Here is a 69,195-nt window from a genome sequence, read left to right as displayed (position 1 = left end):
TATTGTTTTGAGCATCATCTAAGTAAAGTTAAGTGTAAATAAAGACAGTTTCATGGTTTAGCTGATTTTCTTATTTTCTGAAAATAACAGTGTAACAGTGCAAACGTTGTGTAAATGCTAAATGTGCACACTGTTGAGTACATTCAGACCCTTAGTCCATGCTGTGAGACAGGCTTCCATATCCAGGAAAATAGCAGCATCTCAACACATCCTTTCCCAGTCGTCATTACATCATCTTCCCGTCTCTTCCTCTCACTCTGTCTGTACATCTCTTTCTATTTATCGCTCTCCTTCAATCATTTTAAAAATGTCTTACCTTTTTGCCACTTGTCAATATTGCAGTGACAGACTAAAGGGAGAGAGAGAGGTGCCACCAGAGACAAATAAAGCCATCTCCCTCCTCTCCATAATTAACTTGGCTTCAGTAACTCGCCTTTGGGCCTTGCCATTGCCATGGCTACCCCCCATCCCCAATATTTTTCAACAGTGTCTGTGCTTGGATAGTCCCTCCTCCTCTCTATTGCACTCCCCCCTGTCTTTTTTTGCACACACACACACGTAGCCTGCCTATCATTTTAATAAGGATTCACAACTCAAACCGAAGCCTACATTTTAGTCATTTAGCAGACACTCTTATCCAGAGCGACTTAGAGTAGCAATCAGTGTTAAGCGCATTGCTCAAGGGCACGTCAAAATGTTTTCACCTAGTCGGCTCTGGGATTCAAACCAGAAACCTTTCAGTTACTGGGCCAATGCTCTTAACCATAAGGCTACCTGCTGCTCCAGCCTAGTCTTTGGACTCATGTAGTTTTAAATCTCAACAAACCTCATATTGCACAGATGTAGGATCTTAATTTGATCACTCTTTTGTTGCTGAAAATGTTCTTGCACAGCAGGAAATGCAGATGAGCTTCTTGATTTACATAAAGTCACTGAAATCCCACACTAACACATGGCTATATTAAGAGTATTGCACTTTTCATTTAGCCTACTTTTGGCCAGCCGATAGCCTAACCACCGATCAAGCAACATTATGGACTAAACGTTCGAATCCTGTCGCTGCAGGATTATTTTGCTGTGACAGTATAGGTCAAATTAAGATCTTACATCTGTAGGTCTCCGCATGGGCTTTTTGAACTATACATGAGCATAACTTCAAAGCCAAATACAAATTATGATCATTATTATTCCACAGACACTGTAATAATGATAGTGATATTGCCAGTTGATGTTATATGAGAGTAACCATCTGTGTGTAATCTCTCTATATTCTCTCTGCTGCCTTGGTTACCGTTGTTAATTTCCATACAAAGGGTCCATAGTGGACACGGTGGCCATGCAAAGACCACATCAAAAGGATGACAGTAGATAAAGGATGACGTCAGTCCGTTTATTTCCATCTCTTTCGTGTATCCCACTCTACATCTCCTCATCTGGGGTTTTGATTTGGGAAGTGTTCACCATGGGGGGGGTGGGCTACAGAGGCTGGGCATCCAATCAGAGCACCAGATACACTAGTCGCTGATTGGCTGGCAAAGGTACGGCAATTATGTGTCTGGCCAGGGTTTCTTGATTACTGTAACACCGTTCCTCCCTGTCCAGGGACCTTTAATGACCGTGGTTAGGACACTGAGGTGACGTTTCTAAAGGACACGCTGTAAAGACAGCAGGAAAGGAAAGGGAAGGGAAAGGGGGATACCTAGTCAGTTGTACAACTAGGGTTGATGATAGTGAATATCAACCTCTGCATGAATACTGTAAATTAGTGCAAGTGTGATCAATGATGCATGATCTGTCTTCATATATGCCACAGTTACTGTGTGGTTTGCTCTGCTCTCTCCCCCTACACTCTTTCATGTTATCCTGTTCCTTTAGCATGCATACAGGCTGTATCTACAAATGGCTCTGCCGGAGGTGCAAGGGTGATGGTGTGTCTGATAGGGCAAACCCAGATGCCTGGCTATATAAATGTGCATTAGCAATGAATGAACACATACACTGCGAGTGGGCCACCTTTCAACAACAGCTCTATCTGTAGATGTGTATTGTGGTTTCACAATATTTGTATGTATGAGAGAGATAAGAGAGAGAGAGAGAGAGAGAGAGAGAGAGAGAGAGATAAAAGAGAAAGAGAGAGAAATAGTGAGAGAGAGCATGTGTGATGCATCTGTGCATCAGCAACTTCCTTTGCGTGTCATGCAATTGTAATTTATGGTGTGAAGTGTACCGCTATGTAAATATTAATTTATATCTGAGTGTTGACTCAGTTCACTTTGGGGTGTTGCGCTGGTGTGTGTGTGTGTGTGTGGGGGGGGGCTGTTAAGTGCCTGGCTGTGCACTGATCAATACCAGTGATATATCTGCACTGCTAATACCTAATCATCAAAAGTCTCACACTCCTCCTCCTCCACCACCTCCCTTGATTCTGTTTTGCTTTGACCTTCTCGTTTATATTTCTCTTAGCCTGTCAAGTTAATTTTGCCAATAGATCAACAAACCATTTCAAACAAACTGCCTCTAGACAAAACATTTTTCCACTTCTGTAAGATTTATTGTGCTTGCCTTACATCATGCCACATTCTGCTACTGCAGAGACACTTGCATTGGCAGATGCATTTGTTTGATTTTGCTGCTGGGAGTTTATCTTTGGAGCCCAGTGGTGGGAATCGTGTACACTGGCATGATGGCCTCTCTGGAGAGCTGTGTGGTGCTCTGCAGTGTGCCAGTAAGATAGCAGGTCAACTCATTGAAGAGGCATCTAAGAGCATGCAGCTCTTTTTTAGGACTGATATCTGGGAGGCAGTATCTGTGTGATTTTGCTCAGTTTATCACCTGTGTTTATCACCTGTGACAGGGACATTATTTCAATGTTTGCGATGGTCTTTGTCAGTAGCTGTGACCATATTTTTCATAGCGAGTTCTGTTTCAGTTCCTGGCGTTACTGCAGCCAATTGAATATAGAATACAAGTAAGTATAGATTTCTTTTTCCATTTGTTACTCAGACTCTTGTAGAGTCTCAGAAATGTTGTAATTATGTCACATTCACAGGCAGTACAGGCTTTCTAGTAACATGCAGTTCTACCAGCCCATACACACTCAATTCTGGCCATATATCTATCACTGATGGAGACAGAAGGAGTATTCTCTGTTCAGAGGAAAAGTGATCAGAATTTAAACTGATGTTTCTATTGGTGGAGCATGTACTTAATCAACAGTACTAGTTTCAGTAATGCCTTGATGGCTGCTGCACATGTACCTGGAGTAGGAGTGAAATGTGCATCATCCCCACATCCCTCTTTCCTTGTCTCCCTCTCTCTCTCTCTCTCTCTCTCTCTCTCTCTCTCTCTCTCTCTCTCTCTCTCTCTCTCTCTCTCTCTCTCTCTCGTTCCCTCTCTCTTGTTCTCTCTCTCTCTCTCTCTCTCTCTCTCTCGTTCCATCTCTCCCTCTCTCTCTCGTTCCCTCTCTCTCTCATGTCCCCCTGGGTTTTGCTGAGAGCAGACAAGCATAGAACCTTGGTGTTAATTATTGAGGGACTGAGAGAGAAGAGAGGAGATCATTTCCAAGGGATACAGTATGCCTGATGAAGCAAGAGACAGGGGATGGGGAATGAAAGGTAGAGTGGGAGGAAGAAGAGAGAGTGTATCAGAGAGCCAAAGTGAAGTTGTGATAAAACATCAGGAAAAGTCAGTAAGACATGTCAGCACCTAGAACTATTCAGCCAATTGAAATGTAGAAAGGTGCTTAATATATCTGTAAGAGTTTATTTTCAAAATGCTATATCCACACATTTGTCTAATTAATTTTTTCACTAGAAATGATTGATTATGGGTACCTTCATGAGTGTGTTCTCAGATTTAGTTATTCATAGATTTTAGAGGTGTATTAAGAAATATATATTTTTAAATGTTATTCTGTATATCCATTGTTTAGCTGGAATGGAAAGTTGGTATACTGTATATTTGACTGTGATATGGTCGTCTCACCTAGCTATCTTAAGATCAATGCACAAACAGTGGCTCTGCATAAGAGCATCTGCTAAATTACTAAAATGTCAAATGTAAATGTTTTACATACATATCTCATATTACTGTATTGGTTCATTTTTTTAAAGTGTTTTCAAATATTGATGTCACAAAGCATTTGTAAAGTTCTTTATTAAAAAGTGAGTTATTTGTTAGATTTGACTGTGTAAAATCTAGCAGTAGGGGAGAGTGGGGTAAGAAAGAAACCACATGGGAAAACTGGTAAATAAGTTAGCTCTAAAAAACGGATTTTGCCAAGTAGTTCATTTTAAGATTGATTAATACATCAGTTGGGATCTCTATAAGCTTCAATATGAGGTCCTAAACCTAGCATGAAAGTGCATCCTTGTGCCTGTGTGGGCTAATGTAGTCAAAATGTTTGCCTTGGGGTAAGTTGAGTCAATGGCCTTGGGGTAAGTTGAGCCCATGGTTGAACCAATGGCAAGTTGAGCAAATTGAAGTGTTTTCTTCCCAGGCGTAATGCAAGGCATTATCCCTGGGATATGAGGTAACAACAGGGCCTGGCCTATGTTAAAAGTGTTTGAAACAGCACAAAGTGTTTGTTAGTTGTTAAAGCTGCAATGTGTAACTTTTTATGCGACCCGACCAAATGAAAATATAAATGTGAGTTATAGATCTGTCCTTCTCATTGAATGTCTAAAAAAAAAACTATATTTTTGGTTATTGAAAGGATATTTCACAACGGTTTAGATGGTACAATGATTCTCTACAATGTACATTGCTTGTTATGTCACTTAAACTGAAATTAGGCTAACCATTAGAATTTTAGCAACCAGAAAATGGTGGAGCAATTTCTGCATATTGCTTAAAATCATTAAAAGACAGAAGAGCGATTGTGATTGTGTTGAATTGTGTTTGGGAAATAAAGATAGACGGTTTTAAAAATGTAGTGATCATATTTCATTCAGTACAGAAATGTGTGTGCGGCTTAACTTACCCGGTTCAGCGGCTCAATTTACCCAATACCCATGTCAAGAGACCACCTTTTTGGACAAGCTTTTAAAAATGTGGATTATTTCCAGGGATACACACCATCCTGAAATATACAGTATGCAGACCTTTGTAAGAAAGAATATTATATTTCCCTTGACATAGTGATGCTGAATGTAAAAATGGCTCAATTTATCCCACTCTCCCTTAACGTTGCACTATGCAGAAATCGCTCCGCCGTTTCCTGGATGCTAAAACTGTAATAGTTCACCTAATTTCAGTTTATGTGACAAAATAAGATAATGTAGTATAAAGAATCATTGTACAATCTAAACCGCTGTGAAATATATTTTCATAACCAAAAATATTGTATTTTCAGCTGTTTGAAGCTGGTGTACAAAACCAAAAGTAAAAGACAAAAAAACTAAACTTAAGAACGGGAAGCATAGAAATAGCGCACATAGAACATATCTACCGCTATTAGACTTGCTTTCAGGTAGAATGATAGATCTATAACTCACATTTCTATGTGAATTTGGTCATGTCGCCCAAAATGTTACATATTACCACTTTAATACTTATTTCTCTGAGAGTGACACTGATATATAGCGTTTTGCAAATAAACATGATATTTATCTCTCTGAAATGAAACCATCAAATGATAGATTAAAAAAAAAAGTTTTATATAACCAGGCAAATTCTTATTTACAATGACGGCCTACACTGGCCAAACCCAGACAACGCTGGGCCAATTGTGTACTGCCATATGGGACTCCCAATCACAACCAGATGTGATACCGCCTGGATTTGAACGAGGGACAGTAGTGACACCTCTTGCACTGAGACGCAGTACTTTATGCCCATGCCATGATTAGATAGTGGAAAAACACACCAATCTCTTTTGTAAGTTCTTTAAAAAGAAAAGCCAATTTACCAACATTTCTGAAAATGGATATATAGTGTTTTGGAATGAAAATGGATATATAGTGTTTTGGAATGAAAATGGATATATAGTGTTTTGGAATGAAAATGGATATATAGCGTTTTGGAATGAAAATTATATATAGTGTTTTGGAATGAAAATGGATATATAGCATTTTGGAATGAAAATTATATATAGTGTTTTGGAATGAAAATGGATTTATAGTGTTTTGGAATGAAAATTATATATAGTGTTTTGGAATGAAAATGGATATATAGCGTTTTGGAATGAAAATTATATATAGTGTTTTGGAATGAAAATGGATATACAGTGTTTTGGAATGAACAGACTCCAGACCTTGTTACCTGGTTAGTGCTGGGCCTGTTTGCACCAGCTAAGGAGCCTGTGTCTGTGAGTTTGTGAGTATGCGTGTGTGTGCGTGTGCCGTGTGTGCGCGCGTGTGTGTGAAGAGGAGGTGTGGGGTGTATGTGACACAGAGAAGCCAATGATCCCCAAGGCAACCGCTGCTCTCTCACTATCTGACGCACTCTGCACAGCCTCTCAATCAACTCGGCACTGATAAGAGCTCCAACATGTTTGCTCTCTCTCTCCCTCCTTCCCCCTCCGTCCTCTACACCCCCCAGCTCACACTCTCGCTGTTTCCCCTAATCTCTTCCATGTGATATACTGTGTTAACATCACCAGTTGTGTTTATGTTGTTCTCATCCAGTTCTATGATTTTTCTTCTTGCTCTTACTGCAGTGTACATTTTTCCTCATCCTCACCATGTTTTACCACTGTGTTTTTGTTCACATACTACATCAACTCATCTCTCCCTGGAGCCGTCATGGTATCTCCCTCCAGTCAGCCTGATGTTCCTATATCTTTTTTAAGTGGCTGTCATCATTTTCCTTGGAGTGTGAGTGACATGTGATGAATCCGTCTCCCTTTGATGACTGATTGAGCATTCTCAAGCTCTTTGGTTCCTGCTTGATTAACTCCAACTCTTATTCTACCTGCAGGGCAGCAAAGATCAACTGAACCAAAATCAAAAGTTTTTTTTCACATGGACAATCACAGTGAAAATAAATACTTTAAAATGTTATTGGCTCAGTTACCTCTGTTGGGATCCATGAATGCCTGGCTAAGCCTACACACAAGGTAGCAGCCCTCTTTTTCAAAAGCATGATGATGCAGCTATTGTTAATGTGTGTAATATTGATTAACAATCTGTGCTTTTATTATATAAATTAAGACGGAATTAATTCCCTTTTAGCAGAGTACACATGTGCACAGAAGCCTTGGAAACATGCTCAAATAAATCAACAAAATGATTCAGATTGCTCTCGTTTACACTTAACAACAAGATAAACAAAATGAGTAAATAAATCTACTATCCAACCTCGACTCACGAGGCCCAAGTCAGATCCCCCTCCACGTACTCCCTCCGCCGCCCTCTCTCTCTCCTTTCCCATTTCTTCCCTCATCCCTCTCGCTCTCCTCCGATGCTCTCAGTGGGAGTGTGCAGTAATTACGCAGTCAGACTGTGTTTACAGATGCAAAAGCGCTTAAATTTATTCCAACAGTTAGCAGTAATTCCCCACTTTAATTTATAGCTCCCCCACCCCATAGGGAGAGAGAGGAGAGAGAGAGAGAGGGAAAAAAATAAATAGAGAGAGAGAGAGAGAGGGAGAGAGAGAGAGAGTGAGAGGGAGAGAGAGAGAGCGCATATACAGTATTATAGTATTGACCCCACACACTGTACACTACCCTGCTTACCATACCATGCTTTAAAGTGCCAATCAGTAGTTGAAACACTAACAAAGCCGCTTCCCCGCCCCTGTTTTGGTAAACAGCTAAGGGATGGGGTTGGAGAAATCAAATCAAATAAAATGTTATTGGTCACATACACATGGTTAGCAGATGTTAACGTGAGTGTAGCGAAATGCTTGTGCTTCTAGTTCCGACAGTGCAGTAATATCTAACAAGTAATCTAACAATTCCCCAACAACTACCTAATACACACATATCTAACAAGTAATCTAACAATTCCGCAACAAGTACCTAATACACACAAATCTAAAGGGATGAATAAATATATGTACATATAAGTATATGGATGAACGATGGCCGAGCGGCATAGACATGGTGTTGTAGATGGTATAAAATACAGTACATACATGTGATATGAGTAATCTAAGATATGTAAACATTATTGAATTGGCACTATTTAAAGTAGCATTGTTTAAAGTGACTAGTGATCCATTTATTAAAGAGTCCAGTGATTGGGTCTCAATGTAGGCAGCAGCCTCTCTGAGTTAGTGATTGCTGTTTAGCAGTCTGATGGCCTTGAGATAGAAGCTGTTTTTCAGTCTCTCGGTCCCAGCTTTGATGCACCTGTACTGACCTCGCCTTCTGGATGATAGCGGGGTGAACAGGCAGTGGCTCGGGTGGTTGTTGTCCTTGAGGATCTTTTTGGCCTTCCTGTGACAGCGGGTGCTGTAGGTGTCATGGAGGGCAGGTAGTTTGCCCCCGTTGATGCGTTGTGCAGACCACCCTCTGGAGAGCCTCGCGGTTGAGGGCGGAGCAGTTGCTGTACCAGGCTGTGATACAGCCCAACAGGATGCTCTCGATTGTGCATCTGTAAAAGTTGGTCAGGGTTTTGGGTGACAAGCCAAATTTCTTTAGCCTCCTGAGGTTGAAGAAGCGCTGTTGCATAGACAGAGCTATGGATGCAAGGACTGACCATACATTATATAAAAATTATAGTTTTAACCATGTTTTAATGCTATATTGTGTTTGTTAACATTTACATTGTTTACACACATCGGAGTAAAATAAGGTTATATCATGGGTTGTGATGGGTTCTGATGGGGTATGGTAGTTGAACTAAGCTCATCAAGCATTTATAAGTTATATTCTTCAAGAATCAATAAGTGCATATCATTAATTTATAAGTCCAAAAATTTATGTAGCAACTGCAGATTGCCTCTTTAAGAGATTTAATCATATTTTTCCAATTTACTAGGCCTTTTCATTGAATGTTTCAGTTCTATTGAAAGACTTTGACAGACAAGAAATTGGAAGGGATTTGACCCTTTTCTGTTGAAACCAATTGGAAATATAATCTGTTCAAGAGTGGATTCCTCCGGAGACAGACAATGGGGTAGAATCTTTTCAATTCCATGAAGAACAAACCATAGGAAAGGAAAATATTTCCAATGATCTACATTAAAATGACTCTTAAATCTGGCCATTCATTCATGTCCCTGGAAGGTATGTTGTGTTTGCGTGCTGGCTGTTGAAGCTTTATTAATATCATCCATTAATATTAATATCCAGTGTGACAAGCTGGATGGCCTGCAGTGACATTTCAGATACTGTGTTTGATGACGTCAAACGCCACGTTTATCAATGTGGTTCCAAAATGGTCAATGACTTTGTGGCCATTAGTCAGTGTGGCTAATGTCAGTCTTGCTGTGGCCATTAGCACTTCACACATTGAATATTTACAGTCAGAGGACCCCCCCATTCACCATGGAGGCCAGATCAAACAGCATGAGGTACTCTGTCTGGGCATTAAGTGGTGTCGTCCGTCAAGCTTTTTAATGCTTGGTCTTCCTATTTACAGAGAGTCTCTGTCTCTAGGGGGGAAAGCCAGAGTGTGATATGTGCTCATGTGTGTGTTTTCCATGGGCTTCCAAAGTGTTTGTGTCTATTAGAATTGGAGTACACGTTTGAGTGGTAGATGCATGATGTATCGCCAGATAGGGGATAACATTCTAACTGTCCTGTAACTTTAAGGAAGAAGGGAGAAGGTCATCATACTGTTTATCCTGAGAGTTTATTAATCTGGGTCCAGGGAACCTCTCCCAAGATATCATGTGTCAGACATGGATGTGGCAGTAGAGTAGTAGTTCGCTATTCTGGTGTAAGCATGGGTAGACCCTGGGCTGAGCATGGGGAGAGAGAGGCAGCTAGCTGAGCATGGGTAGAGGAAGTGGGAGTCGCTGGTTGGTTAGCGGGCCCGGAGGCCCATTGAGGATGTTGTACCACTGCATGGGGCTGCTTTTAGAGAGAGAGGGGCGGTGGGGCGGCAGGTGGGAGACTGTATGTGCAGCAGGGAGACTTTGTAGTTTAGTTTAGAGTAGAAAGGTAGTAAAATACAGGAGGGTTCTGGTCTTGTGTTTGAGACTGTTTGGGTGTTTTGGGGGATTTGTTGTTGGTGATAGGGGTCCCTGAGCCAACCTGTGTACCACCGGAAGGCTCACCCCAGTGGAGCAGAGAGAGAGAGAAACAAACAGAAGACATCATCATGGGGACCCAGCGTCTGGTCTCTCTGCCCTCTGTGACTAATTAACATCAGTGAACGCCCACGTGGCCTTACACATGCTCATCCCCAACGTTCCTCTATGTTTCTCACAAAGAAAGTTGCTGATGTACAGATGCATCACACATGCTCTCTCTCCCGCTCGCTCTCTCTCTTTCTCTCTGAATTATGTTCACTGTTAATGGCATGCAAGTTATTCAGCATGTATCAAAGCATGAAGACAATTGATGAATGCAACACTTAACACAAATTAAACCCTTTCTTAGGCAGGCAACATCAATGATGTTACACATTTAAATGTTGAAAAGAGAACGAGGTTCAAAGCATGGCATTTATGAAGTGCAGATCCCATATTTGGTGTTGTTATTTTTTTGTCTGTCATTGTCACACAATTTTAGGTTACAATGAATCATGTCAACTGTGCTCCTCTTGTCAGTCTAATCTAGAGTGTTTTTTTAACAGTCCTTTCTCCTTCCCTTTATTTATTGTAATCTGCATAAAAATTGATTTTTATAATGCCAACATAAATACCGTGTTTGTATAAAATGTACACTCACTCAGCCTCCTGAGTGGCGCAATGGTCTACTGCATCGCAGTGCTTGAGGTGTCACTACAGACCAGGGTGCACAATTGGCCGAGCGTTGTCCAGGTTAGGGGAGGGTTTAGCCGGGGGGGCTTTACTTGGCTCATCGTGCTCTAGCAACTCCTTGGGGCGGGCCGGGTGCCTGCAGGCTGACCACGATTGTTAGTTGAATGGTGTTTCCTCTGACACAATGGTGCAGCTGGCTTCCAGGTTACACGGGTGGGTGTTAAGAAGCGTGGTTTGGAGGGTCATGTTTTGGAGGACGCATGGCTCGAACGTCGCCTCACCCGAGCCCGTGGGGGAGGTTGCAGCAATGAGACAAGATTGGGGAGAAAAAGGGGGTAAAATACAGAGGCCCATTATCAGCAACCAAGTTTATAATTTTAAAAGGCTAATTGATCATTAGAAAACCCTTCTGCAATTATGTTAGCACAGCTGAAAACTGTTGTTCTGAGTAAAGAAGCAATAACACCGGCCTTCTTTAGACTAGTTAAGTATCTGGAGCATAAGCGTTTGTGGGTTCAATTACAGGCTCAAAATGGCCAACAACAAGTAACTTTCTTCTGAAACTCGTCAGTCTTTTCTTGTTCTGAGAAATTAAGGCTATTCCATGTGAGAAATTGCCAAGAAACTGAAGATCTCGTACAATGCTGTGTACTACTCCCTTCACAGAACAGCGCAAACTAGCTCTAGCCAGAATAGAAAGATGAGTGGGAGGCTCCAGTGCACAACTGAGCAAGAGGACAAGTACATTAGAGTGTCTAGTTTGAGAAACAGACGCCTCACAAGTCCTCAACTGGCAGCTTCATTACATAGTACTCGCAAAACACCAGTCTCAAGTGAAGAGGCAACTCCGGGATGCTGGCCTTCTGTATTTCTGATCAATTTGATGTTATTTTCATGGGGGAAAAAAATTGCTTTTCTTTCAAAACAAGGACATTTCTAAGTGACCCCAAACTTTTGAACGGTAGTGTATATACATACATTCACTGGCAAGATTATTAGGTACACCCATCTAGTACCAAGTCGGATCCCCCTTTGCCTTCAGAACAGCCTGAATTATTTGGGGAATTCTACAAGGTGTCGCAAATGTTCCACAGGGATGTTGGTCCATTCTGGCGAGATGGCATCATGCAGTTGCTGCAGATTGGACGATGGTACGTTCATGTTGCGAACAGCCTGTTCAATCTCATCCCAAAGATGCTCTATTAGGTTATGGTCTGGGGACTGTGCAGGCCACTAAAGTAAACTGAACTCCCTGTCATCTTCCAGGCAATGTTTTTCCACTCCTCAATTGTCCAGTGTTGGTGATCGCGTGCTTCTTTTTAGCTCATAGGAGTGGAACCTGGTGTGGTTGTCTGCTGCAATAGCCCATCTGTGACAAGGACCAATGAGTTGTGCTTTCCAAGATGCCACTCTGCACACCACTATTGTACTGCTCCGTTATTTGTCTGTTTGTGGCCCACCTGTTATATTGCACAATTCTTGCCATTCTCTTTTGACCTCTCTCATCAATGAGCTGTTTTTTCCCACAAGACTACTGCTGACTGGATATTTTTTGTTTGTCGTGCTGTGCGTGAAAAACCCAGGAGGGCGGACGTTTCTGAGATACTGGGTCCGGCGCATATGGCCCCAACGATCATACAACGTTCAAAGTCGCTTAGGTCACTTGTTTTGCCCATTCTAAATCAAATCAAATCAAAATGTGAGTAAACAGAAGAAAAGTGAGTGAACAGAAGAAAATCTACATCAAATCAATATTTGGTGTGACCAGCCTTTGCCTTCAAAACAGCATCAATTCTTCTCGGTACACTTGCACACAGTTTTTGAATTAACTCGGCAGGTAGGTTGGCCCAAACATCTTGGAGAACTAACCACAGTTCTTCTGTGGATTTAGGCAGCCTCAGGTGCTTCTCTCTCTTCATGTAAACCCAGACAGACTCAATGTTGAGATCAGGGCTCTGTGGGGGCCATACCATCACTTCCAGGACTCCTTGTTCTTCTTAATGCTGAAGATAGTTCTTAATGACTTTCGCTGTATGTTTGGGATCGTTGTCATGATGCATAATACATTTGGATGCCTCCCTGATGGTATTGCAAAATGGATAAGTATTTGCAGCCCCAAACTTGCAAGGAACCTCCACCATACTTCACTGTTGCCTGCAAACACACATTTGTGTATCGCTCTCCAGCCCTTCGGCGAACAAACTGCCTTTTACTACAGCCAAATATTTCAAATTTTGACTCATCAGTCCAGAGTACCTGCTGCCATTTTTCAGCACCCCAGTTCCTGTGTTTTCGTGCATAGTTGAGTCGCTTTGGCCTTGTTTCCACGTTGGAGGTATGGCTTTTGGCCGCAAGTCTTCCATGAAAGCCACTTCTGACCAGACTTCTCCAGACAGTAGATGGATGTACCAGGGTCCCACTGTTTTCTGACAATTCTGAGCTGATGGCACTGCTGGACATCTTCCAATTGCAAAGAGAAGTAAGCATGATGTGTCTTTCATCTGCTGCAGTAAGTTTCCTTGGCCGACCACTGCATCTACGGTCCTCAACGTTGCCCGTTTCCTTCTGCTTCAAAAGTGCTTGGACAGCACATATGGAAAGCCCTGTTTGCCTTGAAATGTCTGCCTGGGAGAGACCTTGCTGATGCAGTATAACTACCTTGTGTCTTGTTACTGTGCTCAGTCTTGCCATGGTGTATGACTTTTGACAGTAAACTGTCTTCAGCAACCTCACCTTGTTAGCTGAGTTTGGCTGTTCCTCATCCAGTTTTCTTCCTCCTACACAGCTGTTTCTGTTTCAGTTAATGATTGTGTTTTAACCTACATATTGAATTGATGATCATTAGCACCTGTTCGGTATAATTGTTTAATCATACACCTAACTATATGACTACAAAATCCCTTACTTTTTGTACCTATAAAAATGTATGCTGTTTTGAAGGCAAAGGGTGGTCATCCCAAATATGGATTTGATTTAGATTTTTCTTCTGTTCACTCACTTTGCATTTAGTTAATTGATAAAAATAATCTATTAACATGTCTATTTTTGAAAGAATTCTTACCATATAGCATTTTTTTCACACCTGCCTAAAACTTTTGCACATTACTGTATATATAACAGCCTCCACTCTTCTGGAAAGGCTTTCCACTAGATGTTGGAACATTGCTGAGGGGACTTGCTTCCATTCAGCCACAAGAGCATTAGTGAGGTTGGGCACTGATGTTGGGCGATTAGGCCTGGCTCGCAGTCCGTGTTTCAATTCATCACAAAAGTGTTAGATGGGGTTGAGGTCAGGGCTCTGTGCAGGCGAGTCAAGTTCTTCCACACCGATCTCGACAACCATTTCTGTATGGACCTCACTTTGTGCACGGGGGCATTGTCATGCTGAAACAGGAAAGGGCCTTCCTCAAACTGTTGCCACAAAATTGGAAGCACAGAATCGTCTAGTATGTCATTGTATGCTCTGGAGTTAAGATTTCCCTTCACTGGAACTAAGGGGCCTAGCCCGAACCATGAAAAATAGCCCCAGACCATTATTCTTCCTCCACCAAACTCTACAGTTGGCACTATGCATTCGGCAGGTAGCGTTTGTCCGGGCGTCCGCCAAACCCAGATTCAACCGTCGGACTGCCAGATGGTGAGCGTGATTCTTCACTCCAGAGAACGCATTTCCACTGCTTGAGAGTCCAATGGCGGCAAGGTTTACACCACTCCAGCCGACACTTGGCATTTCGCATGGTGATCTTAGGCTTGGAAACCCATTTCATGAAGCTTTGACGAACAGTTCTTGTGCTGACATTGCTTCCAGAGGCAGTTTCAAACTCGGTAGTGAGTGTTGCAACTGAGGACAGTCAATTTTACACGCCACGTGCTTCAGGACATCTGTGAGCTTGTGTGGCCTACCACTTCGTGGCTGAGCCGTTGTTGCTCCTAGACGTTTCCACTTCACAATAATAGCACTTACAGTTGACCGGGGCAGCTCTAGCAGGGCAGATATTTGACAAACTGACTTGTTGGAAAGGTTGTATCTTATGACAGTGCCACATTGAAGTCACTGCGCTCTTCATTAAGGCAATTCTACTGCCAATGTTTGTCTATGAATCAAATCAAATCAAAGTTTATTTGTCACGTGCACCGAATACAACAGGTGTAGACCTTACAGTGAAATGCTTACTTACAGGCTCTAACCAATAGCGCAGGAAAGGTATTAGGTGAACAATAGGTAAGTAAAGAAATAAAACAACAGTAAAAAGACAGGCTATATACAGTAGCAAGGCTATAAAAGTAGCCAGGCTACATACAGATACCGGTTAGTCAGGCTGATTGAGGTAGTATGTACATGTAGATATGGTTGAAGTGACTATGCATATATGATGAACAGAGAGTAGCAGTAGCGTAAAAGAGGAGTTGGCGGGTGGTGGGTGGCGAGACACAATGCAGATAGCCCGGTTAGCCAATGTGCGGGAGCACTGGTTGGTCGGCCCAATTGAGGTAGTATGTACATGAGTGTATAGTTAAAGTGACTATGCATATATGATAAACAGAGAGTAGCAGCAGCTATGAAGACTGTATGGCTGTGTGCTCGATTTTATACACCTGTCAGCAGCCAAATCCACTAATTTGAAGTGGTGTCCACATACTTTTGTATATATAGTGTATATGTATGTACAGTAGCTAAAAGCTATGTATAGCTAGCTTACCTTGCGGCAACATTTCATATACAGTGTATTTGAGGTTTAAAAAGGCTTCCCGTGTAGCTCATTTGGTAGAGCATGGCGCATGCAACACCATTGTTGTGGGTTTGATTCCCACAGGGGACCAGTATGAACTTACTCTGGATAAGAGTGTCTGCTAAATTATGTGATTGTAGAGTTAGACATTTCAGACTTCATTTTCCATGTATTAACTTCTAAAAAAATTGCCATTAATTATAATCCACAAAATGATTCACATTTTCCTGTTGCTGCAGGATTATTTTCCTGCTGTATCAAACTGCCTCAAATTAAGATCCTACACCTGTAGGCAGCGTGTTTTACATTTAAATACGCCCTCTCTATTGTTGACTGCACTTGATATTACATTTCTTAAATGTTGTGTAAGGCTTTGAGGTCCTCCCGAGTGGTGCAGTGGTCAAAATCACTGCATCGCAGTGCTAGCTGTGCCGCTAGAGATTCTGGGTTTGAGTCCAGGCTCTGTCGCAACCGGCTGTGACCAGTAGACCCATGGGTCGGTGCACAATTGGCCCAGCATCGTCCGGGTTAGGGAGGGTTTGGCCGGCAGGGATATTCTTGTCCCATCGCGCACCAGCAACTCCTGTGGCGGGTCAGGTGCAGTGCACACAGTCGCCAGGTTTATGGCGTTTCTTCTGACACATTGGTGTGGCTGGCTTCTGGGTTAAGTGGGCATTGTGTCAAGAAGCAGTGCGGCTTGGTTGGGTTGTGTTTCCGAGTACGTACGGCTCTTGACCTTCACCTCTCCCAAGTCCGTACGGGAGTTGCAGCAATGAGACAAGACTGTAACTACCAATTGGGTACCATGAAAAAGGGGTAAAAAAAATATTGTTTTTAAATGAATGGCTTTGAGGGAAAACACCCTCAGAAAAGCATTCTGGGGGTATATAATTTCGCAGACAGAAAGACCATCAAATCCCTCATTTTATTAATGTCATTATTAATCTATTTTATTATCTGATCTCAACTCAAGTGCCTTTTCTCCTCTTTATAGATTCCTATTTTCATTGGCTGGTCACCTGAGAGAGCAGGTTGGGACAGGGCCATGGCTGAGAGGAGTCAGGGCTGAGGGGGAGGCAGGACAGTGAGAGAGAACGACGGGTAAAATGAGCAGATAGCCCCAGGGAATGAGGCCAGGGATGCTTTTGTGGCACTGTATGGTCAGAGTGTCTGCTCCGCTGAGCATCAATGGGGATGACCGATACTGGTGAACCATCTCGCTGTCCCATACCACCACTGACAACAAAAGTAAAACCACTTATAAATAAGCCGACTTTCTGCAAGCAAATCCGCGGCCCACACACATGCTCTTGAGATGTTTAAGTTTGAACTTGTGCTGAGACATAACTGACTTAACAGCACTACTGATGGGTTCTGTTGACTGAATGTGCTGTACACATTGCAATCTTTTGATCAAATTGATGAGCAAACAAGATTATATTGCTTCTTTGGGTAATGCTCTCTTTCACTCCCTCTCCTTTTCACACCCTCTCTCATGCACACACACACACTTTCTCTCTCTCTCTCCCTCTCCTCTTTCCCCTCTTTCTCTCTCCGTTACTTCCTCTTTCTGTTGATGTATGGCCTAGGTGACAGGTAAAACAAACACAGGGCCAGTCGATGCTGTAAACAGGAATGGAACGAGGTTGTAAATAAGCCATCATAGCAGAGGAACAGGACAACTAGAGAGGGGCGGAGGAGGAGAGGAGGAGCACATTTTATTTTTCCTGCTTTAATATCTAATTTGCCTGTCAATGCAATCAATAAAATCACACGGTATATGATAAACGCCTCCCCCTTTCACAAGAATTTTGTTACGCTGCAATCATTTCAGAGGACCGGGGGGGACTGCGCAATCTCACTCAACCACTCTCATCAAATCCAATGAACATTTGACTTGACAGGAAATACTCCAATGAGCTACACAGAACTGAGATGAACAGATAACTAGTAACCCGTTCAAAGTATTTATACTGTTTATTATAAAGTGGGTGGTTCGAGCCCTGAATGCTGATTGGCTGTTTATTATGCGGCCTTGATGATGTCATCTGTGTTATCACTGTTATGAAATATTATATGAGGTAACCAACCAACCTATGATTAATATGTTGATATCATTCATCCCAGCAGGTCTATTGTGACTGTTTTCTCTCTCTCATCTCTGTAGCACCACCTGGGTTCCTTGTTCCTACTGTTGTTGTTGCTGGGGGGAGAGTAAAAGGCGTCACACTGGGACTACTATAGTAAGGTTGAGGACAGGGAGGTGTGGGGAACGGGAGTTGTGTTGACTCAGCGCACATGTCTTGCCTGGCCTTTTATATGAAGAGGCCAATCATCACACAGAGGCTAACATAAATCACAGATATATCAAAAGTATGTATGCAGCATCCAGATAGCCATTCAGTGCAGACACAAAGAGAGAGAGAGAACGGCCTGGGGTTGGTACAAGCACACAGCAGGGTGTGGAGAGAGAGAGAGAAAGAGGGAACAGTGGGGGTGCAGAAAGAGGAGCATCTCAGCAACACCACACCCTCTCTGTTTGTGGTACCCCTCGTCTGTCTGGGGGGTGAGCTATTCTCCAAACAGGGCTCACCCCCCACAGACTCCAAAGACGTGTGAAATTACTAGTTAAGGATTCCTTCTTGAAGATTCCCAATTAGAGATCTAATTTTCCACACCACTGGGTCAGTAGGGGACGGAAATATTGGAGGTGGAGAAGGTTGGAGGAGTTGCCATAGATGCATATGGTTAGAAGTGGTGTTTGTCTGTTGAGACTCTGGTAGAATGCTTTCTGATATGTAGTCCAGAATGTGTCTTAACCGGATCTGCTTTACTCCTTCAGATATCTCTGGATTAATCCCTGTCACTCAACTCTAATTTTACTGTAGCATGACAGGGTTACATATCAAAGACCAGCATCTAAGGCCACATTTTGGCTATCAACATGTGTATACAAAAAGGTTCAATCTGCTTATGCTACACTCATAGAAAAAAATATGCTATCTAGAATCTAAAATGGTTCTTCGGCTGTCCCCAAAGGAGAACCCTTTTTGGTTCCAGGTAGAACACTTTTGGGTTCCATGTAAAACCCTTCCCACAGAGGGTTCTACATAGAACCCAAAATAGTTCTAGCTGGAACCAAAAAGGGTTCTACCTAGAACCAAAAAGGGTTCTCCTGTGGGGACAGCCGGAGAACACTTTTGGAACATCAGAATATAATCCTTAATGGACAATCCTGTACTGTAATCCATTAACAGTATTTATTTTACAGCATATTACCAGTATATTACTACCATATAATACAATTAACACACCATACAATCATACAAAAATAACGAATTGTAGAGTTTCTACTTCAGTATCCTCTCCCTTGTTCAGATCACATGTTGGACAAACACCCACTAAACTGGTGGGCTTGTCAGGCTGGCTGACTGACAGAGACAGCACTTGACAGGCTTCCATTGAGAAGATGACACAACAGCTCTAAAGGTTTCAGTCCAGCTGGCAGAGTGGGGAGTGCATACTTTAAAATCCCTCTGAGCTCTTCCTGCTGGGCACAACTGTAATGATGACAGCCCCAAACTGTTTTATCCTGACACATACACTAGATTGTATTAGATCAATCTTAATGATGATAATGAGGGGAGGGATGAGGGGGGACTGACTGGTTGTGAACAATGTGGTTGCACTCCACTCCTCCTGTTTGCTTTGCGTGGTTCCTCTCTACTCTACTTGTCACCTTCCCCCCCCATCTTCCACTACTCCCTGCCTTGCAATCCTGGTATGAATCACCTCAAATGTAATCATTATGCTACACTGACACTCATATGTGCACAAGGGCGAGAATGTAGTCAACAGTGCATCCCTCAGGAACCTATAAAAGGTATCAGGCCTGTGAGGACTCCGTGACTGTATGCACTGTCAAGTCCACACTGCGATTCAGCTTCAGTTCAATAGAGAGAGATGGAGAGAGGCTAATAAGAGCAGTGGCGTCTCCACAATGCAGTTGATTGTGCTGCCTTTGAAATGATGGCGCTGCATGCGTTGTCTCTGTGCGTGCCTGACCGGACCCGTAATTGCACACACACAAGAGAGAGAAGGCCTTGACCTAGATCACAGATGGACACGACAATTCATGACAGTTCAACATCCCAATAGACAAGGCTGTCCATTTCACAGCCTCAGTGTCTGATGCCCTCGGGCCTGCATTATAAATTCCTCTGAATGGTCCCCCCACTTACAAGGCACAGTAGGCTACTAAGAAAGTACTAATGGATGGGGCAGCTTGTTTATTTGAGGACAGAAATATGCTTGTGTTGGTTAGTTAATCCCACTGCCTGCAGTCCTACATCCCCCATCTCCCCCACTGTCCATCCCATTGTGTTTAACCTTGTCAGAGATACGCTGCAGCATCCCATTAGGGTCTGTCTGCTGTTTCCAGATAGGCTTGAGCATTAGAAGCTCATTTAGAATGACTTTCACTTTTTAATAAACTGCTCACGGCCCTGTAGATCAGATACTGAGGGAGGTGCACTTAACAATGACAGAGAGAAAGATGAGTCGTTATTTCATAGGAAATTATACCAACCAAAGGGCATCCGCCTGAAACCCTCTCATCTGTGTGCTCCCTCTTCACCTCTCCTCCTCTAATTTGACATGTTTGACACCTTCAGCAGCCGTATCATCCTCTGCTCAGCGCTGAGAGAGAGACAGAGAGAGCGAGAGAGAGGGAGAAGGAGAGAGAGAGAGAGAGAGAGAGAGAGGGAGAGGGGTGGGGCCGGTGGGTGGTCGGTCAGGGCCGAGCAGGGCAGGATGATGATAATTGGTGTTAGGGGTGGGGGTCAATGTAACATCACAGACAAGGGACAGAGAGTAAAGAAGACAGGGGTCATCCCTCACTCTTACCCTTTCTCTCTCAAATGAACCAGAAATGAAGGGATGAGAATAAAGGGGGTGGGGTGAAAAGAGAGGGAGCTGGAAGAGGGGGGTTGGCCAGTATGGAGGGCGAGGTTAATGGAATTGCAGGAGTAAATTGAGTTGGGGGGGATGAAATGGCATTTGAATTGAAAATGCCATTTTAGCCGTTGAATCAATGTACTGCTTCACTGTCTGAGAGCCTGTCACAGTTGGGGATGGGGTTAGTGATGACTCGTGGTATAGGGGTGAATGGGTGCAGACTGAGTGAGGAGAAACTGGGGTAAACTGCTGTTGACGTTCAAGGAATTAGAAACGAAACATCAACAATCTCATTTCTTTCAGCCCCGAGACCAATGGTGTAGTTGCTTAGGTTACCGTTGCACATCTCAGACAAATTAATACTGAGCTAGAAATTAATTGGTTTTACGAAATGAGTTTTTTTTTTTTTTTTTACCAATAAACGAACAACCGATTAATCATTTCCTATATATCTGTGAAAGGTTATGCAAAGACTAGACATACCTCAAATCACTTTCATCAGCATGCAATGAAAGCATTATGCAGAGGATGTGGGGCAGCCAAATTGAAGATGAATATGTCCTCATATTTATTATTATGGAAATGGTTTTAATTTGTTTAAAAGGAAACACAACAGCTTTTCATTAGCACAAAAGACCACCATCTGAGTGTTTTAAGCAATAACCTCCATCAATCACGAGTCACAAACCAAATCGACATTCTAATTACCATAGAAAGAACAGAGTGGATCCCTAGCATAGCCTAAGGCAGGTATAATTATGATATAAGGGACTGGGGTCCAACTCAAGGTGTCATTAAAAAAATGAATTAACTCAAAATAATGTTTACAACCACAAATAACAATAACTGTAGCAACCCTGTGTTTATAAACGTGGATATTGACTTTGCTACTTCAGCATGCTTTTGTGGCACAATCGATGCCTTGCAGGGCTACGGGTCAGAAGGTGGAGGGTTCGCCGATCACCATGGACGAGCTCACTCTCCTTGCCTTTTTCATTACACTACGATCAGAATCATGCGGAAGACAATGATCAACAAGGGGATATCATATTTTATACATTTTGATGCTATATTTATAATTATATAAAATATATGCTACAAATTTCCCACCAACAGGTTTCTGTGCCAATCAGTGGTGACCTGGCATTCAGGGCAGGTGGGACAGAGCCCCACATTTTTAGCTGAAAATAAAATGTAAAAAAAATGTTACAAAAAAAAATGTGGCTTGCCTATTTTGCATGTTATTTTGGCATTAATACGTGTCATAAATCAGTTCATTGAGTTAATAAAGCGGCATACAAACATGGTCCCTTTTTTGTTTTCTTGGGTAAGGCAGCTCCAAAATACAGGTGTTTCAGCCTAGCACAGTGCTTTCTGTGATGGTGGGGTAGCCAGCGGAAGATACAGAGCATAGGTGTTAGTAATGTTCTCTAGTTGTGCCGTGATTGGCTCAGTGTTCTGTCACTCATGGGACACTGCGTCACCACCAAGTCTAAGGGTAGAGCTTGAAAATTCAAGCCCCTTGGGTGCTGCCATAGAGTTACATTAGAAGTGCCCATCCAAGAAGGCTCAAGACCATTGGCCACAGATAAAATGACATCAAATCACGTTATATCTACAGTAGCTTTGATTGGATCACTGACATCATCATGATTCAACCTTGTTTTTTTCAGAGTTCCCAGTTGTCTTGAAAGCACCATAAATCCAGAGAATGCCAGACTTCGATGACAAAGTTTGATGATTTGCCCACAAAAGACCACCATGCCACCTTCCTGTTCAAGTGAGCACAGCACAACAAGGTGAGTCCAAAAATGTCTTGTATGCTGCTGCATAAATGATGTAATATGCCAGGGAGATATGTATACTATAGCTAAGAAAGTAATTCTAAGTGTATGTTGTGAAGTAAGCTGTTAGTAGCCCATGTGCCTCACCCTAATAATTTGGTCTATTTTCCCCTCTTAATTTCGCTTACTGTTTTGACTTGGTGGTACACATGTAGCCTATAACCTGTTTTAGGGAAATGTAATCAAATCAAATCATATACATTTTTATTGGTCACATACACATGGTTAGCAGATGTTAATGCGAGTGTAGCGAAATGCTTGTAGTTCCGACCATGCAATAATATCTAACAAGTAATCTAACAATTTCACAACAACCTCCCTCTGCTGTTCCCTGACACCACACTCCGAAGGTCCTCACTTCCTCCCTGTAGGCCGTCTCGTCGTTTTTAGTAATCAAGCCTACCACTGTAGAGTCGTCTGCAAACTTGATGATTGAGTTGGAGGCGTGCATGGCCACGCAGTCATGGGTGAACAGGGAGTACAGGAGAGGGCTGAGAACGCACTCTTGTGGGGCCCCAGTGTTGAGGATCAGCGAGGTGGAGATGTTGTTTCCTATCCTCACCACCTGGGGGCGTCCCATCAGAAAGTCCAGGACCCAGTTGCACAGGGCGGGGTCGAGACCCAGGGTCTCGAGCTTAATGACGAGTTTGGAGGGTACTATGGTGTTAAATGCTGAGCTGTAGTCGATGAACAGCATTCTTACATAGGTATTCCTCTTGTCTAGATGGGATAGGGCAGTGTGATGGCGATTGCATCGTCTGTGGACCTATTGGGGCTGTAAGCAAATTGGAGTGGGTCTAGGTTGTCAGGTAGGGTGGAGGTGATATGATCCTTGACTAGTCTCTCAAAGCACTTCATGATGACGGAAGTGAGTGCTATGGGGCGATAGTCGTTTGGCTCAGTTACCTTAGCTTTCTTGGGAACAGGAACAATGGTGGCCCTCTTGAAACATGTGGGAACAGCAGTCTGGGATAGGGATTGATTGAATATGTCCGTAAATATGTCCGTAAACACTCTGAGGATGCGGCTAGGGATGCCGTCTGGGCCGGCAGCCTTGCGAGGGATAACACATTTAAATGTTTTACTCACTTTGGCTGCGGTGAAGGAGAGCCCACAGGTTTTGGTAGCGGGCCGTGTCGGTGGCACTGTATTGTCCTCAAAGCGAGAAAAGAAGTTGTTTAGTTTGTCTGGGAGCAAGACATCGGGGTCCGTAACGGGGCTAGTTTTCTTTTTGTAGTCCGTGATTGACTGTAGACCCTGTCACAAACCTCTTGTGTCTGAGCCGTTGAATTGCGACTCCACTTTGTCTCTATACTGACGCTTAGCTTGTTTGATTGCCTTGCGGAGGGAATAGCTACACTGTTTGTATTCTGTCATGTTTCCGGTCGCCTTGCCCTGATTAAAAGCAGTGGTTCACGCTTTCAGTTTTGCGCGAATGCTGCCATCAATCCACAGTTTCTGGTTGGGGAAGGTTTTAATAGGTGGGTACATCACCGATGCACTTGCTAATAAACTCGCTCAACGAATCAGCATATACATCAATGTTGTTGTTTGACGCGATCTGGAACATATCCCAGTCCACGTGATCAAAGCAATCTTGAAGCGTGGAATCAGATTGGTTGGACCAGCATTGAACAGACCTGAGCACGGGCGTTTCCTGTTTTAGTTTCTGTCTATAGGCTGGGAGCAACAAAATGGAGTCGTGGTCAGATTTGCCGAAAGGAGGGCGAGGGAGGGCTTTGTATGCATCACGGAAGTTAGAGTAACAATGATCCAGAATTTTGCCAGCCCGGTTCGCGCATTCAATATGCTGATAAAATTTAGGGAGCCTTATTTTCAGATTAGCCTTGTTAAAATCCCCAGCTACAATAAATGCAGCCTCAGGATATGTGGTTTCCAGTTTACATAGAGTCCAATGAAGTTCTTTCAGGGCCGTCGAGGTGTCTGCTTGGGGGGGATATACATGACTGTGATTATAATCAAAGAGAATTCTCTTGGTAGATAATGCGGTCGGCATTTGATTGTAAGGAATTCTAGGTCAGGTGAACAAAAGGACTTGAGTTCCTGTATGTTGTTATGATCACACCATGACTCGTTAATCATAAGGCATACACCCCCGCCCTTCTTCTTACCAGAGAGGTGTTTGTTTCTGTCGGCGCGATGCGTGAAGAAACCAGGTGGCTGTACCGACTCTGATAACGTATCCCGAGTGAGCCATGTTTCCGTGAAACAGAGAATGTTACAATCTCTAATGTCTCTCTGGAAGGCAACCCTTAATCATCAAATGTTGTAAGAGCTTTCATTGTCTGCTTATATGCCCCCTTTATTTATCCTATGGTTCTGATTTGGTGTACTAGAAGAACACTTTAAGAACAGCCCAAGTTCGGAATTCTGTCACTGTACATTTCAAAAGTTCTGAACAAATAGTTATATAGACTACGTCCGTCCTAGCTTGCTCATTAACATCTTAATTGAAATTACGGATTGCCTCTTATCCGCTTATCATCCCCTTATGCCATAGTTATTTCTTCTCAATTGTCAGTAGAAACCACATTTGGCAAGTCAGCCATATCAGCTATGTTTTTTAAAAAGGCTGTAAATTAGGCTGAATGAACTGTTTCGCGGCCAGACAAGGCTCCACTGAAAGCCAGGTGTAGTAGTAGTAAGGGTTTGGGACAGCTTTATGTAGGCCCTAACAGTTTGCGGGCACCGTTTGTCACCGTTATAGTGCAATTAATGTATTGTTTAGTGTTGTGTTGTGTATTGACTTTCTGGCATGCATCCCACATAAATAGTTTTTGCCCCACCAAGATTGAAATGCAAAAATTTCCACTGGTCCCAATGAACCACACAACCAATAAAAAAATCATACCGACTTCGGGCACTTCAGTATCATGGTTTGCGTTTTCAACACCACAATAAAAATACTATGTCAATCTCGACAAACAGAAAATACATCCCTCCCTACTGTCACGGATGTCATAAGGATTGGACCAAAATGCAGCGGGAATATGTATACTCATCTTCTTTTTTATTTGAAGAAGGAGAAACAACTAAATACGTATACAAAAAAATAACAAAACGGTCCTGTCAGGTGCAACAAACACTAAACAAGGAACAACTACCCACAAAATCCCACAGAAAAACACCCCTCTTAAATAGGACCTTCAATTAGAAGCAACTAGGAGCAGCTGCTTCCAAATGAAGGTCAACCCAACAAACACCACATAGAAATAGACATACTAGAACTAACATAGAAATAGACTAACAAGAACATAACCCAACAAACCCCGAAACACTCTAAACAAACACACCTCTTAAAACAGAACATAGCCCAACAAACCCCGAAACACTCTAAACAAACACACCCCTGCCACGTCCTGACCAAACTACAATAACAAATAACCCCTTATACTGGTCAGGACGTGACACCTACCTTGTAGGCCTACCCAGTATTGAATGCTTGGCTTGACAATCTCAGAATGTCATTAAACTTTTTGATGTTTTGTAACAGATGTCTCTTTCCATTCATCAAATGGCCACTGCACAGTTTGGATTGATTGATTTTATTTGTCAGTTTAAAAAATACATATAGACACACAGTACAAATATTTTTTCAAGGATTGCACAATAAAGTCGGGAACTTATTACCATTCTGGTCCCTATTTTTTTACATAAATACATATACAATTACATACACTATACAATTAAATACATATACAATTACATATAAAATCTTTTGTCTTGCCTGTTCACCCTCTGAATGGCACACATACACAATCCATGTCTCAATTGTCTCAAGGCTTAAAAAGTTGAAGTGGATTTAGCAGATGACATCAATAACGGATCATACCCTAGCTTTCACCTGGATTCACCTGGTCAGTCTATGTCAGGGGTCTCCAAACATTTCTAGCATGAGAGCTAATGAAACAAGTCACAAGCTTCAAAAAGTTTTTCTAGCTTTCAAATAGGCCCATTCTCTTCTTCTCTCCCCTGCAACTCTTCCCGGGGTCCTTAGTGTACAAAAGAAAGTAGTGCACTGTTTTCTGTCAATATACCTGGTAAAATAATGGTTAATAAACAACTCTAAGGGGGGCCCTATAAAATCAGTGACTTTTTTCTCCCAAATTCTGTTTTATGTTTTCCCAAAATATATATATATATTTTTTAAATGTTACAATTGTCCTCAAGAAACAACAAAATTGGATGCTCTTGTCATGCCTACTCCCGTTCCCTCTCTCCGGGACTCGACATCGCAGGTCTACTAACCACCAGTCCTGGCAACCCACATTATGCACATCTGGCAACCATCATTAAACACAACTGCTCCCCATAGTTATGCACACCTGGACTTCATCATTACCCAAGTGGCGCAGCGGTCTAAGGCACTGAATCTCAGTGCTTGAGGTGTCACTACAGACACCCTGGTTTGATTCCAGGCTGTATCACAACCGGCTGGGATTGGGAGTCCCACAGGGCGGCGTACAACTGGCCCGGTGTAGGCCGTCACTTTTTCAGGGGCCTTGGTCACATCTGTCCAAAGACTTTGTAACTGATCTCGCCCTTTCTGATCGTTTAACCACTATTATGGTCGTTGTTGACAGATTCTCTAAATCCTGCCGTTTTATCCCTCTCTCCAGTCTACCTATCGCTTTCTAGGTCTCTGAGGCACTATTCCAGCAGGTCTTCAGGCACTATGGCCTTCCAGAGGACATCGTTTCTGACCGTGGTCCTCAATTCACGTTGCGTGTCTGGAAAGCCTTTATGGAGAAGCTGGGGGCCACGGTCAGCCTCACATCCAGATACCGGCCTCAGTCCAACAGGCAGGTGGAGCGGACCAACCAGGAGCTGGGAAGGTTCCTAAGGAGTCACTGCCAGGACCGGCAGGGGGAGTGGGCCAGGTTCCTTACCTGGGCAGAATACGCCCAGAACTCACTTCGTCACTCCTCCACCGTGCTGACTCCCTTCCAGTGCGTCCTCAGATATCAGCCGACCTTGGCTCTGTGGACTCCGAGCCAGACCGAGGCCCCTGCAGTGGACAGAGTGGTTCCAACGTGCAGAGAAAGTATGGAGCGATGCCCACGTGAGGCTCGAGCGCGCTCTCCGCCGTCAGAAGGATCAGGTAGACCACCACCGCAGTGAAGCTCCCGTGTTCCATCCTTGTGATCGCATCTGGCTCTCCACCAGGAACCTCCCGCTCTGCCTGCCCTGCCGGAAGCTGAGCCGCCGGTTTCTGGGGCCCTTCAATGTCCTCCGGAGGGTTAATGAGGTAACTTACCATTTACAACTCCCCACCAACTACCGGATCTCAACCTCTTTTCATGTTTCCCTCCCCAGGCCGGTGGTTCGTGGTCCCCGCTGCCTATGCCATCAGGTCCCTACTGGACTCCCAACGTTGTGGGGGTAGGCTTCAGTACCTGGTGGACTGGGAACGGTATGTCCCAGAGGAGCGCTGTTGGGTTCCGGAGGCCGATATCCTGAACCCCAACATTGTCTGCGATTTCCATCTCCGCCGTCCGGACCGGCCCGCTCCTCGCCCTTGGGGCTGTCCTGTGTCTGGAGCCGAGCATCGGAGATGGGAAGGGAGGGTACTGTCACGCCTACTCCGGTTACCTCTCGCTCGATGTCTCAGGTCTACTAACCCTCAGTCCTGGCAACCCATATTATGCACATCTGGCAACCATCATTACGCACACCTGCTCCCCATCGTTATGCACACCTGGACTTCATCCTTACCTTGATTAGTTCCCCTTTATTTAGCCCTCAGTAGCCTCAGTCTTCAGGCAGTATTGTTTTTTTTACGTTCAGTACGCTACTCCTGTTTTGTTTATCTTCATGTTTCTTATTAATAAACTCACCTTCTGCACCTGCTTCCTGACTCCCTGCATATATAGGTACCAGCTCTGAGTCCATGTCAATGCTTAAATCACATAAGACACATTTATTTTAGGTCTGGAAGAAAACAAACACATTTGGATTTGTGAGTGTAATTCCCCTTTAATTGCACATCTAGCAAGTGAGGAATGTGCATCTAATATAAGGGCTAGTGATGGTTCTGTACTGCTGCTGCTCATTTCATGGGAAAGTTTGAAAATAACAAATAGTAGATACAATTTATATACTTACTCATGATATACTTCTGCCAGGTAAGCCTACTTTGCAGTTAACATTTAATTGAGAAGGTTTTGGGGAAAGTATTTATATCAACCCATAAGATGGTTATCACATAATAGCCGCTCGGATTGGAGGATGCAGAGAATTTATTAAGGTTTCCTGAAAAACTGGGCCTGCCAGGAGCTATGTGGCCATATTATTATAGGATGACTTGGGAGAATCATGATCTGCAACAGACAGCGCATTCAGTATCAGAAGTAAAAATACAGCCAGAATGCTACTGTGCTTTTCTAGACCTTATAAATTGTCGAGATTAGGCCCACAACTGATCCAAATGGAATGAAACATTCAAATCCCAGGTCTTTTGCACCGCTATTCAAATGACATCTTCACTGCAGAATTTTGCACTCTTGAAAAGAATAATGCAATTATATCTTGCATTGTGGTGTTGTTGTAAGTTAGACTTGGGTAGGATACTTGTATTGTCCTGATCAATAGGGGGGCTTTTTGAGCTGCATGCTTCATGTCTTCATTGTTCTTTCATGCGCAATAATGCACCTGGCCTCTCCGGTCTGCTGCCTATCAGCTATTCCTATTTGTTCTTGTGGATTCATATTGAAAATGTATGCAGCTTTAAATACTTTTATGTGTGGTATGATTGCTAGTTGGCCAATTGCAGATCCAGACAAACGATCCACCTACCACTATTGACACTATGAATGGTGGAAACAGGGCAGGATATACAGTTACACTGGTAGACTATATTGACCTGTGGTATAGTAAAAGTTAGCGCGCGGAAAAGCGTAGCGCATAAGGGAAATACCAAAACACCTTGGTATAAGGAAGGCGCCCGCAAGGAGATGAGGAAATTTGGCTACGGTGGAAGAAATATTCGCAAAGAGCGAATGTAAACCAGGGAAAAACTGCACTTCCCTCCCCTGTGCCCAATAAAAAACAACACAACCCTCCCCAAAGCAAAACAAACAGTTTGACAACCCTCCCTAAATTTAAATCGGTCCTTAAGGTCCTTAAATATAATCCAATTCAATTTTGACAATCCTCCACTAAATTTAAATCTGTTCCGAAATATAATCCAATTCAATATTGATCAATGATCATGATAACCCAAGGCTCTCAACAGCCGAGCTATTCAAATGAAATGTGTATAAATGTTTAAAAAGTCTTGGCATAAAACAATGAAAGATAGTTTTGTTATTTTTCAAGCTATTTAACTGCCAGTGGTAAAGTGGACGCTCACCACAATGACAGGAAAATGAGAGAGAGAGTGTACTGTGATTGGGTGTGTGTGTACTGTTCACACACTCTCTAAGTCAGATGTCTCAGACCTACTTACAGATGTTGACTGTTGCAATATTAAAGTGTCTTGTGTAAATGTCATTGAGTGAGAGGCACGGAGAGGTAAAAGGGGACAGGACAGACACTGAGGATCACTCTTACCTCCTCTTCTCCTTATGACAGATGGCTAATGCAGTATTCAGCAAGACATCTCCCAAAGCATAAGGACACTAACACTGCCACCCACACATGCTGTATGGGGAAACACACACACACACACACACACACACACACACACACACACACACACACACACACACACACACACACACACACACACACACACACACACACACACACACACACACACACACACACACACACACACAATGGATAAATAGCCTAAATGTAGATTTAGCTTATACAGTGCCTATAGAAATTCTACACCCCCTTGAATTTTTTTCACATTTTGTTGCGTTACAAAGTGGGATTGAAATAGATTTCATTGTAATGTTTTGTCATTGATCTACACAAAATACTCCATAATATCAAAGTGAAAATAGCATTTTTAGAATAACTAAAATATCGTTGTTGCAAAAGTATTCTCCCCCTTTGTTTAGACAAGCCTAAATTAGTTCAGATGTAAAATGTATCTTAACAAATCACATAAGAAGTTATACGAACTCACGCTGTGTGAAATAATAGGGGTTGACATTATTTTTTAATGACTACTTCTTCCTCTGTCCCCATACAACATCTGTAAGGTCCCTCAGTCAATTACTGAATTTCAAACACATATTCAACTACAAGATCAGGGAGCCTCACAAAGACGGGCAGTGATTGGTAGATGGGTAACAAATCAGACACTGAATATATCTTTAAGCATGGCGAAGTTAATAATTATGCTATAAATTCTGTATTAAACCACCCAGACACAACATAGATGCAGTTGTCCTTCTGAACTGAGCTGCAGGACAGGAAGGAACATGCTTAGAGATGTCACCATGAGGCCATTAGTGATTTTAAAACAGCTACAGAGTTCAATGGCTGTGATGGAAAAAACTGAGGATGGATCAACAACATTGTAGTGACTCTACAATAAAAGTTGGTTGTTGATCATTGCTGAACAGCCAATTTCAAGTCTTGCCACAGATTTTCAAGAAGATTTAAGTCAAAACTGTAACTTGCCCACTCAGGAACATTTACTGTCGTCTTGGTAAGCAACTCCAGTGTAGATTTGACTTTGTGGTGTAGGTTATTGTCCTGCTGAAAGGTAAATTCCTCTCCCGGTTACCGGTGTAAACTGAAGTAGGTTTTCCTCTAGGATTTTTCCTGAAGACTCACAGCTGTAATCACTGCAAAAGGTGTTTCTAACATGTATTGACTCAGGGGGGTGAATACTTATCTAATCAAGGTATATTATTGTTTTATATTTCATGAATCTTTAAACAAAATTAGAATTTGTGGAGATCGTTGATAAAAAAATGACAATTCAATCCCAATTTGTAACAATAAAATGTGAAGAAATCCTCGAGGGGTGTAGACTTTCTATAGGCACTGTATGTTAGCCTTGTTTACGTATATTCCTTCCATGTTTTCCCTGCGCCAGCAACACATCCGTCAAAGTGACTCTAGTGCTTGGGCTTACAAATGAGCACTCCCCACCAGTGACCTTGCATGCAGACACCCTCTTGGCCTCCAGTCACATGATTGCTGGTTTTGCCTTTTCTACCTGATAGCACTGGAACTGTTTGGGTTGAGTATAGAACATGCTGGAATGTTTCCTCCTCGGGTTATATGATGCACAGGAGTCATGTTTAGGTACCGGTACTTAATAATGAAAGGAGTTTTTAGAAATAAATAATACAATTTTGATGGCAGATAATAGAGTGGTAGGTCTGCCATGAAATCAACCTTGATGCATTGACACGAGTAGAGCTTCTCTACTGTTTTAATTATTTAAAAGCTTGATGGAGGAATGTAAGACAAAGTCTATGTGTGATGTTTGCAGGGCTCTGGGGTCTGCCAAAGCAGTTTGGGTGGATCTGTGTTAAAGGGTTGGCTGTATCTGCTCACGTATACATTTAATCCATCCCAGTGTGTGTGTGTGTGTGTGTGTTCGCGTGCTCTCTTACCAAAGGCAGGCTCATGCCTTGGGTCATTTCCAAGACTGCAGATTGTACTGTAATTATTGGAATGGTTTTGATTTACAGTTTCTTCCATATCCATCTGTGTCACGTTCAATATATCACAATTTCCCACTGAAATGATCCACTCAAGTATAGTTTTGATTAATGGCAAAATGATAATCACGTTATAGCCATGTTGTCTATTGGTTTTCAATGGCTCATTGTGCCTGTTGGCCTGCTACTGGTAAGCACCCTACTGTCCCCTGCTGGTTACATTAACACTAAAGTCCATTTCTGTCAACTGTCACAACCGATACTGTACCTCATGTAACAAATATTTCCTGGATACATAAAATTAAAAATATACATCAGTCATTATCTCCTAAGCAAAAAGACTCACGTCAAATGTATGTAAGAGACTAAGAACATGAATAAATATTGAGTAAAATCATTTATTTTTCTCCACATTTAAGTGTTTGACACAAAACAAAGCATTACAAGTTATTGTGACATAGTGCATCTCAATATCATGATATGCTTTGGAGAACATTTGATATTTTTTGACAAAAAGTACAACAATACATGGCATGGGCAGTAGCTCATTAAAAATAGTATCTCAAATTCATAACATTAAAAAGACAACATACGACATCAACAGCCAAATGAAAATACAAACAACAGCATAGAACAAAAGCACAGTTCCCGACACAAAATAATGTTTATAAGAAATAACAAAAAAAAAGTATATTTACTACATTAACTTGCAATAATGGTTTATGTGGAGACTAAGGAAAAGAGCATATATAATACCCAGAACCAGTCAAGCTGCGCACACACAAACCAATCAACATGCATACAGTACATACACTCAAACCCACCAAAGGTAAATCAGTCTGAAAACCATTACCACAGCATCAGAAAAACACATCACAACCCATAAAATGTAATAAATACTCAAATAAGCACTGTTTTTAAAGCTGAAATGTGTATCACTGATTAAATGACTACATTTGTGCGATATCCAGGTACAAATCTAACCAACAGTTAATATATTTGGGTAAAAAAGTGATTGGTAAATGATCAGTGTAACTGACATTCAATGATAAAATACCGAAATGTCTTAAAAAAACCACTAAATTCTTTAAATCAGAGTGACAATTCTTACTCACAGTAAAAAATAATTCATATTTTGATTTGTCCCTTTGAGAAATATAGCGAAAAGTTGCTCTGCTCATAAGAACTCAACACCATGAACTGTAGGGCACTGTCATCTGTGTATGAGAATATAATATCAAATCAAAATGTTAATCATAACCCAGTGTTTTATTTCCCCGTCTTATCTTATTTAGTCAGAATCATGATGGTTGTTAATTAATGAAGCACACATATACACACACACAGGACAATGGATGCCGTTATTTGATTCGCAGGTGAACTTCAGTGAACCAGTTAAGTATACACAGCAAGACCAATGTCAATAGAACGCTGAAATCTCAAGCCAAAGGGAATGATACTAAGGTTCCTGTAAATTGGCAGTATGGGACATTTGGGTCACAAAGACTGTGTCCCATGGACTGGGATCATCACGCAGGGTCAAAGTTCACTTGAACAGCTGTCCGCAGTAATAATAATAGATTTTCTTTTATATAGTACAGTAGCACCATTATTTCTCAATCTCAACCACACCATTAGATACAGTGAGAGACTTCCAACAGACTCCTAACCACTGCCTCGGTTTGTCATGCGATGAGTGCTGTGTATGTATCTACAAGTGCTCCGGTGTAGAGGTCATGACCTCCCTATGTATATATGGCTTGTGCTCATTATGGCTCCTCATTTCCCTTTACCCCTCCCTCCCTCCCTCCCTCCCTCCGGTACTGAGAACACGTTAACATCATGATAACTGCATGCTCATCATCGTCACCCTCGCAAGGTGACTGAAACCTTCATTAGTATGACCTTAAAGCCAACAGTCTTCCATAACCTACCATATATATCCTTTAGACCGGAGTTATGAAAACACTGGTCTAAAGCTTATTTCCATTCAAGAAATTACATGTTAGTTCATTTCTTGAGAAAATTAAATGAGATGGTACAAGCTACTGCAGTTTACTGCAAATGGTATAAACACATATAGATAAAGTCATTGCATCATTACGATAATGCAAAAAGCATCGTCTTTCTAGAAAACAGGGAGGTGAATCCTTAAATATTTAACTAGTCTCTTAGTTGGTTCATAAATAAGCTCTTAGACTTAGAATTTGGAGATTCTAGATGACTTTGGAATTCAAATCAAGTCATCTCTGGTCTTTCAGAGACAGTATCCCAATCTGTCATATCTGAATTAATGTGCTTCCTTCTCCTAACTTTATTCCTCCCACTCTTCCCCTTCTAGTGCTTTTCTAGCTTCGGGGGCAGAGTTTGGTGTGGTGGCTGTGTTTTTGAGTTTGTTGCAGCGGCAGAGGCAGCTGAGGAAGAGGAGGAAGAGGATGAGCAAGAGGAGCTCCGTCGAGTCTCCACACCTGTACTTGTCATCTTGAGCTTGCGTCGCTTCGCAAGGGGGGCGTTGTCAACACTCTTCAGAAAGAAGCCCTCCCTCTTCCCCTTGTTGAACGCCTAATGGAGAGAGGATGTACATACAATAGTTCATACAATATTATAAACTGGGTGAATTGAGCTCTGAATGCTGATTGGCTGACAGCTGTGGTATATCAGACCGTTTACCATGGGTACAACAAAACATTTATTTTTACTGCTCTAATTACGTTGGTAACCAGTTTATAATAGCAATAAGGCACCTCTGGGATTTGTGGTATATGGCCAATATACCACGGCTCAGCGCTGTGTCCAGGCACTCCGCCGTGCTGAAGAACAGCCCTTAGCTGTGGTATATTGGCCATATACCACACCTCTGGCCTTACTGCTTAAATATAACCCACCTATTTTATTACAATGCACATACACCTCCATTACATTTCTCTATTGTGGTTATTTCTCTATTGTCATTATATTGCGCATACCCTTTATTATATTCCTATAGTGTTTTTTTATATTGCGTTCTCTATTTGTTTTACTACTACATTTAATTTAATTTTGGATTGAATACTTTTTTATAGATGTTGCACTGTTGGAGAGGAGAGCTTGCGAGTGAGTAAGAATTTAATTGTAATGCGTACAATACGCTATACTCTGCATATGGCAAATAAACTTTGATTTGATTGGGAGAGTAGAAAAATACAAAAAATATATGTAAATAAAAGAACACAAGGAATGTAATCTACTAGTTATAGAAATGTATACTTTCTTCCCACTGGAATTCCAATACCTTGTAGGTGGCGTTGACATAGGAGCGGACGATGGGGCCGCTGGACTCTAGCACATCTGGGGTGCAGAGGGGGGTGGAGGATAGGATGGCCCCGCCCTGGAGCCAGCTGTTCTCTCTCAGAGCAGACAGCTTGAGACGCCTCTCTGGATCCACCGTCAGAAGCCCTGAACACAAACAGGAAGGAAGGAGGTTTAGAAGAGTTAGGGAGGGAAGGAGGGAGGTTTAGAAGAGTTAGGGAGGGAGGGAAGTAGGGAGGGAAAGCAAAAATGAAAAATATGAAAGGTTGGGCAGGGAGGGGGGTTAGTTTAGAAGAGGGAGAGAAACAAGAAAGGAAGGAGCAGGGAGGGGCAGAGAAAGCATGACAGAAAAGAGGAAAGTGAGCGAGGGCAGGGACAGATAATGGCGGGGTATATGTTTAAAAGATTGAGTGAATGGAGAAGGAATAATTGCATCGTGATTGATTGATGATTGTCGACTACAGGAAAAGGAGGACCGAGCACGCCCCCATTCTCATTGACGGGGCTGCAGTGGAGCAGGTTGGAGAGCTTCAAGTTCCTTGGTGTCCACATCACCAACAAACTAACATGGTCCAAACTCACTAAGACAGTTGTGAAGAGGGCACGACAAAACCTATTCCCCCTCAGGAGACTGAAAAGATTTAGCATGGGTCCTCAGATCCTCAAAAGGTTCTACAGCTGCACCATCGAGAGCATCCTGACTGGTTGCATCACTGCCTGGCATGGCAACTTCTTGGCCTCCAACCGCAAGGCACTACAGAGGGTAGTGCGTACGGCCCAGTACATCACTGGGGACAAGCTTCCTGCCATCCAGGACCTCTATACCAGGTGGTGTCAGAGGAAAGCCCTAAAAATTGTCAAAGACTCCAGCCACCCTAGTCTCTTATCTCTGCTGCCGCACAGCAAGTGGTACCAGAGCGCCAAGTCTAGGTCCAAAAGGCTTCTTAACAGGTTCTACCCCAAAGTCATAAGACTCCTGAACAGCTAATCAAATGGCTACCCAGACCCCTCTTTATGCTGCTGCTACTCTCTGTTTATTATCTTTGCATATTTACTTTAACTCTACCTACATGTACATATTACCTCAATTAACTCAACTAACCGGTGCCCCCGCACATTGACTCTGTACCGGTACCCCCTGTATATAGCCTTGCTATTGTTATTTTACTGCTGCTGTTTAATTATTTGTTACTTTTTATTTAACACTTCTTTTTCGAAAAAAAAATTCTTAAAGCATTGTTGGTTAAGGGCTTGTAAGTAAGCATTTCACTGTAAGGTTGTATTCTGTTGTATTCGGCACGTGACAAATAAAATGTGATTTGGATCATGTCAATGAGTGAATAAGGATAATGTAAGGGATGCAGAACATACCTTTCACAAGCTCTTTAGCCTCCCCTGACACACCCTTCCAGGCTTCTCCAGCCAATGAGAAGTCTCCCTCTTTAATTTTATGCATGATGTCAGCAGCATAAGATGAGGTCATCCCCGCTCGCTGCTGCTGCTTACTCTGGAAGGGCACCTGTCCTGACAGCATGGTGTACTGCCGGACGGACAGACACACACAGTCATTAATAACATAACGATAATTAGTTTTACTAATGACACATTACAGAGTCAGTTAGGAGAGTAAGTACCAGGATAACCCCAAGGCTCCAGAGGTCGCAGGCCTGGTCGTAACCGGTGCTGTGGAAGAGCTCAGGAGCAGCGTACTGCAGTGTGAAGCAGGGAGTCTGCAGGGGGGCGCTGCCCGCAGGGCACAGCCGGGCAAAACCAAAATCTATCACCTTCAGCACAGAGTCCTCCCCCTCGTCTGCAAACAGCACATTCTGGAAATGAGAAAAGGAAAGAGAGAGAGAGAGAGAGTGAGCGAGCGAGAAGTGAGTGGGCCGTGCAGGAACAACACAGTCAACAGAAGGTTACAGTCATTGGCTGATGTAATGGAGCAACAAATGTCAATTTATTTTAGCCTGAACCAACAAAATAAAATCATAAACCTGATAGGCCATGCTTAGTGGTTTTTACAGCATTGCTAAAGACTTTGATCTCATCATACTCACTGGCTACAGGCTTTGGTTGGTACAGAGTACTTTTGCTGCAAACTCAATGACTTCTTTCGGCCATACATTTCTATAGAATATATTTAGACTCCCTCTCTCTCGCTGTCTGTGTCTGTCAGTTGGCCTACCTCTGGTTTGAGGTCTCTATGCACCACTCCAGCCTCGTGCATGAACCCGACAGCTGACACCAGGCTCCTGAGCAGCTGACTGGCCTCTGATTCCCCAAACAGCTTCTTCTTCTTGATCCTCTCCAGCAGCTCCCCCCCACGCAGCAGCTCCATCACCAGGTATGTATGGAACTGAGAGAGAGGAGGGAGAGAGAAGGAGGGAGGATGGGGAAAGAGAGGGAGGTGGGGGGGGGGTGGGGAGAGAGAAAATAATAAGGTTGTATGATGAGAAAATAGTTTCTTGCTGCATGATTGATTAAGTCCCCCAATAAATACCCCAAATGTCAAATATTATTGTGATTCAAGACCTGAAACCTTGTAAGTAAACACAGCCAAGAAGAGAAAGAAAATGCCTGTAGTTGTTAGTGCTTGAAGGTGGGTGCCTGTAGTTGTTAGTGCTTGAAGGTGGGTGCCTGTAGTTGTTAGTGCTTGAAGGTGGGTGTCTGTAGTTGTTAGTGCTTGAAGGTGGGTGCCTGTAGTTGTTAGTGCTTGAAGGTGGGTGCCTGTAGTTGTTAGTGCTTGAAGGTGGGTGCCTGTAGTTGTTAGTGCTTGAAGGTGGGTGCCTGTAGTTGTTAGTGCTTGAAGGTGGGTGCCTGTAGTTGTTAGTGCTTGAAGGTGGGTGCCTGTAGTTGTTAGTGCTTGAAGGTGGGTGCCTGTAGTTGTTAGTGCTTGAAGGTGGGTGCCTGTAGTTGTTAGTGCTTGAAGGTGGGTGCCTGTAGTTGTTAGTGCTTGAAGGTGGGTGCCTGTAGTTGTTAGTGCTTGAAGGGGTGTTGTTAGTGCTTGAAGGTGGGTGCCTATAGTTGTTAGTGCTTGAAGGTGGGTGCCTGTAGTTGTTAGTGCTTGAAGGTGGGTGCCTGTAGTTGTTAGTGCTTGAAGGTGGGTGCCTGTAGTTGTTAGTGCTTGAAGGTGGGTGCCTGTAGTTGTTAGTGCTTGAAGGTGGGTGCCTGTAGTTGTTAGTGCTTGAAGGTGGGTGCCTGTAGTTGTTAGTGCTTGAAGGTGGGTGCCTGTAGTTGTTAGTGCTTGAAGGTGGGTGCCTGTAGTTGTTAGTGCTTGAAGGTGGGTGCATGTGCATAATATCATCCTTCTGTACCTGATCAGTGTAGACCTCATGCAGTTTGACAATGTTGGGGTGAGCCTCACACTGCCTGAGAGCAGCAATCTCCCTCTGAGTGTTCACTTCCATTCTAACAAGCAGGAGAGAGAGAGAGGGTTCCAAGGCATTCACACAATAAAGGTCAACAACACAAAGCACCTCAGTGCGCCAAACAGCCTATGAAACGGCTGTGGTCATTTTTTAAAATTGTATTAGGATCACCATTAGCTAACACCGTAACGCTAGCTAATCTTCCTGGGGTCCAACACCAATTAACAAGACATTACAAACACAAATCAAGACTTCACAAATATTCAACAAGTAGATAATACAGACAATTAAAATACCTGACAGGAAACACATTTAACATTGAGTTGATGCTTTCTATTTCCTGTCCAGTCATATGGTCTATCACATTTGATGCACTTTCATTTTTTTCTTGAAGGTGGATTTACTTTTTACCTGAGAAATATGGATTGGTAAAGAGTTCCACTCAACTATGGCTCTATATAAAACTGTAGATTTAAGACGATTTGTCCTTGGCTTGGGTTGTCTTAGCTTCCCTGAATTTGCCTGTCTGGTTTGGTGGTTATGCGTGTTGCTAGTATGTACTAACTGGTCTGAAAAATACTGTGGTTGGTAATGCCAAGCGCCCTACCCCCTTAAAATAAAATAAATAAATAACAAAATGCCATGGAATAGGCATTAAAACACAGCAGCGTGAAGTATGTAATTCATCATGCTGGTGTAACAATGACACATTGCATTAGCGCGTGACCGAGTCTCAGCCAGCGCCACACCCCGGCTGACTCACCTGCGGCTGATGATCTTAACGGCGTACTCATGGCCACTCTGATGGTGTCGACACTTCCTGCATACAGAGAAGCTGCCCTCGCCCAGGGGCGCCCCCTGCAGGCACAGCTCATACAGCTGGAAGAACATAGAGTCCTGCAGAGGACAAGAGAGGGAAGTCAAATACAACTGCACAGGAAACTGCAGAACGTGTCCAAATCTTACCCTTGTTAAATCTTTAAATTGCTGGCTGGACAGGCCAACCAGCAAGACCTGACGTAATACATTCACCTAACAACATTCATACAGCCAGGTCAAGACTAGTTCCATACCTCTAACAGCACTGGCTTTCCTACAGCCATGTGAGAACTAGATCCATACCGCTAACATAGCACTGGCTTTCCTACAGCCATGTGAGGACTAGTTCCATACCACTAACATAGCACTGGCTTTCCTACAGCCATGTGAGGACTAGATCCATACCGCTAACATAGCACTGGCTTTCCTACAGCCATGTGAGGACTAGATCCATACCGCTAACACAGCACTGGCTTTCCTACAGCCATGTGAGGACTAGTTCCATACCACTAACATAGCACTGGCTTTCCTACAGCCATGTGAGGACTAGATCCATACCGCTAACATAGCACTGGCTTTCCTACAGCCATGTGAGGACTAGTTCCATACCGCTAACATAGCACTGGCTTTCCTACAGCCATGTGAGGACTAGATCCATACCTCTAACATAGCACTGGCTTTCCTACAGCCATGTGAGGACTAGATCCATACCGCTAACATAGCACTGGCTTTCCTACAGCCATGTGAGGACTAGATACATACCGCTAACATAGCACTGGCTTTCCTACAGCCATGTGAGGACTAGATACATACCGCTAACATAGCACTGGCTTTCCTACAGCCATGTGAGGACTAGATCCATACCGCTAACATAGCACTGGCTTTCCTACAGCCATGTGAGGACTAGTTCCATACCGCTAACATAGCACTGGCTTTCCTACAGCCATGTGAGGACTAGATCCATACCTCTAACATAGCACTGGCTTTCCTACAGCCATGTGAGGACTAGTTCCATACCGCTAACATAGCACTGGCTTTCCTACAGCCATGTGAGGACTAGATCCATACCGCTAACATAGCACTGGCTTTCCTACAGCCATGTGAGAACTAGATCCATACCGCTAACATAGCACTGGCTTTCCTACAGCCATGTGAGGACTAGATCCATACCGCTAACATAGCACTGCGACGGACAGTGGATGAGCCCGGCCGCTCTGCTCCCATCTGGCCCTCCATGAAGTCCCCCATCACCACGTTCTTGTTGAACAGAATGGAGGGTGCAACGAAAGAGTAGCCCTGAAATGGAAGAGAAGAGTCTTTTTATTTTATTGAACATCCAAAACATATAATATACTTGCAGTGAAGCCGCTCAACAACTACATCACACCAGTCACCCAACAGACTCCCATTCAGAGCGACACACAGAGCCATCCAGGGTCAATGCCCTGCTCACGGGCACGTCAACAGATCTCCCACAAGGCCAAAAAAACGGGGACCCAAACCCTCCAAGATCCCCCCACAGTTCACCATAGCTGTCCCTCAACCATCCGAGACCCCTCCCACAGTCACCCCCAAGAAAAATAAAATTGAAAATAAAATTAATTCCATTCACCATCCCCAAGAACACCCCCTATGCACCAACAACCAAGAAAATGAGCTCATGAGAAAAAAGAAAGACAAAAGTAAACAGAAAACAATGCAAAAAAAAACAAAGGACATTAAGGACAACTAAAATCAAAACAGCAAGGCCAACTGTATATGTTTGAGTGCATGTCTGGCACTATCTACATATGTGTGTGTCTGTGTATGTGTGTATTTGAATGAGTGTGTGTGTATATGCATGTGCACAAACATCAGCATCAGCCTCAGGCAAACCAGCATTAGCTGTAAAAACACTGCCCATCAGTGTCATTCAAACTTAGGTTTTATTATGTTTTATTTAGACTTTATTTTTTTACCATCATTCTATCTCCTGCCCAGCAACTCCACTCCACTCCACTCCCACTTGTCTCCAATTCCACATCCCAACCTTCAGCTTCCCTCAGCCCATCCCACCTATCTCTGCTGGCCACCCTCTTCGGATTTCTACGCAACATATATATCTTTCAACTATGCTGTGATGTTTAACGTACAATTTCAATCTATCTAATCGAATAGAATCCACAGATTGCGAGGTGAAGATAAATACTTTTACTAAGAGTATTAGTAATTGACTGACCCGGTCTCTCCAGATCTCCTAACAGTACTATTGCTAGGGTCAATTTTAGATTAATGCTACAGCATGCATTTTCAGCCATTCCTGAACCTGAGACCAGAAACAGGCTACCTGTGGGCAATACCAAAATAAATGGTCTATTGATTCTGTATCCTCACAACAAAATCTGCAGAGCTTGGATAATTTTATGCCCCAAATATTCAACATTTTGTTGGTGGCAAGAATTCTATATAATAATTTTAGCTGAAAAGCACGAAGTCTTGAATCTTGCGTCGTTTTATATATCAACTAATACACCCTGTACCATGGAATCGGTACATCAAAAATCTCTTCCCAACTATTTTGCAATCTATATGGCAGTTATCAACATACTGGTCCTCAAATGAAACTGGTATACTTTCCTATTTATGATAAGTTTTATTCCTCCGCAAGTTTTGATCCTTTATTGTGGGCAGACAGACCAGTTCCCTACCTCCTCCCGCTGCCACCAGCCTCCTCCATTTTTGGGGTAATGCTGTAATCAATTGGTTATACTCTTGGATTGAGCAGACCTTCCCGTACAATTCTGATAACTCCATGAAAGACATAACTCTACCATTCCAATTTACAATATAATTTAAGAACAAAATACCCTTCCCATAAATACAGGTATTTTATCAACCAGCACATTTGAGTTCAGCCATAATATTTGTTCTATCTTTTCAGGGGGATGAAATTGAAATTATAGCCAGCTCTGCAATGCTTGTTTAAGAGAGATACTTTGAAAAAAGTATCATTTTCAATTAACCGAAAATGAGACATGGCAATCTGCACAAAGGCCATTTTTAAACAATGGATGAGCTTTTTTTAGTAATCTACTTGAGAACCATTTAGGGTTCAAGTAAAACTTTGGAATAAGTGAAGCTTTTAGAGAGAGGTTTAGTGCTTTTATATTTAATAATCTCAACCCACCCAATTCATATTCATTATATAGATAAGCACGCTTTATTTTGTCTGGTTTAGCGTCCCAGATAAAGCAAAATAGTTTTTGCTTATATGATTTGAAAAACAAAGCATCAGGAGTAGGCAGCACCATACGTAAGTGAGTAAACTGAGATATGACTAAGGAGTTAAATCAGGGCAATTTTTCCATAAATAGACAGGTTGCAGGATCTTGTCTATTTTTACAAGTTTTCTATTGAAATCCATTGTGGAGAGCTTATTTATATATTTTGTGATATGAATACCAAGTATGGCTACTTCACCGGCAGACCATTTTATAGGTAAACTGCTGGGTAATGTAAAAGTTTGGCTTTTTAAAGATCCAATACGTAATATTGTACAGTTATCATAATTAGGTTTTTAGTCCAGAGAGTCCATAAAAGTTATCTAGATCTTCAATGAGACATTGCAGGGATCTAGCTTGCAGACTTAATATAAAACTTGAGTCATCTGCACACATGAACACCTTTGTTATTAAGCCTTTGATTTCTAATCCTCTAATGTTGTTATTGGATCTGATTTTAATAGCTCGATGGCCATAACGAATAGATATGGTGACAGCGGACACCCTTGTTTAACTCCACTTAACAATTCAAAATCAAATCAAATTTTATTGGTCACATACACATGGTTCGCAGATGTTAATGCGAGTGTAGCGAAATGCTTGTGATTCTAGTTCTGACCATCCAGTAATATCTAACAAGTAATCTAACAATAACTACCTTATACAAACAAGTGTAAAGGAATGAATAAGAATATGTACCTATAAATATACGGATGAGCAATGGCCGAACGGCATAGGCAGGATGCAGTAGATGGCATAGAGTGCAGTATATACATATGAGATGAGTAATGTAGGGTATGTAAACATTATATAAAGTGGCATTGTTTAAAGTGACTAGTGATACATTTATTACATCCAATTCAAAACTCTCTGAGAAGTAGGCGTTATTTACTATTTTACCCCTGGGGTTGCTATATATTACTTTTACCCATTTTATAAGAGAATCACCGAAATTGAAAAAAATTCAGGCATTTATAAATAAAAGCCAGTCTTACTTTATCAAATGCCTTTTCAAAATCCGCTATAAATACCAGGCCTGGCTTCTTAGATGTTTCATGATGTTATATTATTTATAGTAGTTGTCGTATATTATCTCCAATGTATCGTCCATGTAAAAAAACCTGTCTGATCAGGATGAACAATACCTGGTAAAACCCTTTTAATTCTGAGTGCTATGCATTTCGCTAGTATTTTTGAAGTGTAAGGGGCCTCCAGTTTTTTAGATAGACTGGATCTTTATATTTGCCATCTGGGTCTTGTTTTAATAATAGTGAAAACAGACCTTCCTGCTGAGTACCTGACAGACACAAATTCTATAGGAGTAGTTAAAACAATCTAACAACGGAACTTTTAGTATATCAAAAAAGGCTTGATATACCTCTACCAGTATGCCATCAAGCCCTGGGGTTTTCCAGACTGAAAGGATTTAATAGCCTCAAAAAGTTATTCCTCTGTAATTTGGCCTTTGCACTGATCTTTCTGTACATTTGTTAATTTTCCATTTTTTGTATTATTTGGAAAGAATTCTTTACCGTAATCTTCAATCAGTGGGAGAGGATGAGATGGAAAAGAGAACATCTGCTTAAAATATTTAGCTTCCTCTTTTAAAATATAATTTGGAGAATCATAGATGACTCCGTCTTCAGTAAAGAGTTTCTGCTAATTATCTTTATTAGTGTTCCTGTGTTGGAGATTCAGAAAGTATTTTGTGCATTTTTCTCCATATTCCATCCAGTTTGCTTTATTTTTGTAATAGATTACATTAGATTGTTCTTGATAAGTTCCTCAAGGTATTTTTGTTTTTCCTTTAATTTATTTTGTATCTCTGTAGCAGCCTTTATTTTGGCCAAGTGCAACTGCACTCTCTGTTCAGTGCGCTCTCTGCTTAGCAGCGGTGTCTCTACTCTCTGTTCAGTGCGCTCTCTGCTTACCAGCGGTGTCTCTACTCTCTGTTCAGTGCGCTCTCTGCTTAGCAGCGGTGTCTCTACTCTCTGTTCAGTGCGCTCTCTGCTTAGCAGCGGTGTCTCTACTCTCTGTTCAGTGCACTCTCTACTTAGCAGCGGTGTCTCTGTTGCTGTTAAAATACAAGCAATAATTTTTATTCTGAACTGGAATACACTGATAGACGCAAGATGCTTTTGAGGCTGAGAAACTGATTGAGAAAGCAGTAGATGTTCTGATCCAGTTTGGCACCACATACCTGTGCAGAGTCAGGGTTCTCAACTGTCAAAAACTGAGCCCAGAATAGGCCTGCTTGTTAGGTTAGATTACTTGTTAGATATTACTGCATGGTCGGAACTAGAAGCACAAGCATTTCGCTACAATCGCATTAACATCTGCTAACCATGTGTGCATGACAAATAAAATTTGATTTGATTTGTTCAGTGCGCTCTCTGCTTAGCAGTGGTGTCTCTGCTCAGTTTGGCAGCTGCGTGAGAGGGAGATGCCCGTGTGCTTCGCGGTTTAACAGATATTTTTTTCTGCAGTTTTCTTGAAGATCACTCTGCGACCCACATGCTGCAGTGCTGTTGTTCAGCAGCAGATGATGCGCTGTCAGCCACTGGCATGTAATTCCCACTCGCCATCACTCACCGCTGTCATCGAATGGACTCAAGCTAGCCACAAGTTATATTGTCATTAAACGCAAATACAGCGATGAGTTTCACTCTCTTGGTTTCATTCAAACTTTAAGAAATAACGAGGAGCGCCCACAATGTGTTTTGTGCAGGGACGTGCTTAGTAATGAGTCTCTCAAAACGAACAAATGAAAACAACAGGTCCTGACCAAACATCCATAGCATGACGGTAAACTCAGGGAGTTCTTTCAGAACAGGGCAGAATACTTAAGGAAGCAGTGCTTTGACAGTGGAAAAGTAAGTCAGCTGGCAAGGCATTGTTGTAATTGTATAACAGGTGATGATGATAAGCAGAAATAAGGGAGTACTACTCTCATAGTAGTCGATGTGAGTTTCTCGTTCAAACAATCCCGTGGCCTTGTACACAGCTAATAGCTAACATTAGCCAAAGCAAACTATCTAGCTACTGGTAGTGCAACCCTAGTAACAGTACAGATGGAAATAAAACTGTTGCTGTTAAAATACAAGCAATCATTTTTATTCTGTACTGGAATACACTGATAGACGCAAGATGCTTTTTGAGGCTGAGAAACTGATTGAGAAAGCAGTAGATGTTCTGATCCAGTTTGGCACCACATACCTGTGCGAGTCAGGGTTCTCAACTGTCAAAAACTGAGTCCAGAATAGACCTGCTTGTTGAAAACTTCAACCAGTCACATACCTACCATTAGGACTGTGTGTGTGTGTTTTATGGTCTACATCTGCGTGATGTGATCAATCAGATTATTCCAGTGAATTATTGTATTTTAACAGCAACAGGTCCAACCTAGACACGTGTAAGAGTGTTTTAATGGGGAAAAATAAACATGAATAGCTATTTTATATGGGTATTTCATTTAATTGTTCTTTGTCTATGTTGCATTTGTTAATGGTCATAAGGGCAATGAAATGTATCGATATTTACGTATAGTTGCTTGTTTTTGTAAGCTTGGGTCCCAGGCTGAAAAAGTTTAAGAACCCCTGCTCTGTAGTATCGTTTTTATTGCTATCTACCTGTACTATTAGTTCATGTATTTCCCTTGTTAGTCTTGTCTCTTTAGCCAGAAACAGCTTTTTTATTATTGATGAATATTGAATTGAATGACCTCCGATGGTACATTTAAAGGTATGCCAAACAATAAGTGGATTTGCTGTTCCTATATTATACTGGAAAAATTCTGTTATAAATTATTTTGTCTTAGTTAAAAATAAGTTGTCCTCCAGTAAACTTAAAATGTCCAATATCCCCGTACACATGGAAATTCTATGAGTTATGTGAAGGCCAATTAGATGATGATCCGATCGCATTCTGTCTCCTTTTAAAACTTTTTTAACCTTTGATGCAAGAGACAACAAGACAAGAAAGTAGTCAAGACGACTAGCTTGATTAAGTCTCCTCCATGTATATCTCACTAGGTCAGGGTTTTTTAGTCTCCAAATTTCTACTATTTCTAATGTGTCCATAATATTTGTGATTTCCTTAAGGGCACGGTGATGATAGTTTGTAGAGTGATTTCCTTTACGGTCCATTGAGGTACTTAACACTGTGTTATAGTCTCCTACCATAATGAGAAGAGTCTTATTTGTGGAGGGACTATCAAAAGGTGTCTTTCTGTGACAGTGTAGGCACAGAGTATGTATTTTGCATATTGCAGAGGGTAGGGTGTAAGGGGTACCTGGAACAGTCGATCAGTGCTTGGTGGGGTGCTGGCTGGAGAGTAGAGAGGATTCATGCCAGTGAACTCCTCAGCAAAGTTCCCTGTATCCAGCTCACTCCTGATCTCTGGTTTGAATGGGCTGACTACCTTCTTCTCAGCCAGGTCTGACCAACTGAGACCCTATGAATATAGAGCAATGGGAAGAGAATGGTGAGAGTGTGTGTGTGTGGCAGTTGGGAGATAGAGAGAGGGAGTGAGATGGGCCTAGAGACAGAGCAGGAGTGAAGACGAGCACCTTGAAGAAGGCATGAGTCTTGATGTCTTCGGCCCTTCGGGGCCCAGAGCCCAGTCTCTTGTGGGGGTCTTTGACCAACAGCTTCCTCAACAGGTCCTGAGCTACGGCGCCGATCATAGAGGGGAACGGTGGCTCACAATGTAAGATGCGCCTGAGAGAAGGGCCGGAAGGGGGGAGGGACGAAAAAGAGAAAGAGGGAAGAACAATCACTGTATACACTGTGTAAACCCAGCCCTAATTATAAGCCAACCATTATGGCCATAAAGAACACGATTGCAAAGCAACACTAACAGAATATCTAATTAAGCTGCAGGCTTTGTTACACAAAGGACTCAGCACAACTAATTTCTTTGTTATTGTATTCAGACAGCAAGCTAAAAGAGAGGGTGAAAGGAGCCACCTTTACAATAGATGTCATTATTTTGATAAGTTGCCGAGGGCCATAGACAATGATGAAAGAGTGGGACGGAACCAGTGTTTGTGAGGAGGGGTGGATGACACACAGCACTCACTTGGACACCTCACTCTGGGAGTTCCTCTCCCCCTCCAGGGTGAATGGTGATGCCCCCGTCAGTAACTCAAACATCAGGATCCCCAGACTCCACCAATCTACCGACTGGAGAAAGGAAGGATGATAAAATAAACGAAAGATGACTCTTTGTGTTCTACAGTAATTGATGTGTAATAAAATGCTGTAGCTCACAGCGTATGTCCAAAGTTCTCTCCCTGTGTGATGGGTTAACTCTTACCTTTCCATGACCAGACTTCCCCCTGATGATCTCTGGAGCCATGTACTCTATGGTGCCACAGAACGAATACGTCCTTTCCTTCTGTAGTGGGGAAAATAAACACACCTCTCAGTCTGTAGTAACCTAACGTAGCAGGCGTAAAAGAAAACGTCTGAGTTCCCACATGCAGTTTTCAGCGGAAAAGGAAGCTAGATTGAATTAGCTGTATCCCTGAAAACCAGATAAGACTAGTCTGTAGTGACAAAAATATATGCATGGATACATACATGCACAGATTGCGTCCACACAAATAGAAGCATCAATGAAAAAGGGTTTCCTTTTTTTTTACGTACCTCCTCCTCCAGGAACTCTTTGCTGAGCCCAAAATCTGTCAGCACTAAATGTCCCTCGCTGTCCAAGAGGATGTTCTCTAACTTGATGTCCCGGTACACGATGCCCAGCTGTACGAATCATACCGAACAGGAAGTTACATACACAGGATAACATACAATTAACAGAGAGAAGATAGAATCTAGCCTTCACGTAATTATGTAAGATTAACATGTAGGAAGTAAATAGAATGGAATATCTGCCAAGTAATGTAAAGGACAGAAATGCGCGATAACATACCTTGTGGAGGTGCTCCAGGGCCAGGATAATCTCCCCGATGTAAATCCGCACCTCTTCCTCTGAGAAGTGATCCCGCTGGTACAAGTGTGTGAACATCTCCCCTCCACTCACATAGTCTATACACACGTGCACAGATACATATAACACTTGAATAGATAAACACAAACCACACATACACAGGCATATAGACAGAAACATACAGTAAACACACAGAAAGATACACTTTCAGCACTTCAAGATCATAGCCGGAGAGTTCCATGTATGGGTCTTTTTGACCCAACGCTCACCCAAGATGAGATGGAGCTTAGTCTGGGTCTGGAAGGCGTAGTGCAGTGTGACCAGGAACGGGGACTGGCGGATGTGCTCCAGCACCTGTCTCTCTGTACGCGTGTGCTCTGCAGTCTTTGCCTTCTGAACGATGGCTGCTTTCTTCAGCACCTGAGACATAATCATCAACAGTCAGTCAACCCGCCCATAAATTCTCCCTACATCAGACAATGTCAATGCTTGAGTTGTCTTTGGACCAATGTCACAGAGACTCACCTTCATGGCATACAGCTTCCCTTCATCATGACCACTGTTCTTTCTGACCAGAAACACTTTCCCATAGGCTAGACAGAGACACACAGCACAGAATGGAAAACTCTGCATCACATTTGATTGTAGCCCCTACCACCCACCCAGGAGCCTCCACTACATTTGATATGATTTATTCTAAATGTTCTACAAAAAATAGACAGTAAAATAAAGTTATCCAGGTCTCCAATAACACCATGACCCTATGCTATGAACCCCAGATTGGCACAGTGAGACTCACCTCCTGTGCCCAAGACTTTGAGAAGCTCAAAGTTCTCCATGCCCACTCTCTCAGTATGGCCCGTGAGGTTCGCTGGCATGGGGGAGAGAGTACAGTATCAGTGCTTGCGCTCACACGACACACGCTCGTGCACACACACACTGAGGAAACACAGCTAAGCACAGTAAACTGTGAATATTTTGTGACACCACAACAAACATGATTGATGGTGTGCTTGCATTCATCCATTGCTGTGGTCCCAGGTGTCGGGTCATAGAACTAGAATGAATAGAACGGGCAGGGAACCTATAACCGTGGCAATTTGACTGTTAAACTCATGGGTACACTCACAATGGCTGCCTGGTATTGTGATACAATAATTTCCATGGTAAAGCATAATGTTCATTCAAATGATGTTAACAGATGTGGCTCATGCAATGGAATGTATTTTTTGTAAGGTCAGTAGAACTAAATCAAACAAATCAAAGCACATATTGATGGGTACACTTCCTGCTTTTACTTCCTGCTTTTCTCCAATGGGTACACCCACAATGTCCACCATCGACTTGAATTGGGGAAGCCTGTTCTATTCATTCACTGAAATACTGATGGGCAACATTTACCCAAAGTGTATAGCATATTCAAATCCTTTGACAGGTTCAAATAATACATTATGAAACAGTAGTTTACTTTGATGGTTACTTACCATTAGTGATCTCATGTTTGACAGTGCAGGCTTTCCTCCGGATCCCAGTATCGGAGTCCTCGCTACTACTACTATCCGAGCCGTCTCTAGACATTTCAAATGTTTATGTGGCTACTCTTCAAAATAAATAAACCGATTTATCTTAAGTGTTTTGTATAATAACCTCAGACGCATCAGATTTTATGTAGTCAAAGAAAATAACAAATGTAGCCTTATGTAAGAATTAATTTGGGAGCCGTTGCATGCATTATAAACATTGTTTAGAAAATAAAACAACAAAACTATATCATTGCTAGACTTAATCCCCTAGACATCCCGCTGTCCGCCTAATCTACTACTAAAACGAATACTAGCTAACACTGTACTAATAATAAACCAGAATCGTACGTCTGTAGCTAGCTAGATAACTGTGTCCACTGGGATATTATTGCCTACTACAACAGACTAACGTTAACTGCTGCTGATCTCTCTAGCACTGATTTGGTTACAATATAGCGCCGAACTGACCAGACAGCATTAAACTGGCTACATAGTAGCTAGCTAGCTACCTTTTGCAACAATATTTTTGTGAAACTGAAATTAGCAACTAGCTAGCTACTCATTTGTAGCTACGCTAACCGGTTATAGACGATTACAGCTAGTTAACTAACTAACTTCAGTAATACGTCGAAACTATGTAAAACCTCGGCAACTTCACAACCAAACTGTTAACGTCGTTAGCTAACTAGAAAGCTAGCTGTCCCTGTCAGAGCTAGCTAACGTTAGCTAGCTTGCTGACTGTCGGTTAATTTTAATTTCATAGCAAGCGTACTGTTTATAGATAGCATGTTGCGAATACCTATTTTATTCTATTTCGTCCGGATAGGATGTGACACACGCTGAAGATATACCACTTTTGAAGTTATTTGACAACAATGATTGTAAAAGTAGGTTAGCTAGCTAGTTGATGTTGTGGCTGGAGTAGTCCATAGTACGGAAGCTGCAATGTCACAGTTTTAGGAACTTTTTGGAGCGAGACCTGTTGGTTAGACCGCTAAGAAGTGGGCTGCTACAGCCTACAGGTAATACTTTTAGGTCTACTAACTACCCGAAATTGTGCTGATAATAGCTAGATAAATTATTTGACTGTGGTAATGATGATTGGGATGACAGTAATGGGGATGATGACGATGCTGATGATTATTGTTATGATATGAATTATCAGCTATCATAATCATTCAGTAATATTATATAGTAGGCCTACACATAATTATTCCCAATTGTTTAATCTTATTCCATATAATGCTCCTTGTATTTCTGGTTTGCATAACAAACCACCAGTTGTTTAATATTATTCCATATAATGTTCCTTGGTTTTATTGCTGTTTTGCATAATAAACCACGTCTGTATGTATCTCTTCTCCGCTGCGTGGCCTGCTGGGGCAGCAGCAACTGCTGGGGCAGCAGTTGGAGTATTATCCCAGGGATTAGCAGAGTTGTGAAAGGTGTCAGGACATAGGTCACAGACATAGCCCTACTCACAGCTTTCACTGCATTAATGACATCAATCATCATCTTCATAATCCTATTCCTCCCACTGACTGACACTTACAGAACGCAGAATAACTGATTCATTTACGAACACACCCTTAGAGAGAGGGTTACAGGTCGAATGAGAGAATATGAGAAAAATGAAGTGTGTGAGCAAAGTGTGGGTGGGTGGGGGGGTCAAATGGTGGAAATGGTAGGGAAAGGAAAGCTGGTCAAAACAAAGACACATAGACAAAATGACAGAACTCCACAAATCAATTAAAAACTTGAACTTTTAATAATTCTCTGTCATAATAGCTCTGTAATAAAGTGCTGTGTATGTCATATTGCTGAAGGTTACATAGCAGAGCATTGAATCTTTCTACAGTCAGCTTCACATTGCTGTTACGCAAAATGTAACGTGTGCTTTTTAAAATATTCCCAAAAATGTAAAATGTTCATATAATTCTATCCCTTAGTAATTGGAGATATCTTTGCATTTTTAAGTGTCAACCATAATATTGTTGTGGTATAAACTGAGAGAACACTGCAACGGTGAGGTGGAAATAACCATGCATAGCAACCCCGAGTTATAAACTACAAAATTACAATAATAATGTGTTTTTTTATTTCTCCTTTGGGGAGTATATGTAATTTATTAAACATTGAAAAGCGTATTTAATCATGGAGAATTGTGGAGGGCTTGGGGTGAGGTTAATGTGAGCCTGTATTATTATTAATTGTGTTATTTTGTGTGTGTAGCGCAGCCATGGATACCTAAGACTGGGGTGCATTGTCCCCGGACAACTGATACAAAAATATATTAGCCCTCAAGTGACTGAAATAGATTACAACATTCATGTCACTCGTTTAGGCAGAAATTCTCAAACTCTTTGCCCTAGCGCTCCACAGCTGATTCAAATAATCAAAGCTTGATGATGAGTTAATTATTTGAATCAGCTGTGTAGTGCTAGGGCAAAAAACAAAACGTGCACCCCTTGGGGTCCCCAGGACCGAGTTTGGGAAACACTGCATTTAGGGGTAAAACATTAAACACAGAAATATATCAGCATTAAAATGGATTGTGATGTCAAAGAAATACCAGATTAATTGATCAGTGTCTAGTTAGATTATTTATCACCCAATAAAATGCCACGTTTGTCCCCTACACCACCCTGTCTGAAATATTTTGATTTCTCCACTTTATCTGGCGGCGGTTGCCTAAGCTTCAGTGTTTTCACTGCCCACCTGGTTCAGCTGAAGGAAAACCAGCACAGGAGTCACATACTCCATGATCGTCTCCTTCACCCCTTTCTCCAGCAGGTAGCCCTCAGTCTCAATCTCAGTGTTCTCCTGCCCTGCCAATGCTTCCATGGTTGTCTGCAGGTACCGCAGACTTACCAGCACAGATGACTGGAGGGGAAGGATAGGAGAGGGAAGAGAAGGGAGAAAGGTTATACAGGAGGATGTTGGATATACTGTATTACTACTCAACAGCGAGCTACAAGTATAATTGTGGCCACTCACAGGAGTCCGGGAGCCTTCTGATTGCCACACAGGACATTAGCTCAATTTTAGTGTATAGGTTGATATATACTGTATATCTGCACAGTACCTGCAGCAGGAAGACAGACAGGACCCCAGCACCAATAGTGTTCATCAGGCCCATGTAGTAGTTGACTAGAGCTTCCCTGCAGCCGCGGATGTAGATGTTGAGCTCCTCGGTCTGGTGCTCATAGCTGTAGTGGGCTGAGTTGTTGGTGAGGCGGTCCTGGATGCAGGGTCTTGGGGAACTGGGGTTGCAGCAGCTGAAAGGGACCCCATCAAACAGGTAACGCCCGTCCACGTTGCTCTTAACACGACTAAAGAAGAAGAGAGGAGGGAAGGGAAGTAAATAGAGAATAAACGGTCTACATCATGCCTTTGTATTACCTCAACCATCTAATTTCCTATAACCTTAATGATTTATTTCAATGATAATCTGACATGGGATTCTTCCTTTACCAAAGACTGTCAGACTGCTCCCAGTCCTCTAATACTCACTCCTTCACTTCCTTAGAGCTAAAGTCTAGGTAGCGGTTGCTGATCCACTGGACCTCGAACCAGTCCTTGAAGTCGGTGTTTCCGCAGCAACGGAACTCCATCTGCAGGCGGTCAATGGTCTGCTTCTGGAAGCAGCGGCCGGGGGTATCTGTGTCCTTGTAGAAGCGAATGCCGTTCTTCAGGCCGATCTTCAGGGAGGACTCCAGGTTCCCCTTCATGGCATAGCTCATGATCACAGCCATCAACATGAGCAGGGTGAAGAGGAGGGAAACACCCCAGTAGGGTTGCATGAAGGTTTTCCAGCGGGGAAAGCGTCCGGCGTCCAGCGCATCCTGGCACATACGGCCTGCGAAGTAGTTGATACCCAGAGAGGCCAGACCCACTATCATCAGGGTGTTGGGGACAGCATGGATCTCTGTGTTGTCCATTACCTGTAGGCAGAAGAACCTCATGCATCAGTGATGCAGCAAACTATACAGTATAAAGTGATATGTTAGGCTGTCAAACCATTGATCCCATATTTAAGGAAAAGTGAACATGTAGAGGTCAATGAATAATCTCATGGTTTACAGTGGGGAACATAACTAAAGGCTATATTGTATATTGGAGGAAATCAATTAGGTTGTTTTTATTTTTACTGAAATTGAACATAAATATTTGCTGCAAAAAGGCTGCATTGAGAGGAATTTTGTTTCTGTTGATGTGTTCAACAAGTGCAATAATTGACAGTATATTATTCCAAATACTGTAATCTCAAGAGATAGATGATGAATAGGATCATAATATAACTGTCAATCACACAGTCACTCCACATTCTGTTGGTCAGCTCATCTTATCCCTATTATGAGCTTATCATCGGTATGTTCAGACCAGAGACAGTTTCCCCTTGTTCATAACGTTCGCATCTAATCACCAATCCAATAGCTCTATAGATACCTCATCCCAATCCCACTCATGAGAGCATTATCAAAGGCTCCTGAATTCTACATGAGATGTTATCTTCAACACTCCAATGCATTTCATTGTCATCTAGAAACACTCAAAAAATGTACTCTTAATTTAAGCTCCAATATACTCAAATAAGGTGTAATGAATTTCCCCCCCTTTCACCCTCGTGCAGTTTATGACCAGAAGTTTACTAGTATCACTCTTTGATTCAGGCATACTGTATAATTTTACTGAATACACCCTGAGAAAGTGAAGCTTCTGGATAAGTCATATGTATTGTATTGGAAGAACCCTAGTGGCTTTGTACACTCTTAGAAAAAAGGGTTCCAAAAGGGTTATTTGGCTGTCCCCATAGGAAAAACCTTTTTGGTACCAGGTAAAACCATTTCTGGTTCCAGGTAGAACTATTTTGGGTTTCATGTGGAACCCTCTGGGGAAAGGCTTCTACATCGAACCCAATAAGCTTCTACCTGGAACCAAAAATGGTTTTCAAAGGGGTTTCCTATGGGGACAGCCGAAAATAACCCTTTTAGTTTCTAGATAGCAAAACATTTTCTAAGAGTGTACAGTGTAAAGCTGTAGAGCATTGCAGTAGCCTACCTCTGCCCTCCTGCGGAGCTCAGTCTTGAGGAAGCAGCCCAGGGTAAAGGTGAACGCTCCAGCCAGTGTGGCCATCCAGGAGAGCAGCCACAGCCCCTGGGCCAGCTTCACCCTCTTCTCAAAAGGGAACTTCATCTTCATCAGCACCATGGTGGTGGTGGGAGCCTACGGAGGCTCCGAGCGTTACTGGCAGAAATAAATTAGGAATGTGGTGATGAAGGGATGATGAGTTGGATCTGAGGGGAAGGAGGAGAGTGCAGTGACTGACTGCTGGAATGATCTGAGAGGCAACCTGGAAAGGGTGGGTAAGGTCAAAGGTGAAGAAGAGTAAGTCTGGAAAAACTTGAAGTGCAACAGGTAGAATTCAGATTTTTAAATGGAGTTGATTGATTCGATGAGTGTTTTTCAAAGCAGAGATGGTAAGAGGATTCTTGTAGGAGAAAGATGGGTTTGTAATCCAAAAGCAAATAAGGAATAATCACACCAAAATGGTTTAGTGAACAAAATCTGTTGGGAGAAATAAAAGCCACAAAATACTGAACGTTGTATCTTAATTGGTATCTTAATTGGTGTCTCCTGGATTTGTTAGTGGCGGTGTGTCAAAGTTCACCTGCTTGATCCCCCCAAAAAAGTTATTAAAGAAAGTCCAGGTGACCCTTCAGTCCTGTTCTAGCACCTGTGTGCCCATGCTTAGGTAGGTGAGACACAATGGATTTGGACAATGTTGGACATCGGGAGAGTCTTAGCCCTAATCTCTCACCTGTCCTATTAAACAGACCTTTCCAATTGGAATCCAGGCCACTGTCTGGTCAGCAAAGCTAGCCTCCCTTGAACCAGGGGTGGGGACATAGATGAGCTCTGACTAACCAAATTGAAGATGACAGGGTGAACGATACTGTATAAGCATGGGCACTGATACATTTGCCACTCTATAACCTGTAACCTCTCTGAAATGTTAGCATGAAGCTAATAATTATTATATATTTTTTTAACTATGTGTATGGCCTTGCTCTCAAGCACTGTGGTCAACATTTATTGGTGATTGATATCAATTTTGATTAGATTGATATAGTCAAATATATATCTCAAGAACCCAAATCAATATTTTTTACTAACACATCTGGTTATCAGGCATATAATGATCTACAAGCATATTGGTAATAAACTCACCAAGGAAATACTATACCAAGTTACTCTTCCTTAATGGAATTGAGAGGGGGAAAGAGAGAGAGAGCGTGAGAGAGACAGGGAGAGAGGGGGAAAGAAAGAGAGAGCGTGAGAGAGACAGGGAGAGAGGGGGAAAGAAAGAAAGAGCGTGAGAGAGACAGGAAGAGAGTGGGAAAGAAAGAGAGAGCGTGAGAGAGACAGGGAGAGAGGGGGAAAGAAAGAGAGAGCGTGAGAGAGACAGGGAGAGAGGGGGAAAGAAAGAGAGAGCGTGAGAGAGACAGGGAGAGAGGGGGAAAGTGAGGATAATCCTGTCTAAAGCTCCTGTAACAGCCTCAGCAGGGTGAATTTAAACTAACATGGAAAACCATTTCCAGCCTAAAAACCTAAGATAGATAGAGGACATGGACTTCTCTGTTTACTGGGTGGTTTTGTGACAGTAACACCCATTTTAAACTGCCATGATGTCGCTTGCTCTTGACAATTCAGAACAAATATACATGTGACACACTCAATGGGTTGCCACTAGTTATCACAGCCACAATAATGGGTAAAACCTGCCTATTTCTACAATTTTGATTTTAAACCTAACCCTAACCTTAAATTAATACCAAAAAGCGAATGTTGGTTTTCATGATTTTTTACGATATAGCCAATTTTCACTTTGTGGCAACTAGTAACGACAACAAAGAAGGTGGACTGACATGACCTTATGAAAGTACATCAGTGTTAATAAAACCTTGGGACAAGCCAACCCCTAAGTTAAGATAGCAGGTGTAAAGAAATGCTTGAGTGGAGTCCCCACATCCGTTTTTCAGGGGAAACGGAAGTTAGGTTGAAAATACCCTGGAAACCAGGAAACATCCGCTTCATTGCCAACCACCACGGAGAGTGTCCCTAAGTTAACAGGCCACTAAAATGGCCTGAGAAATGGGTAGAAAATACATTTACTCATATATTACTCATATCTCAGTAAAGCTGCTGCATGCAGAGAAACCATAAAGCAAAGAGTGGCTCCCCTTGGTGATAACTGACTGACTGACTGACTGACTGACTGACTCTCCTCAATCTATCGCTGTCACCTTCTAACATATTCAACTGAATCAAATATGCTAGATGTTTTATGTAATTATTTGATGTTAATAAATTTGTAATTATAGATGACTGTATTTATTGAGAACATTCAGACACATTTATAGGACACAACACAAGGATAAAAACAGACAGTAGCAGCTCTACAGTGCTAAACCATATCACACAAGGTTCATTTCAATTAAGATCAACCTAGGTGAAATATGGTGATAGCAACCGCCATTTCTAAATAATAAATATGTAACCTATACCGTAAATAGTGGAAATCTATCTATCACTGGTCCTGTAATACACCATGGAGGACAGAGGTATGGATTGGAGGGCGAGGCAGCAGAGAGCATGGCAGCATAGACATCACAACACACTGTGCTTTCCTCACATTTTGATATGTGACACAGTGACTATGATTTTGGTTGAAAAATAGAGATATATATTCCCAACATGTCTCTATATGCTAGGTTGAAGATAAATAAATGTTGCTTATAGTATTTTTTCGACCTTGCCTATATGCTTCTTCCAATCCATTCAAATATCTTTACTATGGTCACCAGCGGGAAATCCCATACAGGACAAAACATTTACATTTACATTTAAGTCATTTAGCAGACGCTCTTATCCAGAGCGACTTACAAATTGGTGCATTCACCTATTCACCTAAAACAGAAATGTCATGTGGCATAATAACATTGTTTATACTGTATCATACATACACTACCATTCAAAAGTTTGGGGTCACTTAGAAATGCCATTTTTGTCCATTAAAATAACATCAAATTGATTAGAAATACAGTGTAGACATTGTTAATGTTGTAAATGACTATTGTAGCTGGAAACGGCTGATTTTTTCATGGAATATCTACATAGGCGTACAGAGGCCCATTATCAGCAACCATCACTCCTGTGTTCCAATGGCACGTTGTGTTAGCTAATCCAAGTTTATCATTTTAAAAGGCTAATTGATCATTAGAAAACCCTTTTGCAATTATGTTAGCACAGCTGAAAATGGTTGTTGCAATTAAAGAAGCAATAAAACTGTCCTTCTTCAGACTAGTTGAGTATCTGGAGCATCAGCATTTGTGGGTTCGATTACAGGCTCAAAATGGCTAGAAACAATTTATCTATTTTTGTTCTGAGAAATTAAGGCTATTCCATGCAAGAAATTGCCAAGAAACTGAAGATCTCGTACAACACTGTGTACTACTCCCTTCACAGAACAGCGCAAACTGGCTAACCAGAATAGGAAGAGTGGGAGGCCCCAGTGCACAACTGAGCAAGAGGACAAGTACATTAAAGTGTCTAGTTTGAGAAACAGGCGCCTCACTAGTCCTCAATTGGCAGTTCCATTAAATAGTACCCGCAAAACACCAGTCTCAACATAAAAAATGAAGAGGCGACTCCGGGATGCTGACCTTCTAGGCAGAGTTCCTCTGTCCAGTGTCTGTGTTCTTTTGCCCATCTTAATCTTTTCTTTTTATTGGCCAGTTTGAGATATGGCTTTTTCTTTGCAACTCTGCCTAGAAGGCCAGCATCCCGGAGTCGCCTCTTCACTGTTGACGTTGAGACTGGTGTTTTGCGGATACTATTTAATGAAGCTGCCAGTTGAGGACTTGTGAGGTGTCTGTTTCTCAAACTAGGCACTCTCAATTTTGTTATTTTAATGGACAAAAAAAATGTGGTTTTTTCAAAAACAAAGACATTTCTAAGTGACCCCAAACTTTTGAACGGTAGTGTATCTCACTGGACTGTTGCATGCCTCTGGTGACCACAATGACAATGGTGATTCAGTTTTACATTACGTCATGTTGCTTTTCCATCATATCAACATGGAGACATAAACATCAATATTATAAGATAAAACATAGTTTGCATGCAAGAAGAATAAATATGTTTCTTTGTTTCCCCATGGATTCTTAACTATTACTTTAGGGAGGAAACCTTTATACATTCTAGCAGTTGGAACCATACACACCAGACCACACGATCATCCCCAAATTGTGTTTTCATTTTATCACCATTAACTAAAACCGGTCTTAAGAAAGCTTGTTTCCAATCCACCATGAATGTCCAACGGATACTATTTGTAGTAAACATTTGATGGTATACATTGTCCAAATTAGACCTTGCATTATATCTGTCTGCAGGTGAATTAATTTATGAGGACAAACAAAGTATATCTATCTACATGTCTTACATCTTACCTAAAGACCTACATTCTGTGAAACACTTGTCGTCTTATCTAAAATGCACGTACCGAGAGAAAGACACACACCAACCAGTATAATGAATTATGCACAAGAGGTTCTGAAAGGATCTATTTTCTATAAATCAGTGGAAAGGGCGAGCTTCGGCCGTGGTCTCCATGGCGATGGAAAAGCTTTGGGCTGTGAAGTTCTCGGTGCTCTGCTATGATGAGACGGGAGGGAGGCCTGGACAGTGTTTCTCGGAGAGATCGCAACCGGGAACAGGAGATATCAAAGAGACGTGCTTTTTGTTTGATGTTACCTCTGGAGGACATCAAAGCCATTCCCTGCATAGCGTAACAACAAAAAAACACACCAGGACATGTTTTTGACTTTGAATAGAGAAAAATATCATAAATATCAAAACGTGGAGCTGGGGATCCTCGATCTCCAACTTGGGCCGCTTGCCTTAATAGCTTCAGGTGCAGAACAAAAATAATGTTTGAAAGTGTCTTTCTTACTTGTTGCTGGCAGTTTTTTTAATGATGAATAATATTTAGGCCTGGAAACTTTCAAATCAGATATAAATAATTGAATTATAATTTAAATGATTATTATTAAATTGGTTATAAAGACCAATTCTGTTGCTTTATGTTTAAAATACAACATACTCGGATGAATTATGAATATCAAATGTAATAAAAATCACTAAGTTTAATTACTTCAACAACCATGCACCAACCCAGTCAACATCTGTGTCTGTGAAGAGATCAGGTGTCACAGCTGTGTTCTTTCCCCATTCAGCACTCTGTCCGGTATCCCTTGTCCTCCCCCTCGCTGCGCTGCAGCTGGCAGATGAAATGGTTGAGCATATTTTGGGCCGACTGCAAGTTTTCCAGACTGCTGCCAGGATCTGCCTCCGTGGTATCCACACCGCCATCATCACCCATGTTCCCGCTCCTTGTCCTCCAGTTACGGATGATCTCATCTTCTGAGTCATCCATGGTACCGTCCTCTGGTTGGTGGAGGTCCATCATGGCCTCTGTGCCCTTCAGCTGGCCATGCTGCTCCTCCTGTCTTTGATTCTTCCCCCTACAGGAGGGGATCTCATCCAGACTGGCTGACAGGATGCGGATGGGAGAGCCTAGTTTGCGGCTCGCAGTGGCCCTGTACACATCCTCTGTTGGGCCATCAGCTGAGCTCTTGAAAATGGTGGTGAGGGTGACACCATCAATGGGGGCTGTTAAGGTCTCAGAGTGAATGGTAACATGGAGATGGGGGACCTGCTGGGAGCGGGCAGGGTGTTGTCTGACAATCTCCTCACTCCCTGACTCACTCTCTGTCTCTCCCTCTCCTGCCCAGCGAAAACGCTCCTGTCTCCACGGTTGAAATGCTGTACCACCATGATGATCTCCCCCTGACCTCAGAACACATTTTGGAGCCTCATCCCCCATTTCTGACCAATCAGATTCCTCCTCTTCTGGCAATGTTCCCAGCGATAGGTCCTCCCCTGTGGCGGTGACCTTTCCATAATGATGACTATCCATGAACTGGACCGGTGGTGGCGCAACAGGGAGATTTAATTGATTGACAGAATCATCTCGGTGGAAATGTTGGTCGAGGGCTTCCTGCAGCAATGATGTTACCTAAGGGGTGAAGGAGTAATCAATCGATTGGTCAATCATGGCCAACAGTTAAAAACACAGAACAGAATACAGGCATGTTGTTGACAAAGAACAATGCACAATTATACATCAAGAAAAAAAGAGAAAAAAAATCAAGACTAAAAGACAACTCATAGCTTCATAACAATGTTTTTTTTTTTTTTAGAAACAATGGGTTATGTAAAACAACATTTATTAACTACATGCAGCTCAAAGCAAAAACAATGGTTTCTATTGGTGGTTTTACTCTCAACTAAAATGGGCATGATGAATAAACAGAAGGTCAAACTAAAGGGAGATTTGGATGGTGAAAGGTAGGAGACATTTTATACTATACAAAGAGAAACAGTTACAATTTGCTACATTGTGTAAGTGCATACCATGCACTATAGCTGATTCTTATTGCAATGCATTCCTAGGTTGGGGCTTGAGGGTCAGGGGATCATAGAGGTCAGGCGAATTTGTTTCAGGGCCTGTACTAGTAGTATTTTTCTGTACTTGGCCACTCTGGTCTGGTTTTGCGCACGTTTTAGGTTGTCTTTTTGTCTCGGCTAGATCTGTTCATCAGGAGGAGTTCTCACGTTAATAGTCTCCATGCTGTGGATGGTGTTCTTGGCTGAGGGCAGCTGATCTGTCAGGGATGTGATCCGCTGGTTCAGATGTTCATGCTCCCCTTCCATACTCTGAGCCTGACAGACCACACACATAAGACAGAACAAACATAAACATGATAAAAATGGTGATACAATTTTCCAGATATGTGAACGAAATCCCTTCTATTGACTTATCAAATGTATACTTGTATGTAAAATGAGCTTTTGATCTTCTGGTGCCTCACCACTGAATGAAGCTTCTGCTCCATGAGATTTTTGGTCTGTTGAGTGTAGGAGTTGTTATCTGTAAGTCTGAAATGGGAGAGAGATACATAAGGACTGTGAGAGGTACAATAATAGCACTATCTAAGCTTGACAATGTCATGCATATTAACTCAAAATTAATGCTGATTTGAATTTTTCTAAACTTTTGACTGAGTTCCTGTAAAAGGCAAATAAAATGGACTGGAACTGCCACTCCTCTCTGAACCCCCTCATAATTCTAGAGGTACCCGTCCCGTCTCATCACACCCCTGACCTTTTGAATTTGTCCAGGAGGTTGCTCAGCTCAACACAAGTGTTCTGTAGTTCTGACTCAAGGAGCTGGTGACTGCTCTTAATCTCTGTGCCCATGCACTCCATTCGCACGGCAGTCTGGCACAAACTGTGGTGCAGATCCTCATTTTGCTCCTGAAGCATCCTGAATGAAGTAGGAGAGAGGAGGGGTTTAGTGCTCAGTTAGATAATAATGTGTATCTTCAAGAAAAATGTATTTATTGTTAAACAACAAACATATGGAGGAGAGGATTTTAAAAAAACGTTATTTTCTCAATTAAAATGATTCCCCCAATAAACAATAAGACAAAGATCAAATTAAACAAAATAAAACTCACATTATTCGATTAACCTTGGATGCTTCCTGTATGGGAAGGACAAAACAAAAAAAGTATTTACAGTCGTCCACAACGTGCATTTCAGAAATAGAAATTGATTCTGCAGCTTCTAGTTAATAGACATTGATAACCAATAGGGGCACGTTGTGTGATAATTTGATGTGCATGAGTTTGCATGTGATCACTTTTTCCATGTGTCATCCATGATTACGTAGTTAGGAAGGAGCCTGCATGTTAAATTCCACAATCGATGGAAAACAAATGAGTGGAACATTCTTACATAATTAAGAATGTAAAACACGTGCAACGGTACAAAATGGTCAATAAATATACAGTATACTGTAGATAATGCTTGACATAACTAGCGATAGTGATAAACCAAACCCCCAGAGCAATGTCATACTTTATGTAGAGAGGTAGTTGAGCCCGTCTGCCGCTCGTCCTGACTTGTGGGGCTGCTGGTATTCCTGGAAGAACCAGACTTGCTGGAATGGGACAATGACTCCAGCTCTGTGGCCAATGCACTGACAGGAAAGTGCTCCTTAGACTGGCTTGATGGGCTGTGGTGACCGACATGGTGCTGATAGTGGTGCTGTGTGTCTACAGGTGAGGGATGTTGGTGAGATTCAGAATTGGAAGGATGGTGGTGATGATGAGATTCTGGGTTGGTAGAAATGTGATGGAGTTCAGAATGGGAGTGTGAATGGTGAGATTCTGAATGAGAGAGGTGTTGGTGGGAGCCACGGGGATCGTGAGATTCTGGATGGGAGCCACGGGGATCGTGAGATTCTGGATGGGAGCCACGAGGATCGTGAGATTCTGGATGGGAGCCACGGGGATCGTGAGATTCTGGATTGGAGTCTCGGTGATGGAGAGATTCTGGATTGGAGTCTCGGTGATGGAGAGATTCTGGATTGGAGTCTCGGTGATGGAGAGATTCTGGATTGGAGTCTCGGTGATGGAGAGATTCTGGATGGGAGCCACGGGGATGGAGAGATTCTGGATGGGAGCCACGGGGATCGTGAGATTCTGGATGGGAGCCACGGGGATCGTGAGATTCTGGATGGGAGCCACGGGGATCGTGAGATTCTGGATGGGAGCCACGGGGATCGTGAGATTCTGGATGGGAGCCACGGGGATCGTGAGATTCTGGATGGGAGCCACGGGGATCGTGAGATTCTGGATGGGAGCCACGGGGATCGTGAGATTCTGGATGGGAGCCACGGGGATCGTGAAATTCTGGATGGGAGCCACGGGGATCGTTCAATTCTGGATTAGAGTCTCGGTGATGGAGAGATTCTGGATGGGAGCCACGGTGATGGAGAGATTCTGGATGGGAGCCTCGGTGATGGAGAGATTCTGGATGGGAGCCTCGGTGATGGAGAGATTCTGGATGGGAGCCGCGGTGATGGAGAGATTCTGGATGGGAGCCGTTGTGATGGAGAGATTCTGGATGGGAGCCGCGGTGATGGAGAGATTCTGGATGGGAGCCGCGGTGATGGAGAGATTCTGGATGGGAGCCGCGGTGATGGAGAGATTCTGGATGGGAGCCGCGGTGATGGAGAGATTCTGGATGGGAGCCGTTGTGATGGAGAGATTCTGGATGGGAGCCATGGGAATGGAGAGATTCTGGATGGGAGCTGCGGTGATGGAGAGATTCTGGATGGGAGCCGCGGTGATGGAGAGATTCTGGATGGGAGCCGCGGTGATGGAGAGATTCTGGATGGGAGCCGCGTTGATGGAGAGATTCTGGATGGGAGCCGTGGTGATGGAGAGATTCTAGATGGGAGACGTGGTGATGGAGAGATTCTGGATGGGAGCCGTGGTGATGGTGTGAATCTGGGTGGAGAGGATTGTGGTGGTGTCCATGGTGATGGGGATGAGTTGTGCTGTGGTGGTGTCTATGGTGATGGGGATGAGTTGGGCTGTGGTGGTCTCCATGGTGATGGGTTGAGCTGTGGTGGTGTCCATGGTGATGAGTTGGGCTGTGATGGTCTCCATGGTGATGAGTTGGGCTATGGTGGTCTCCATGGTGATGGGGATGAGTTGGGCTGTGATGGTCTCTACGGTGATGGGGATGAGTTGGGTTTTGGTGGTCTCCATGGTGTTGGGGATGAGTTGGGTTTTGGTGGTCTCCATGGTGTTGGGGATGAGTTTGGCTGTGGTGGTCTCCATGGGAATGGTGATGGGTTGGGCTGTGGTGGTCTCCATGGTGATGGTGATGGGTTGGGCTGTGGTGGTTTCCATGGTGATTGGGATGGCTGGGGCTGTGGAGGTCCCCATGGTGATGAGAATGGCTGGGGCTGTGGTGGTCTCCATGGTGATGGGGATGAGTGGGGCTGTGGTGGTCTCCATGGTGATGGGGATGAGTGTGGCTGTGGAGGTCCCCATGGTGATGGGAAAGCGTTTGGCTGTGAAGGTCTCCATGGTGATGGGGGTGAGTTGGGTTTTGGTGGTCTCCATGGTGATGGGGATAACTGGGGCTGTGATGGACTCCATGGGGATGAATTTGGCTGTAGTGGTTTCCATGGTGATGAGTGGGGTTATGGTGGTCTCCATGGTGATGGGGATGAGTTGGGCTGTGGTGGTCTCCATGGTGATTGGGATTAGTTGGGCTGTGGTGGACTCCATGGTGATGGGGATGAGTTGGGCTGTGGTGGTCTCCATGATGATGAGTGGGGTTATGGTGGTCTCCATGGTGATGGGGATGACTGGGGCTGTGGAGGTCTCCATGGTGATGGGGATGACTGGGGCTGTGGAGGTCTCCATGACGATGGGAATGAGTTGTGTTGTGGTGGTCTCCATGATGATGGGGATGAGTTGGGCTGTGGTGGTCTCCATGGGGATGAGTTTGGCTGTGATGATCTCCATGGGGATGGCGATGGGTTAAGCTGTGGTGGTCTCCATGGTGATGGAGATGACTGGATCTGTGGAGGTCCCCATGGTGATGGGGATGACTGGGGCTGTGGAGGTCCCCATGGTCACTGGAGTGGCTTGGGCTGTGGTGGTCTCCATGGGGATGCTTTTGGCTGTGTACATGGTGATGGGGATGAGTGGGGCTGTGGTGGTCTCCATGGTGATGGGGATGACTGGGGCTGTGGTGGTCTCCATGGTGATGAGTGGGGGTGTGGTGGTCTCCATGGTGATGGGGATGAGTTGGGTTGTGGTGGTCTCCATGGTGATGGGGATGACTGGGGCTGTGGTGGTCTCCATGGTGATGGGGATGAGTTGGGTTGTGGTGGTCTCCATGGTGATGGGGATGACTGGGGCTGTGGTGGTCTCCATGGTGATGAGTTGGGTTGTGGTGGTCTCCATGGTGATGAGTTGGGCTGTGATGGTCTCCATGATGATGGGAATGAGTTGGGTTGTGGTGGTCTTCATGGTCATTAGTTTGGCTGTGGTGGTCTCCATGGGGATGGGGATGAGTTGGGCTGTGGTGGTCTCCATGGCGATGGGGATGGCTTGGGCTGTGGTGGTCTCTATGTTGATGAAGTGGGCTGTGGTGGTCTCCATGGTGATGCTTTGGGCTTTGGTGGTCTCCATGGTGATGAGATGGACTTTGAAGACCTCTGTGATGGTGGTGAGATTGAGAATGGGAGAGATGCTGGTTATGATGGTGTGGTGTTGAAGAACGGGAGTGATGTCTTGATGAGAGGCTATTTTCTGGGCTACTGCTGTAATCGGTGTGGCTGCTAGGGCTGTGGTGCATGTCTCTTGCAGGCTGATGGTGGCAATGGTGTTGGTGATGCTGGTTTGCGCCGAGATGGGAGCGAGAGTGCTTGATGGAATGAGAGTGCTTCCTGGAATGGGAATGCCTACTGATATGGGAGTGAACACTAACTGTCGTAGATCTTGCACTGCCAGGCCGACTACGCTTCTGTCTTTGCCTCTGCTCCACTGTGCGTTCCACCTTGGGGAACCTCAGGGAGGCTTGTTCTGGGCTGCTAGGCCTGTGAGCAGCTGTGACTCCAAGAGAGGTGAGTCTGTATGGGCTGAGCACCTGCCTGGTGATCTCGTTCAGAAAGGCAGAGAACTTCAGCTTGTCCTTCACTAAGTTCTTATTGGCTACCTCCTTGCTTTTCCCCAACTCCTCCTGATCTACAATGGTATCTGCATCTCCATCCCTGTCCTCACAATGGGACAGCGCCTCCATTGACTTTACCTTGCGGACTTTGCCAGCCATTCCTACCAATTTAGCACTCTCCTGCTTCTTCAGGGTAATCTTGGCAGGGGTCAGATGAGAGGACACAGCTTTCTTTTTCTTTTTTCCTTTCAAGCTCCTTTCCTGGCTGGGGGACTTGTGGAGATAGCCTTCGTCATCTATTAAAGGAGATGTCTCATCTTCCTCATCATCATAGGCCTTCCTCCCCTCAGAGATTTCAGTGCAGGACTGTGAGTACTTGGGGTTCTGCAGTGGATGTTTGTAATCCTTCACAGACTCATTTATAGTTGTCTGAGAGGACCAGGTGGATGAAGAGCCAGAGGATGATGAGGAGGAAGAGGATGATGTTAAGGAAGAGAAGGAAGATGAGAAAGATGATGATGAGGAACCAGAGGAGGAGCTGGAGGAAGTTGCTACAACCTGAGGGTGGGAGGTCACATCTGTAGCATGGTGATGCGCTTGGTGTTGGTGATGGTCGGGGGGAGAGTGGTGTGATTTCTCAATGTGGTGGTGAGGGTGATTGTTGTGGCCATGGTGATGGTGGCAGACAATGTTGCCCTCTGATGTTGAATGGTTGCTACTGCAAGAGGAGAACAGGATGACAGCAGTGTTCAGAGATCATATTCTTAGGGCTCAGTTACACCAGTGGAGGCTGCTGAGGGGAGGACAGCTCATAATAATGCATGGAACATTGAAACCATGCGTTTGATGTATTTGACACCATTTCACTTATTCCGCTCCAGTCATTACCACAAGCCCATCCTCCCCAATTAAGGTGCCACCAACCTCCTGTGAGTTACATGTTTTACAATAACGCAGTGCTGGTTAAATTAACTAGGACAAGATCATTTTGTCACATCTGAATATTTCTCAAAATATGTACAATTTCCAAAATGTTGAATATAAAAACAAGAAATTCCATCCAAGATTTCAGAAATTGGTGAACTAATAAACTAATTTAAATCAAACATACCCATGATAATTGTGATCCTCTGACCAATCTTGCTCGTGCTGGTGATGAGGACGGTGATGATATTCATGGTTGTGGTGATGGCGGAGATGGCGGAGATGGTGTTTGTGGTGATCAGTTTTTTGGTCAGCCATCTTGCAATGCTTGTGGTCCCTCTCGTGATGGTCATGGAGGTGGGGCCTGCTGTGCCTGTGGCTCCTGGTCCCCTGCTTATGCTGCACAGGAGTGAAGTACTTCTCCATCACCTGCTGCTTCCCCAAACCCAAGTCCTGCTTTCGTGTGGTAGTCCCTGGGTGCAGGGACAATCTTTTCCCTGCTGTGCGGTCCGCAACGATTCCTCTCCCCGTGTTATTTCCTTGATACTTTCTGATGATTCAAATATATTTTCTGGACCATAGCTCAACTACTTGGAAAAATAACATAGAATTATAGCAAAGTTAGAACATTAGTACATGCTGAATACATTTTCTGTGAGCTAATTTAACTGGGCACTGTTATAAGGGCATAATAGTTATGCTAACTTAAAACAGGCCATTAACCACATCATCAACTACAACTATTTTCTTCCTAAATGCAGCGGTTACAAAACTACTAACACCTGTTAAGTTATTCTTGAAATACTTTAAGTCAACACAAACATAATATATCAGCAAATACCAACAATCTCAAATCACAGTCAGACTTACCTAAAATATAGTGTGAAATGTTTTAGATGTGCCAGTAGTTCAAGAATCCTTATCTGTCTAAGTCAAGTAACATAAGTCAGCTAAACTCAATTAACTTGATCTTAATCATTAATTCTGATATCCTAAACCACATAAGCAGTGAGCGCTAGCACATACTCTGTCAGAGGACACATAAGAATGACACAGGTTGAGATGCTCATTGATGTTTTGTACCAGGATTCTGCTTGCACCCTCCATCTGATGTAACAATTTTCCAATTGCGGTGGAGCATGCATGAAACCACAGAAACATCAATAAATCCTTTGCACCCATCCACTAGCCTCAAGCGATTTTTCAAATCTCATGTGAAAACTACTTCATAGACAAAACACGTGCTCTTTTTCTATTTGTGTCATGCCCGATAAAATTAAACATTGGTCAGATAATCTATTCAAGTGACGTGGTATGGGCAATGTTAATTAAAAAAAATATATACTTATTTGTGCAAGAAGCTTAGTTTACTCAATAACAATATTCAAGAATTCATTATTGTTATGTTCATGTCAAGGCACTACATGAAGTTTAGACTGAAACCAATATGTTGTCTGTGA

The 69,195-nt window shown here is 42.9% G+C and overlaps 3 protein-coding genes across 3 annotated transcripts; all 3 read right to left on the bottom strand.

The window, feature by feature from the left end:
* Positions 1 to 32,316: 32,316 nt before the first annotated feature.
* LOC115204303 (ribosomal protein S6 kinase alpha-4-like) lies at positions 32,317 to 51,095 on the bottom strand. The gene is made up of 18 exons (XM_029769761.1): positions 50,102 to 51,095; positions 49,417 to 49,488; positions 49,143 to 49,210; positions 48,887 to 49,037; positions 48,600 to 48,715; positions 48,323 to 48,430; positions 47,991 to 48,071; positions 47,754 to 47,857; positions 47,242 to 47,392; positions 46,965 to 47,126; positions 40,584 to 40,709; positions 39,358 to 39,491; positions 38,541 to 38,634; positions 37,412 to 37,582; positions 36,861 to 37,052; positions 36,598 to 36,766; positions 35,210 to 35,373; positions 32,317 to 34,500 (listed from the first exon to the last, which is right to left on the bottom strand). Exons 1-18 carry the CDS (start codon positions 50,193 to 50,195, stop codon positions 34,276 to 34,278), a joined length of 2,382 nt encoding a protein of 793 aa, XP_029625621.1. The 5' UTR covers positions 50,196 to 51,095; the 3' UTR covers positions 32,317 to 34,275.
* Positions 51,096 to 51,885: 790 nt separating this feature from the next.
* Positions 51,886 to 55,950, bottom strand: LOC115204302 (RDS/peripherin-like protein xRDS35). Its single transcript, XM_029769760.1, has 4 exons — positions 55,202 to 55,950; positions 53,654 to 54,084; positions 53,226 to 53,472; positions 51,886 to 53,023 (listed from the first exon to the last, which is right to left on the bottom strand). Exons 1-4 carry the CDS (start codon positions 55,349 to 55,351, stop codon positions 52,832 to 52,834), a joined length of 1,020 nt encoding a protein of 339 aa, XP_029625620.1. The 5' UTR covers positions 55,352 to 55,950; the 3' UTR covers positions 51,886 to 52,831.
* Positions 55,951 to 59,176: 3,226 nt separating this feature from the next.
* LOC115202769 (uncharacterized) lies at positions 59,177 to 63,046 on the bottom strand. The gene is made up of 5 exons (XM_029766803.1): positions 62,788 to 63,046; positions 62,433 to 62,594; positions 62,140 to 62,206; positions 61,883 to 61,990; positions 59,177 to 61,283 (listed from the first exon to the last, which is right to left on the bottom strand). Exons 1-5 carry the CDS (start codon positions 62,865 to 62,867, stop codon positions 60,438 to 60,440), a joined length of 1,263 nt encoding a protein of 420 aa, XP_029622663.1. The 5' UTR covers positions 62,868 to 63,046; the 3' UTR covers positions 59,177 to 60,437.
* Between the last annotated feature and the right edge of the window lie 6,149 nt (positions 63,047 to 69,195).

Source organism: Salmo trutta, chromosome 12 (assembly GCF_901001165.1).
Source record: "Salmo trutta chromosome 12, fSalTru1.1, whole genome shotgun sequence".
Lineage (NCBI taxonomy): Eukaryota > Metazoa > Chordata > Actinopteri > Salmoniformes > Salmonidae > Salmo > Salmo trutta.
This window is presented reverse-complemented; position numbering and strand designations above follow the sequence as displayed.

What these genes read in the sequence shown, in the direction of transcription:
- LOC115204302 (XM_029769760.1), bottom strand. Translation starts at nt 55,351, where the DNA reads ATGGTGCTGATGAAGATGAAGTTCCCTTTTGAGAAGAGGGTGAAGCTG. An exon ending in AGCTCTAAGGAAGTGAAGGA is followed by an intron (nt 53,473 to 53,653) that starts GTGAGTATTAGA and finishes CTTCTTCTTTAG; the next exon opens with TCGTGTTAAGAGCAACGTGG. An exon ending in TGTCTGTCTTCCTGCTGCAG is followed by an intron (nt 53,024 to 53,225) that starts GTACTGTGCAGA and finishes CTTCCCCTCCAG; the next exon opens with TCATCTGTGCTGGTAAGTCT.
- LOC115202769 (XM_029766803.1), bottom strand. Translation starts at nt 62,867, where the DNA reads ATGCACGTTGTGGACGACTGTAAATACTTTTTTTGTTTTGTCCTTCCC. An exon ending in AGCAGAAGCTTCATTCAGTG is followed by an intron (nt 61,991 to 62,139) that starts GTGAGGCACCAG and finishes GTGGTCTGTCAG; the next exon opens with GCTCAGAGTATGGAAGGGGA. An exon ending in ACAGCATGGAGACTATTAAC is followed by an intron (nt 61,284 to 61,882) that starts GTGAGAACTCCT and finishes TTCACCCCTTAG; the next exon opens with GTAACATCATTGCTGCAGGA.
- LOC115204303 (XM_029769761.1), bottom strand. Translation starts at nt 50,195, where the DNA reads ATGTCTAGAGACGGCTCGGATAGTAGTAGTAGCGAGGACTCCGATACT. An exon ending in GGAGCCTTGGGGTTATCCTG is followed by an intron (nt 36,767 to 36,860) that starts GTACTTACTCTC and finishes TCCGTCCGGCAG; the next exon opens with TACACCATGCTGTCAGGACA. An exon ending in GGCTAAAGAGCTTGTGAAAG is followed by an intron (nt 35,374 to 36,597) that starts GTATGTTCTGCA and finishes GTTTGTGTTCAG; the next exon opens with GGCTTCTGACGGTGGATCCA.